Source organism: Acanthochromis polyacanthus, chromosome 13, assembly GCF_021347895.1.
Source record: "Acanthochromis polyacanthus isolate Apoly-LR-REF ecotype Palm Island chromosome 13, KAUST_Apoly_ChrSc, whole genome shotgun sequence".
NCBI classification, from domain to species: domain Eukaryota; kingdom Metazoa; phylum Chordata; class Actinopteri; family Pomacentridae; genus Acanthochromis; species Acanthochromis polyacanthus.
The window spans coordinates 10,077,900-10,130,057 of record NC_067125.1 but is presented as its reverse complement, the minus strand read 5'-3'; the positions used below and the strand labels follow the sequence as shown (position 1 = coordinate 10,130,057).

Sequence of the window (52,158 nt, the reverse complement as noted above, 5' to 3'; positions counted from 1 at the left end):
GGCATTATACAGGAAAGTTCTGTGTTCAGATGAAGCAAAAGTGGAGCTAGATAACCATATGATTGGAGGAGATAAGGTGAGGCCCTGATCCCAAAGAACTCCCAGCTTACCACCAAGCATGGTGGTGGTAGCATTATGGTCTGGGGTTGTTTTACTGCCAGTGGAACTGGCGCTTTCCACAAAGTAAGTTAAATAATGAAGGAATGTTACCAATACATTCAGAAAAACCTAAAATCATGAACCAAAAAGTTGGGTCTTCAATATAGTTGGGTGTTCCTACAAGACAATGAGTCCAAACATGCATCAAAAGTGGCAAAGAAATGGTTAAATCAGGCTGGAAATGAGGTTTTAGATTGAAGTCTTCAAAGTCCTGTCTTAAACTCTATTAAGAACCTGTGAACTGTGCTGATAAACAAGTCGATCAGAAAGCCAACAAATTGTAGTTGAACTGCCCCCAATTCTGACATAACATCAACCACTTTAATGGAGCTATTAACAACTGATGGGCATCTGAAATGTAAGCCTGCACCACTGTTTGTGAGAAAGCCAAAAAGACTGGAAACCACTGATTTAATTAACAATGTGTTGTATTTTAAAAGGTTGTTGTACAATAATTCCTTCTGAAGCAAAGTGGAGTGAAGGTATACAGCAACATAAAATGGAAATACTCAAGTAAATTACTTTGTCTCTCAAAATTGGAGTTATCGGAAAATATTTGAGGAAATACTACTTGGGAAAGCACTTAGTTACTTTCCACCATCGACTTCCCTTATCTACATATCTGTAACGAACTGCTTTGTGTCTCAACTCGTCCTTAATGGTCAGAGATGAGCTTTGAGCGACACCTCATGGTGGACATGGAGAAATACAACTAACTGACTTTAAGGAGATGCGGAAGCGGGAAGTTTGTCCCACGCGACTTTCCGTTCGACGAATTTATCATGTCAGCCCCCTTGACGGTGAGTTACCCTTCAAATATCTACTGTTTACTACACCGGGGAGAATAATGAAAACATTGTTTGTCTTTTTAAATGCCTGTTAAGTCTCTTAGAAAGCCGCGTTCACAGTTAGTTGATAGAGGAAAGCTTCTCTTGCTGTTTTAGTGGTTTGTTGGAGAGCTGAAGTACAGCTGCTAAGCATGATGGATGTAACGTAGCCAGTTCTATCTATCTATCTATCTATCTATCTATCTATCTATCTATCTATCTATCTATCAATCATACATACATTTCAGATGTATGTATATTTTTATTCACAGTCCTTACTCTGTGTGAGATATTGGACAGGGAAAAAATGCAGCTGGTATCAAAGTACAAATGGTTTAATTGGCATGTCCTTTTTTTCCTCTTGCTTTCCACTTAGACTTACCTGAAAGGTCACTATTTAGTTAGTCTATTGACAATTTTCTTTATTGATTGACAAGCACTTGTTAAATTAAAATATACTCATTTAACCCTCATCATCAGTACACCTGGGGTCCATAAGTGTTATATTTTTTTATTTGCAAGTTGGATTTTTCAGTCCCTTTAGGTAGTTATCACCCACGTAGTTGCCATCACAGACACCAAAATTTATTTGATTGCAACCAGCTTTGTGGTGTATATATACAAAAAACATTTGGGGTATATGTGGACCCCAGCCAGACCCCAGTCGGACTGTGCATGTTTTATCTATGTATGTTTGTGTTATGTTGCTCTTGTGATGACTGCTTAAGTTGAATTGTGTTTCATTTCAATTCAAGAGTTCATACACTAATACTGTAAGCAATACATGTCAGTAATCAACAATAGTAATTTCATTGTTTCCTTCATATTTGTATCTGTGGACGACACGTTTTGGAAAAATATATATTGAGAGGATATGGACAGGTACAGAAATGTGAAACAGGTGAAATACTACTGAGGTGTATGGATTAATAGGTTTTGCCACATGTACTGATGTGGGTTAATTTCTTGTATATGTACACTACCATTCAAAAGTTTGAGGTCTTGAAGAATTGTCCTTATGTTTGACGGAAAAGCATTTTTTTTTCAGTGAAGATAACATTATGTGAATCAGAAGTACAGTCCAGACATTGTTAATGTGGTAAATGACTATTCTAGCTGGAAACAACTGATTTTTAATGGAATATCTCCATAGGGGTACAGAGGAACATTTACAGCAACCATCACTCCTGTGTTCTAATGCTACATTGTGTTAGCTAATGGTGTTGAAATGCTAACTGATGATGAGAAAACCCTTGTGTATTATGTTAGCACATGAATAAAAGTGAGTTTTAGTGGAAAAAATGAAATTATCTGGGTGACCCCAAACTTTTGAACAGTAGCATGCACTACAAAATGTCAGAACATGGTGAGCAATATTAATGTGTTCAAAAGCTCAAGAAGATGTGCCCAAATGTCTTGTGTTGTCTGCAACCCAAAGGTATTCAGTTTACTGTCACAGAGGAGCTAAGAAATCAGACAGTACTGAAATTTAAGAAGCTGGAATCAGAGAACTTCTTAAAAAATACTGCTTAAGCCGATTAATCGATTATTAAAATAGTTTAATAGTTGAAGAAACTGAATCATCTTGCATCTCTACTGGAGGACAGCAGTCACTGTTCATTTCCTCCATGTAATCCCATCTCCTCCTTCTCTGTGTACAGTCTCTGCACAGATGTTGCCAGCGGTCGGCTCTCCTCCTCCATGTTGCCAGGCAACGCTGGAGCTCCAGCTCAGCGTCTCCTCCTCCTCTGCACACGAGGCTCCTCCTCTTCCTCACCCAGCGTTTCTATGATGTAGAGATGCTCCTGAGCTGGAGGTCTCAGCTGATGAGGAACCAGCTTCAGAAGAAGAACGCGTAAGACACATGTTGGCACTTTTAAACGGAGAGATGCATCCATACTGCTGCTAACGAACAGAAATGAAAAGCTGCCGGTGTGATTGATAACACAGATTAAAAGCTATTGTGCCTGACCGATTTATACTTTTCTCTACATGTAAGCTCTATTATAAAGTCAATGCACTAAAACAAAGCCTCCACTGAGCTTACTGCAAAAAAAAAAAAAATCTGTTTTTTATTTTAAGAGCTGATTTCTAATAATTAAATTTACTCTCATATGCGTGCATGTCTTTTGCCACTATGAAATAACGGCCATTACAGAGACCTTTGAGGTCATTTCAGATCAAATTTGTTGAGTTACTTCGATATATTTTGTCATTACTGACTTTTCTCTAATCTCTTTCACAGTTACTATGGCTATACTCAGAGGTTTTATGGGCTGGATTTAGCATCAGCATATTTTATCTTGAGTCTAAAAGGAGGATTTAGGTAAGTGGCTTGTGCCTCTGCAATGTTTGTGGTTACACTGTTGATATACAGAAAGACGACTGGATTTTTCTTTTCTCCTTTTTACATTTTTTTTATTACTGTTCATGTCAGCCTTCAGATTTAGTCCGAAAATACATCATTATATCCAGCTACTACTCTTTGAACCGTTCAATTATGCCCTTAAAATTCTGACTCTTGTATGAAGTAATTTTACGCAAGTTTACTGTGATCAAGTGCAACAATTGTGAAAACTTTTAATACAGGTTCCCAGAGCACATTTTGATATCTTAAAGGGGAACTTCGGGGAACTTTGTTTTTTTTCAACCTGGGGTCTGTTTTCATATGTCATTTCATACATGTGAGTGATGAAAATCTTGTTCCGAAATCGCGCGATAGCTCGCGCCAAAACACCGGTTGTTTTGGCGCGAGCTGAGCTGAGCTGCTAAGCTGCCTGCCTGGCTAAATACTGGAGCTATGTCGAAAATTCATTTCTCCATCACTCACATATATGAAATGACATATGAAAACAGACTCCAGGTTGAAAAAAAACAAAATTCCCCTTTAAAAGGTCATTTTTTGCTGGAACAACAGTTCTAAATGCAAAGAGATCACATTTTCAGTGCTATGAAACTGAGAAAAGTACAAAAATCCAAAAACATTCAGTTTACAAGCATAGAGTAGTAAAAAAAAAAAATCTGAAAAAATTCAATTAAAGATACTGGATTTAAATAATTTTTTTCCCCTTAAAAAAACTCACTAAAACTGATTAATCAAATATCATGATGAACTTAATAGTTGACAACTGATCGATTACTTGTTCCAGCTTTAGTTTTTCATGCATATTGTGTTGTTTTCTTCTTTGCAACTTTTCGGTCTCGTCTGATATAGAATAATTCTACAATCCAAGCTACGCAATGACTCTTTCCAAATTAGTTTTTGATGTCTTGAAATAAGTTCAACTGCACTGACTACATTCATAAAGTTTCTGTTTACTGTCAGCTTTTTTCTTGGAGTCATGAGCTGTGTTTATGTTAGGATCTTGAGCCCCAGTTCTTCCATGATCTGCGTTCCATCCTTAGGTTTGCTGGCCAGTCTGAATGGTTCTATGCAGACCAAAAGGGAAAGTTCAGTTGGGACTTTCTGAATCACAAAGACACACTTCTGGAGGAGGTCGACATGAGCTACACTGTCATCAACTACAGAGGACTGTGTAACCTGGGTACTGAATTCCAACTCAGCCTTTCTTGTTTTTTTTAGATTCATGCTTTTCCCGTTTAAGCACATCTACTGTGAATTCATTGCACTGATATTCAGCATGTACGTCCAGTTCTTGATCTGATTCGTCTCTCCTCAGAGGGCCAACGATCTTTGCGGACTCTGAAATTACGAGGCTGTCCTGAAGTGGACGACTGGCTCCTTGCCAGGCTCCATGTGTTCCAGGACTCTCTGGAGGACCTAGACATCTCTCACTGTCCACGCATCACCACAGGCGGCCTCGCTGCACTCAGGAATCTCAAGTAATTATCCCAAACTCACACAACATAGCCTAGTTATAACATTACCGATCTTCTGTTTTCATGTTCCTCCTTTTGTTTTTGTTGTTTCTGCTGAAGGGGACTGAAGCGTCTAGACGTGTCATCCCTCCCTGGCATTTTGAGTCCTGGGCTGGTCATCATCCTGCTGGAAGAGATGTTACCACAGTGCCAGATCACAGCTACTGGCTACGACTACAGTCTGAATGACGCACAAGGAGAGGAGGAGGAGGAGCACATGCAAAGACAGAGGTAGAGCCTGGAGCGAGACGAGAATCTGTGTGAACAAAAACAGAGTCCTCTGATAGAGTTCGGCTGTCGGTTCATGTGATACATCAACAACCGCTGTCTGTGGTGAAGCAAAGAGATGGATACAGCTAAGAGAAAAGGCCGTAACTCTGGTCAGTGCAGCTGTTCAGCCATCAAGTCTTTTTAGCAGAACCATATCATGTCCAGTTTAGGCTGGTCACAGACAAATGAGAGCTTTTTTTTTTGGTTTAATTTTCAAGTGACATATATACATATTTATAGTATGAAATGGTTATGAATCCCAGTTTAACTGAATATGTCAACATCCAGTTCATTGAAAACATGAAAAACAAACATAACTTACCTCAAATTTGTTGGGTTATTTGGCAGTTTCATGTGAGGTATACTCCATCATGTATGTTGCTTTACCCCAGAATCAGTTTATGTGTAATTGTGTACACATTTATGATGTATATCTAAATGTATACAAAATTTATTTTGTCTCAAGCAAACTGTACTTTGTCTTTAATGATTTTATTTGTTGCTCAAATGTAAATGATTGTAAATGTATTTAATAAAAAACTTATTGTTCAGTAACATGATACTTTGTATACATTTTACTTTTTCAAATACTTTTTAAACCTTAAGTATGTGAAATTGTGTTGCATATTTGATAGACAATGACAAACCGTGTAGCCACACATCACAGTTTAGCTGTATGTATTTCTAATCTTCACCGTGGCGGCTTATGTGAGGAAACTAAAGCCCATAATCCAGTATGAGCCTTGTTCTGCAGCAGTAGTCAAACCCACAGGTCTTCCTGGTGAGGACATCAATAAGACTGGAAGACAGGAATGAATGGAGGCTGAAGAAATCTCTGCAAACTCTGTATGTAAAGATAGTTACAATAATTTGGTAGTGTAGTTTGATGTGCACAAATCATATTATATATAAGCTACTCCTACTTTTCATGAAGGGTTTGCCGTTTTACCATCTACTGTAAAGCAGTGTACAAATTATATGATTATTTCACGTTACCTGTGATCATTAACAGTAAGGAAGATGTATATATTAGGTTGGGGGAGGGGGTGGTATTTACCAGAACACAAAGTAACTTAGTCTGCCTAGGAACTAATGGGTCACGATGAACACGGACCGTGTTTTCGTCGGACAACAACAAGACGGCTCAGCTGACTTCTGTCTTTTCAGTGGAAACCTCTCATAACTTCTGAAAATTTGGGATTTAATTTGATTGTCACCCGGAGCCTTGTGGTTTAAGGGTCTCAGCAGACGGATAAATGTCAGGTAGGATGGATGTCTGGTCCGGAAACTCCGCTAATGTTTGACATCGGGCCGGTGTGTGGCTGCGCTGCTGGAGCTAGCTTTGTCGCTAGCTGCTTCATACACAGAGAAGTGTGTTAAGTTTGACTTCATGTTTATGTCTGAATTTGTAGAACTTCCTAAAAGAGAAGAAGAGGAGGAGGTCACGCCTGAACCAGAGGTAAGAAAAGCTGTTCGGTTAAAGTTGACAGACTGCAGCTAATGTATGTTAGCAGCTAGGTGGCTTTATGTTAGTCGGCTGCCAGCATTGCAAAATCAAAACAAAGAGCTCTTCTGTCAGTGTCTGCCACAGCTGTCTGTCTGGGTTAAGTTATAGCAGTGGTGGAAGAAATACTCTGATCTGTTACTCAAGTAAAGGTTGCTGTCTCCATTTAAAAACATTACTTTCAAGTAAACGTCTTTCATTTTACGATATACTTAAGTACAACTATGTGAATATTAATAGCAAAGCCAACCAAAGGGGAATGTAATTATGTGAGCAATATTTAGAGGTTCCTTATGGTGAGGTGTCAAATAAATGTTGAAATGTCAAGCCATTTATTTCTGCTGTTCCACAAGTCTCTAGCACTAAAATGTGTCATCCATGAATAAAGCATATAAAATGTTCTGCTGTTGGCTGCAACAATAAACACAAGAGTCTTTGTACATTCCTAGTATCAGAGGAAATGAAGACCCAGAGGACTGCATTCATTTTTGAGAGCAGTTTGACCAGAACAGTTGTAAAATCCGTAATATTGGCACATTGTGTGGCTAAAGTTACCATTAGCTTTGAGGTTATGCTGTCAGATCAGAGCTCTGTGGAAACACTGAGGAGCATTTAGAGATGGTGAAAACTTTCAGAACAGTTTGAAACCCATAAACGGGGACTGTGGGTTACTGTGTTTAGATGCCATCTGAAGTTCAGCATTTCATCTGTTTGTTTCTTGTTTTGCTTCTCTCCTGCTCTCTGTGTTCAGTCTGTTGGGAAAAGGACTAAAACTTACCGGGAGTTATACAGTCATCCAACCATCTTTTCAGTATTTTGTGTAGAAAAATTTAAATACACATTTTAGGGACATGCAAGACTTATGAGGGCAGAATGTCAGACCTTTAAATATTGCAGCTGACTGAATTAGAGCTGATTTTGTCTTTTCATATTCTGCCAGCTGACTTAAATTATTTAATAACAATTAATTGGATTCAATATCATTCAGTATGTTCACATAGATTTTAAAACAGTCTACTGAAAGTAACTAATAAACACAGCTGTCAGGTAGACTTTATTTACCCCTAAGTTACAGTGAAGTACAAGTAGCATAAAATTTAAATACTTAACTGTGTAACAGCTGTACATAAGTCCACTACTTGAGTAAATGTATTTTATTACTTCATGCTGCTTCTTTGCAGTGCAGCGTTGTTAAATTTATTTCACCACTAAATGTCAGTATTGTTTCCTCTGCAGGAACAATCCGACGACAGCAGTGAGGACGAGGCTTCAGGAGAGAGTACGCAACTATACATATGGCATTTTGTAACAAGCTCCAGTGTGGTTTAATTAGCACCACATCCGGCACATGAATGCACTGGATTTTATTGATTACATTTCAATATTTCTTTAGATTTTTTTATCCTTCTTTTCTTGTTTTTGTCTGTTTATATTCATTGATGTGTTAAGAGCCAATCTGGAATCCTGCACTTTACTGCTGTGTTTCTTTTCAACCAAACCGTAATTCAAGATTTCAGTGCTTTCCTGTCTGTTGGAAGCCACCTGTAATTTTGACATTCATGTAACAAGAACAATCAGTACTAATGTAAATCTATGCTGTCTGCCTTCTTTTCTACAAATGTAATGGCTATCCTGAAGCAAGAACAAAAACTTGTCATTGTATTTAAACAAAGGTTGCCTGCTGCGTTTTGTCGAAGCCTCCTGCCTAGACGATTCTGTGTTGATTTCCTGAAGACACTTGAGTGAAAGTATTGATCTTGCACTGCATTTTTACCATCATCTCATTCTTCTGTGTTCCTCTTAGTGGATTTCCTGCGCAACCTCTTCTCCAGCACTTTGGGCCTGGGCTCAGCAGAGAAAGTTCTGGATGAGCTGACTCTGGACGGAGTGGCACGATACATAAACAGCGGCAAATGTGAGTCTTTGCGTGCCTCCACTCAGCCCATCCATTATGGCTGACCACAGCGGATTGATCTACTGCTCACGATGCTGTTACCACAATGATGTTATTATTGATTGAGACACAAGTTTCCCTGCATCCGTACAGGTAAAAACATCATCTGCATGGTCGGAGCAGGAATATCCACATGTGAGTATGTCAGCTTTAATATCACAGAATAAGCATTTGAAGGTATTATGCTGTACACTGTTTACGGATGATTGTTTATATATTGCAGTTAATAGTTTTGGTGTTATCTGTTTCCGTTTCCTTCCACAGCTGCTGGCATCCCAGATTTCCGCTCGCCTGGAACTGGCCTGTATGCAAACCTGCAAAAATACAACCTGCCTTACCCAGAGGCCATCTTCCAGATAGATTACTTTAAGGTTTGTGAAAGATTGTGTTGCACTTGTTTGAAGGATGGCACTTTTTTTTTACAAGGTACTTAAAATCCTGTGCAGGTTTTGAATGTTTAATATGGATTTTTTTGACAGGATATTCACACAAACGACTTGTTAAATTTTCTGTTAAAAGGGCCCAAATGTTACTGAAAGAACTGATTGCATGTTGGCAACATCAGTGAATTAATGAGTAGGAAAATTAAGCAGAAACTACATTTAAAAATATATATACATTAATGTTTTTGTATGCGCTACAATAGCATTTGTTGTTATTGTGACAGGTTTATACCCTCATAAACAAAGTTTGGTCACGTTTGGGAGAGCTAGGCTAAGGGGTGATCAAGTTTAACAATAAGAAATATGGACTCTGACAGCAGTTTTGATACTGTAGATTTAAAAAACAGTGTATATTATACACATCATGCACATTTAAGGGATCGCAGCTTATGAATTCTGAGCCTACTGGGTGTCACAGAGCTAAAATCAGTCATATCTGTCTAACATTTATCAACACTACATTTTATGAGGCCACATGAGAGAGAGATACCGAGAGGTTGAAGAGAACTGAGTAATTTAGAAGTTTGCAAACACAGAAGAAGACTTTAAGTGCACAGTTTGTGTCCACCGAAGGAACCAAACCAGTTATTAGTCTCCCACTGTCCTGGCTTTGAGATTCCGTCCTCAACGCCATCATATCCCCGTGGACATAATCCTCCTGTGTAAAATGAGGGCTACATAGGACCAGAGAAGTCCCTTCACTTGAATAAATCACCTCCAAGCTCAGGAAAAATGTGCACTTGATTCTCTGACAGGTTGGAGTTTGTGTATCCTGCACAAATGCAATAATACACCACGATCACATACTGTGAAATGTGAGTTAATTAAGCATAAAGACACTGCTCAAAATGCCTACTTTTTCTTGTCTTCTGCCATTATGTCTCAGAAAACATAAACAATCGTGCATTTACTTCAACAATAATTTCCAAGGAATATCAAGCGTAAACTTGGTGAAAGATGCAACCTTCAAGTTGGTTTTTAATAATGTCTGCCCCATGTTAAAGCAGAGCTCATATTTCAATCACACAACTATAGCTTGGGGTTCTTGGTTACACTTGCTAGTTGTTTTATCGATTTATTTTTTATAAAATTGAGGTATTAAGTTAATGCAATATTTTTTTCCATGTTGAATTTCAGAAACATCCAGAACCATTCTTTGCCTTGGCCAAAGAGCTTTACCCCGGACAGTTTAAGGTATGAAGGAGGTTAATTGCTGATTGATTATCTTGTTATACATAAAACTATGAATTACTTCACTGGTGTTCTCTTTAATTGGTGTTTAGCCGACAATCTGTCACTACTTTATGAAGATGCTGAAGGACAAGGGGGTCCTTAGACGCTGCTACACACAGGTAGGAAAAACACTCAGCTCTACATGTATATTCAATCACCATTTCTGTATTTATATAACTGTGTGTTTTCATTCAGAATATTGACACCTTGGAGCGAGTAGCTGGGCTTGAAGGAGAGGATCTGATCGAAGCTCACGGAACGTTCTACACGTCACACTGTGTCAGCTTTTGTTGCCGCAAGGAGTACAACCTGGACTGGATGAAAGGTCTTTTTGCTTTGGACTGAAGTTATTAAACTGTTCTGATTTTAACCTTTTGGAGTTTTAACCTTTTCTCCTCTGCCTTCCAGAAAAAATCTTTTCTGATGACATTCCCAAATGTGACAAGTGCAGCAGTTTGGTCAAACCAGGTCAGAGAATCTCTACATGGTCTCTCTCTCTGTTGTTTTGCGTTTTGTATTTTTCTCATTTTATCCTTTCCACACAGCATTGATTATCTTTTCAACTTTAGGAACATGACTCCCAGATAATTTCTCTTTGGATTTCTTTGTTTCTCTTCCCACAGATATTGTCTTCTTTGGAGAGAATCTGCCAGTCCGATTCTTCACTTCGATGAAGATGGTGAGCATGTGGTGGTAATTTGTGAGCTTTAAGGCCATATTTGGAGGGGATGTGATGTAATCGACTGCAAAAACAACATTTCACCTCTTTTTTTTTTTTTTTTTACCTGTCAGGATTTTCCTCGCTGTGATCTTCTCATCATCATGGGAACATCTCTGCAGGTCCAACCGTTTGCGAGCCTCGTCGGCAGGTAGTGCAGATCAAGTTTCCCCTTCCTGTCTGAACAGAGACGCTGCTGCAGTAATAACCGGGTGGTGTGCTGTAATCTAACAGCCAGTGAGACTGCATTATGAAAGATTCAGGCTGTGTCGAAGTGTCTCTGAGGAGACACTGCATTCAGCCATATTTTAGAACCTACTGCAGATTGCTCTGGTAGAAATCTTCTTTGTGTTGGGTTTCTTTGTCATTTAGGGTTTCAAAAGGTTGCCCCAGACTGCTCATAAACATGGAGAAAACAGGGCAGGTGAGTCTTCACTGTTCCAGCAATCATTTCTATTTCTTTCGCCTCACTTTCTCTTCTATCACAGATGCATTTCTTGAATTCTCTGGGCAGCATTATATGTGTGTGTGTGTGTGTGTGTGTGTGCAGGCTGATCCTCTACTTGGGATGCTTGGTTTTGGAGGAGGGATGGACTTTGACTCAGACAAGGCTTACAGGTGATATTGAGATGCTGCTACTCCTTCACCCCAAGGGTTTTATTGTATTAGCTTTACCCTAAAGTTTATGATGGAAGCACCTAGGGAGGGTCAAGAAATGTTTCAGATGTTCAGATTAAAAAGAACTTCACTAGTGGAAAAAGGAGGCAACATTTTCACACTGCAGGTTGCATGTATTCTGTGTACCAGTTTAAACAGACATTAAGCAGTTCACTGTCACACCACTAGAGGGTACCAAAGCCTTGTCCATAATGAGGATTTTGATAGATGGAGAACTTTGCAAAGCCCCCAGGGAATTAACAGGCGCTTTGTGCTTTACTGTATTCTCACCAAACTAATGATGATGTGACAAATTTATGCTTAATGCCGTTGCTCAGTATCTCACTTCATCTTATCGTTTGTCATCTTGTCACTCAGAAGTTGCCTTCACTTTGAAAAGTCATTGCTGCTGCCCAGTCACCCTGATGATGCAAATTTCTTTTAAACCTCTGATAAACACTACCGGCAGCAGTGACCTTTACAGATGTGTCATAAACAAAACACGGACTGAAAACCTGAAATGCATAAAGCTGCATTAAGTACAAAATATGTGCCATTTTTGATGGGCTTTCTGCAGCAAAATGTATAGCAGGAACTGATGAAGAAACAAGTCAAATAGGTTGAGTGTCAGTGTCGCATATGTTTTTGTAGCAGTGATGTTGTCCGTAATTACTAGGAAGAAAAACATGTGACGTGATGTTTTTCTTCTCTCCAGAGATGTAGCTCACATCAGTACGTGCGACGACGGCTGCTTGGCTCTAGCTGACCTGTTGGGATGGAAGGTAAATCACACTCATCTTTCAGAAATGTGCTGCTTATTTAAGGTTTATGCTTTTGTGCGGTTGTTTGAGCGCAGAGCATTTACCACACATCAGTCACACATGATTCAGAGGATTAATGGCCTTGGCCCACAATGCAGTCCGTACTGTTATTACCCTTCATTTCCTCTCCCTCATTTAATTGTATTCAGCTTATTTAATTTGGGACTCTGAGCTCTTACAGTGTCCTACAACACAGACTGAATACCACAACAGATACTGCACCATAAAGCCACAAGTATTATTTCCCTCTGCTCTTTGCCATGGTGTATATGTCATGCATGAGAAGGATATTTAAAGTGAACAAACTGAAAACCATCTTGTCAACCCCGCATGTGGGAAAAAAAAAAAGTCTTTCACCATGTTATCAGGTTCATTTGGTCTTTTTTATATGGTGACAGATGGCATGATAAACAAAATAAGCTGTCAGCACTGTGACTAACCACATCCACAGTGAAACTGAAGCATATGCCCACTGGCTCAGTTTTAGTACTTAGCATACAGACATGAGGGTGGTGTAGATCTTCTCATGGAACGCTCTAAAAGAACATCTTTTAGATTACACTGAACAGTAGTGACACCTGTAAAAAGATTTCTGTTTCAAAAGTCCAGCTGAAATGAAACAACATGTTTAGATTTTATTATGATTTGACGCAGAGTTTAATGCAAATGCATACATGGAGGTGAACTGAGGTCAGAGTACGAGCATGCATGGTTGTCTGTATTTTAGTGTACATCTTTGTGATGGACTGGTGACCTTTCCACTTCTTAGCCTGCCTTTTGCCTGATGTAAGTTAGAATAGTCTCCAACTCCTTGCAACGCTCTTTAGCAAGTATAGCTAATAGAGGTCTATAACTAGACCGTTCTTTAGGGGGGAGATAGATGAAAAGAGGTGTTTTTATGGGATACATGAGCGGAAGATAAGTCTGCTGGGGTTCCTTCATGTTAGGGTTTGGATGAATGGCCTGAGGGCCTTTAACAACTTCTTGTCGGGCACCCAGAAAGCTTAAGCGGGCGACCCGTGTACAGAGGCTGGTCCCCAACGCAGCGGCTTGGGAACGATTCCCACTCACAGCCCTTTGCTGCATGTCTTCCCCCACTCTTCTCCCTCCTTCCCTGTTTAACTCTGCACTATCGCTATCTAATAAAGGCAAAAAAGGCCAAAGCAAAACTTTAAAAAAGAACAGCTTCATAGGAAATGTTCTGGGAGAATGTTTTGTCCTCGGTGGGGTCTTTGGACAAGGAGAGCAGGGAATACTTCTGGAGTACAGAGAAACTTTTTGGACATAAAATCAACACTGAAGAGGTCTTCCGATTCTGCGAAAATCACAGGAACTGCAGCATTTTGAAAAGAAAGAAAGCTTTGATCACCACTGTTGGTTCAGAATCTGTAAAATCAACTAAACAAACAGGTTACTGCTGCTGTTTTCCATGAATTCTCACACTTTTATTCATGTGCTAACATAATTTCACAAGGGTTTTCTAATCATCAATGAGCCTTTCAACACCATTAGCTAACACAGTGTAGCATTAGAACACAGGAGTGATGGTTGCTGGAAACGTTCCTCTGTACCTCTATGGAGATATTCCATTAAAAATCAGTCGTTTCCAGCTAGAATTGTCATTTACCACATTAACAATGTCTAGACTGGATTTATGATTCATTTAGTGTTATCTTCATTTAAAAAAAAAAAACAGATTTTCTTTCAAAAGTAAAGACATTTCTAAGTGATCCCAAACTTTTGAATAGTAGTGTAAATAATTGGACCTCCAAATTACACTATGGTGCCTTGTAGTTTTGTATTAATTTAATCCCATCTCCATCTTCAATATTTTGATAAAGCCAGTTAAATCTCGCGCAACTTTCACAGGATGACAACAAGAACTACGCAAGAGCCACAGGCGCTGAACGTTAGCCCACATTAGCATTCCTGCTAAAGTCTTTTTATGCAACTTAAAAACATGAAAACACCTCAGCTTGTTGAACTAACAACCAAACATTTATGAGTTCACAAGTGTACTACTAACATCAGTCTGCAGGCTCATAAACTGCTCAGCTGCAGCACATGAACGAGCATGTAAAAATAGCTGCAGTTTTCACACCTCAGAGCTCCTTAGTCTTCAGTACATGACACTAACAACTCACACTGTCTGTCTGTGACGTGTAGACCACAGCACAGGTTTGTGTACTTTCCAACCTCTGTCAAACACAGACCCTGACGCATCCTTTTTTTAAAAATATATCATTTTAATAATGTGATACAGTGTAACCCAGAACAACTGTAAAAACACAATGGTATTATTTGACTAAAAAAGGATGAGTAAATGTGGTTTAATTGGACTTGAAGATAATCAGTGCCATGTTATCAGTCATTGGTGCTACGCTAATATAAGTGAATACAAAGCCATCTGTTTAGTACAAAAGGCACCTGCAGTCATCAAGTCCTGTTGGTGTAAGTGTACCACACAAGCAAATTGGAGCGCTTTTCAAATGTCAACAGCTCATTATTTTCCTGTGTGAAGTTGTGGTCGCCGGTCGCCGGTGAAGGGGGATGCCTTGATAAGCACAGAGCTCATGATGTTTTTCTCTGTTGTTTGTTCGTCCTCACCTCTCCATGCGTTAGTCTCGGTAAACCCCCTTTTTTTACCCCGCTTCTCTGCAGGCGGAGCTGGACGCGCTGGTGAAGCAGGAGCACGCCAGAATCGACAGTCAGGACAAGAAGGAGAAGAACAGTGAAAGTAAAGGAGCTGCAGCCAAGGCGAGCTCTGCATCGGTGGCACCAGAGCCCAAAGCTGAGGAGTAACTAATTTTAAAAAAGCGCCCTTCTTGATTAAAGCTGTAGTGATGCCACAGTTTGGAGTTGGCCCGTTAAAGGAGGCTGTGATACTCGGGTTTCTGTGTGGAAGTGAAGCTTTGGCGGGTGTCTGACACGCTCTGTTCATCTGCTGACATTTAATTCTTGTGAGAAAAAGTCAGACGTCTGATATTCCTGCTTCACTCTAATGTATATATCAGCCATTTGCACTTTCCTTACATTAATTTATGTTCCCTTTTTTTTTGCATTAGCTCCCATCTGTCTCAGCTGTACATTACCAGTCAGAAGTCTGGACGCTCCTTTTTATTCAGTGGTTTTTATTTAATTATTTTGTACATTGTAGATTAATACTGAAGACATCAAAACTATAAAAGAACGCATAGGGAATTATGTTGTAAACAAAAAACATGTTAATCCTTAGTATTAATGTACAATGTAGGAAATAATACAAATAAATAAAAAGCATGGAATTAGAAGGTGTGTCCAAACTTTTGCTGGTAGTGTACATCTCTTCCTCTGTGCATGGGCAGATTTTACTGCAGTACAACGAATTATTCATGAATCTTTATTTCAGCAACACACATTTTCATACGTGTGGAAGGGGGTTAATATTGAAAAAAACATCCGCCCTTGGGTCAGGACTTTGCTCCATGGCATGAAAGCTGAAATGACGTCAGTTGGACAGCTCTGATGAAGTGATGTGGACTGAGGTGCTGCACCTCCCTTCATTTCAATGAGTGTGTGAATTAAATTTAGACTTCCTCTAAATTTAGGAGATAACCAGGCTGTTGGTCTGTCATCTTCCTCCTCAAGAAATACTCGATTGACCTGATAAAGTGTCATGTTTTACCTATCACAAAATTCACTTCCTGATGGGCAAACTCATTTGTAAATATAAAAACAGCGTAATTACTTCTGAACTTCTAAAATGTCTTGATTTTTAACTAACAATGTCTTTCATGTTCTTCTCCTGTTCGATTTTTTTTGTCATTTCTTTTAACACAGTTCTCTCAAACTCAGATGAAACAAAGCAAGTAACAAAAAAACTGTACTCAATGTGCAAAAACTAACTTTGCTTTTCCTTCCGTCAAGAGTTTAATCGGTCCTTTGTTTATTTTGCCTCGTTAGTCTTTGGAGATTGATGAAGTTCTGCAGAAACATGGGTTGCTAAAATGAAGGCGTAATTTAACATAAGAATATACAATTTCTTGGGATAGCTGGAAGAGCATGAATTTTTGCGATATGAATTTAATAAATACTGGGTTGGAAACAATAACATTAACGTCTGTGCAACGTTCTGGAAGCCAAGAACAAAATCCTGCAATAAATTTTACCTTTGTAAAACTGACAATATTCTTTTCTTTTCTTTTTTTTTTAAACGGTGTCAAAGGAGCTGATTGAACTCTGGTCGTATATTTTAATGGCATCATGTAGAAAAAACACATTAAGTCAAGAATGATGTACACACGTGGACAAAATTGTTGGTACCCCTCAGTTAAAGAAGGAAAAACCCACAATTCTCACTGAAATCACTTGAAACTCACAAAAGTAACAATAAATAAAAATTTATTGAAAATTAAATAATCAAAAACAGCCATCACTTTTGAATTGTTGATTAACATAATTATTTAAAAAAACAAACTAATGAAATAGGGCTGGACAAAAATGATGGTACCCATAACTTCATATTTTGTTGCACAACCTTTTGAGGCAATCACTGCAATTAAACGATTTCTGTATTTGTCAGTGAGCGTTCTGCAGCTGTCAACAGGTATTTTGGCCCACTCCTCATGAGCAAACAGCTCCAGTTGTCTCAGGTTTGATGGGTGTCTTCTCCAAATGGCATGTTTCAGCTCCTTCCACATATGTTCAATGGGATTCAGATCTGGGCTCATAGAAGGCCACTTTAGAATAGTCCAACGCTTTTCTCTCAGCCATTCTTGGGTGTTTTTGGCTGTGTGTTTTGGATGGTTGTCCTGTTGGAAGACCCATGACCTGCGACTGAGACCAAGCTTTCTGACACTAGGCAGCACATTTCTCTCCAGAATGCCTTGATAGTCTTCAGATTTCATCGTACCTTGCACACTTTCAAGACACCCTGTGCCAGATGCAGCAAAGCAGCCCCAAAACATTACTGAGCCTCCTCCATGTTTCACCGTAGGGACAGTGTTCTTTTCTTCGTATGCTTGGTTTTTGAGTCTATGAACATAGAGTTGATGTGCCTTACCAAAAAGCTCCAGTTTGGTCTCATCTGTCCAAAGGACATTCTCCCAGAAGCTTTGTGGCTTGTCAACATGCATTTTTGCAAATTCCAGTCTGGCTTTTTTATGAGTTTTTTTCAGCAGTGGTGTCCTCCTTGGTCGTCTCCCATGAAGTCCACTTTGGCTCAAACAACGACGAATGGTGCGATCTGACACTGATGTACCTTGGCCTTGGAGTTCACCTTTAATTTCTTTGGAGGTTGCTCTGGGCTCTTTGGATACAATTCCAACGATCCGTCTCTTCAATTTGTCATCAATTTTCCTCTTGCGGCCACGTCCAGGGAGGTTGGCTACTGTCCCGTGGGTCTTGAACTTCTGAATAATATGAGCCACTGTTGTCACAGGAACTTCAAGCTGTTTAGAGATGGTCTTATAGCCTTTACCTTTAAGATGTTTGTCTATATTTTTTTTTCGGATGTCCTGGGACAGTTCTCTCCTTCGCTTTCTGTTGTCCATGTTCAGTGTGGTACACACCTTTTCACCAAACAGCAGGGTGACTACTTGTCTCCCTTTAAATAGGCAGACTGACTGATTATGAGTTTGGAAACACCTGTGATGTCAATTAAATGACACACCTGAGTTAATCATGTCACTCTGGTCAAATAGTTTTCAATCTTTTATAGAGGTACCATCATTTTTGTCCAGGCCTGTTTCATTAGTTTGTTTTTTTAAATAATTATGTTAATCAACAATTCAAAAGTGATGGCTGTTTTTGATTATTTAATTTTCAATAAATTTTTATTTATTGTTACTTTTGTGAGTTTCAAGTGATTTCAGTGAGAATTGTGGGTTTTTCCTTCTTTAACTGAGGGGTACCAACAATTTTGTCCACGTGTGTATATCCCCACCAATTGCATCTCCTCCAAACCATCCTATCTGTAATGTGTGCATATTTCAAATGCACTGAGATCACCGTACAGGCCTTCTTAGGTTGTGGATTGAACCCCTACAATCACATCTTTTTAGCAAAGTTACACATTTCACAGTTGTTTTTCATGAAAATAACCCCTTCATGCGTTGAATTGGCAATCCATCTAATAGTTGCTGAGACATTTCAATCTGGTCAGACAGAATGACTGAAAGACCACTACTATCCAAAATATGGCGAAAAACTGACAAAATGTGCTTTTCTTCAGCTTCTACAGTACAGTCAGTAAGAACTGTCTTTGCAAAACAAGAAAGAAATAGTAAAATAAACTGAAAGAAGCTAAGATCAAGGCCTTCAGCTGCTAATATTTATTTTAAAGTCTGGTTTTAAGTGTCTGCTTTGAATTCATTATTATCAGCTGTCGTCTGCTGGTCATTGCCACTATAAAGGTCATGCTGTTGGCAGGAAACAGTTTAAACGGAAAGTGAGACCGCACTGCTTCTTCTAGAAAGACCAAGACTATTGTTGCCACAGCATTGTTGACCACAGCAATGCCTCAGTCTGTGGTTTCCGTGAAAGGCAGGACTGTTAAACAGCAAGAAAGTCAGGAGAAAATAGCCTCAAACATCCTCTGTGTGTGAGAGGTCTTGCCGCCATCGATCTCTCTGATGATTCCTCTGTTATTTTTTGTTTACATTGCTAGTCAAAAGTTTGGACACACCTATTCACTCAATGCTTCTTATTTATTTGCATTATTTTCTACATTGTAGATTAATACTGAAGATTCACCTTTTTTTTGTTTACAACATTATTCCATGTGTGTTCTTTTATAGCTTTGATGTCTTCAGTATTAATCTACAATGTACAAAATAATGAAATAAAACCACTGAATGAGAAGATGTGTCCAAACTTTTGACTGGTAGTGTATAAGATCTCCACCTAATGTCTCTTGCATAATCTCTTGCTCGGGTGGAAGATAAAATCTGTAACTCTGAGGAGCACAGATCATTTCAGAGCTGCAGTGAAACATTTTCTGTCTCACCGTCTCAGCTTTGAAGGTTTTCACATCATTTCTGAGTAGAAGACAGAGAGGCGGAGAAGAAAAAAAATAGCACATGTGTTTCTTTAGAGAACACGTAGTGTCGTTTCAGCGTTTGCGCTGTGCACAGTGCTGGGTTAACCACAGGCAGGCTTGAGGTGAGGCGGAGGGTGAAGAAGGTGCAGTGAATTTTCACATGAAAACTGAAACTGCATTTGATGGCAACATGTGGAGGACGCAAACACAGCAGCTGTACGACAAATATCTGGATTTAGAAATGGAGAAAATACAGCTTATTAGACCAAGGAGCATCTTCAGGATGTGTTTGTGAGGAGAGTGTGAGCTTCCTATTTTGGGTTTGATAGTATTTGAGCTCTTGAGCAACACTTTAGCACAGAAAGGAAGAGTTCAAGAGAGAGAAGACTGCAATATGAGCAGAAACTGCTAATGGTGTAGAGAGGTGAAGACACACGAACTAACTGAGGCAGCCGAACATGTGAGTATCAACTGTTATCACTCTACATAGAAACTTTATTGATTCTGAGATGTGATTGTTTAAAATGAATATTTAACTTGACTTGTGTCTCTGTCTTTGAGGGTGGCAGCATCAGAACCCTCATTTTAGGTTTTTAAATATCTGACTTAAACATTGTTTGTGCATTAATTCAGATGTATACATGCACGTGTCCATATGTCTGTGTCCAGGGCGGTTCACAGTCAAGTTAATGGGACCACAGCGATCCCGTGGAGGAGCAGCAGGAGGAGGCTGTCGCTGCTGGAGCAGCTGAAGGGCTGTCAGGAGGCCTGGTGCCCCGGGGCAGCCTGGGATAGAGAGGGGGCTCATGCTGCTCTCTGTGGGACGCCTGCTGGGGTAAGATAAATCAATTAAAGACTCTGTGGCTACTATTTGATAGTGAAGCTGCGAAGAAGCAGGGAATGTGTGAAAGGATGTGCAGTCGGGCCGGACTCACTTCTTTTTTTTTAGCCTTTATTATAGAGCACAGTGGAGAGAGAGACAGTAAATGTGGGGAGAGGAGTGGGAGAAAGACATGCAGTAAACGGCTGTCAGTTGGACTCAATCCCATGACTGTTTTGTGTCAGGAACTATGGCCTCTGTTTGTGGGTCGCCTGCTCAACCTGTTGAGCTACATGGGGTGCCCTGGGATGGGGACTCACTTCTGACTGTATTACCAACCATGTGGCACCACACAGCTGTAAGGCCATCCCAAATAAGCAATCGTACTTTTATTATTTGACATCACGTCTCTAATGTGGCATCAAATTAAGTCTAGTTTGTGTGTAGAGAATTCTCCTGTCGTTCCTCGTAGACATCCTCCATCCTAAATGTTTGGACCTTTAGGTGCTTAGCTTTACAAAAACAAAGGGACCGTTTGGACCAGTCTGATGCTGTTACTATGAGGTGCTTCGTTGCTGTTCAGCCCTGTTGCGTTGCCAAAATACAACTGTCCGTCTGTCATTTTGTATAGCAGTAACACAAATGTGTTATGCACTGTTCATCATTAACAAAGGATTGTGCAGAGAATTCCTTGAGCTCACTGATCCACTTATTCCAGGACATTTAATTTTCTTTTTTCCTAACATTTAAAATTTGAAAATCCCTAGGATTACTGAATGTCGACCTTCTATATTTGAGGGCATTTAGAGGCATATAAAGCTCCTCAACACTGCATAATCATGTTTTTGTTTTTAAAAAAGGTTACTTCTTCCATCTCAGATCTGGGATTTTGCCTAAAGCATAAACTATTACTGTGGCAAAATCCCAAACCTCTCAATTTGTTACATTCTGACAACCACAAGCATGTATTTCTTTTTAGGTTTCTTGATTTATAGAGCCGTGCTGCTACAGCGCGCTCTCTCTGGCCCTTTAACAAAATCTCTCCGCTCTTTCTGTTATTAAATTTTAGAAGGAGAACAAAAGTGCTATTACTTAGTTTTTCCACTTCTACTTCTCATCATCAGTATTTCCCATCTCTCTGTGTTTCCTCTCTCTGATCCTCTTCTTTGCTTCCTCCCACTGTTCCTCTCATGCAACATAGTTTATATTTTGTCCTCCTGTCAGCTCTTGGTTAGTTTGCTGCTCGTCCTTTCATACAGTTCAAGTGCTACATGAAAATAAGCAGCTTGAGGCCACGTGGCAAACAAGATAAGAACAAACGAAACGCGGCAGGGATGTTTGCGGACTGCGTTTCAATTTTTGGACGCAGTAGTGAGTGCTCTTAGCCAGAGTTGACATGCAAGTCTCATGCAAGCAGTTCCTTTTTTCTACTTTTCATCTGATAACTCAACAAACTGCCTTTGCGGCTAAATGCAGAAGTGGTGTTGAGTAAAAGAGGGTGCATATCAGGGAAATGACATTTCAAAATGGATGCTGCAAAGAGAGAATGTGAGTAGAAAAGATAAATGCATTTGTTGTATGTTAAAAGGAATGTTTGTTATTTAAAGATTCACATGCTGGTAATTACCCAGAAATGCAAAAGTCTAACCAGCAGCATCAGATCATTGAGTTGTGACTATTTGGTGATGGGGGAGGAGCTTTTATTTTTTTACTCTCAGAGGAAACTTGTACTAATAGTTATGTAGAAGAGCCCTGATGTGAGACTCTGTATGTTATGGAGGTTTTAGTCCAACTGGTTTTGTTGATTCACAGTTAATGAGCTCGTTTCTGCTCGCCTGCTTTCATGAATGATTGGAGGCGGCTGCTATGAATCACTGGAGAAATCCTTGCTCATAATCTCCGCTGCCTCGTTGCTTTTCTGCGTGTTCAGAGTTTGGTGACTTGAAGTGAACTCTTCAGGCTTTATTTCTGTGCACACCGAACCTAAGAGCTACTTCCTTTGTGTGTTTATAAATGTGTGCGAGCCCCTCTGAATTGTTCAGTTGTGGTGATGTAACTACATGACCGAGCCGTTGGGATTGCGTGTGCTTTGTTTTACCCAATTTAAGTATGTCTCAACCCACTGCTTTATTCTCTTAGTCGCTGCTGCTAAAGAAGGCAACTTAACGCTCTCTACTAACAGAACATCTGTGCTGTCAAAGCAAAGTTAGATGTGCAAAATGAAATCTGGACAAAGTGAAACAGAAATGTTCACGCTGCTTTTAAAATGAGCACAATTTCACAGTGATGTTCACACAAAAACTCCTTCGCAAACTAATCAGCAACCATCTCTAGATTATGATTCCAATGTTGCTGAATGCTGATTGGTGCATAGAAATCTGTGACATCACTTTTTTTTCCCCCAGCAGACCTCTGCCTACTTGAAACTAACTAAAAGGAACAAGATTAGACTCAACCTGCCAATTACCATCAGTGACACGGTGGAAATATTAACTACCAACTTCCCAACAAGAATTATTGATGCACTTTTCAACTTTGAACTTTTCAAAGACAAGGCGTTTTGCAGCAGAAGTTCAAGATGTAAGAAAACTGAAATAATATAATCAAAAGTTAAGAAAAAGTCAAATGACGAAAGGGAGTTTTCAGAAGAGATTTAAAACACGAGACTAACTTTGCCAGCCTGAAAGTTCCACTGCTGAGGGTCCAGGTAGCTCTGCCATCTTTGGTGGCCATAAAGTGTCTTCTGTGACGTCATTTGTGAATGTCCTGAACACTTTTTTTGCAGCTCACTATGGTGTAGTAACTTCTGATTTATTGGTCATTCTTGATCTGAAGGATATTTGACATTCCACCCATGAAATTTCAAATAATCCATGTACAAAATACTAAAGCATGCAGTTGTTCAGTAAATGTACTTGTCCTGCTACCAAATCTAAAATAATAGAAGAAAAGATTGTTTGAAATTATTTTTTAAAATACCAAATAAGTCTGGAGTTCCCCCTAAAATGCCATTTTTCTCTTGTCCCACCCCCGTGATGACCAAATTGAATCTCAAAACAAAAAAACAAACAAAAAAAACTGTTTCAATAATTTAAATCTCTTTTTTTTTGGTATCTTTTTTTTTTTTTTACTGATGTCTCTTGTAATTATGGGAACATTTTTAAATCAGCATAATATTTTAAATGCAAATTATTATGCATGGCACGTGTGTCCCACAACAACCCTGTTAGCATAACCTTTATAGCTGGTAGAAGAAGGAGAAAACAGTGAATCACATGATATGCTGGAATTAAAATCATCAAACAGTTTTCCTAAAGAATGAGTAGAGCAAAGCTATGTCCTCTCTTCTATTTTTCAGATTTTCTTAACATTGTCAGCCTTGATTGAATGTCTCACTCTACCTCACATTATCAGGATCAGACTCATTCTTTTGACTGTTTTCCATCAATCAGTTTGTCCTCTTGGTCAGCAGCAACAGCTAGCTAAATATCTAGCTTCTACTGCTGAGAAAAAGCTAATATTAGCATGGATTAGCGACCCTGTAACTGTGATTAGAGTAGGGTTAGCAAACAACAAATAAAACATGGAATAAAAATGGTACCATTGATGTGCAAGCTGAGCCAATCAAACCTTTGATAGTGAATGACCTATTATTGATGAATGTGTAGCAAAAAAAACTGTTAAAGAGAAAGGAGTCACTGTGTGTTTTCCTGCAGAGTTTCCTGGTTGTGAAGGACTATGCGACGTCTCAGCTCAGGCTGCTGTGTGTGTCTGCTGGAGGTTTTTTTTTTTTTTTAATTTGATGTCCAAATGTCCTCCAATTCTGGAAAGACCCTTGTCTTAACTAAAGGCAAGTTCAAAAATGAGCAAAACAGGTGTTGCATGAGTGGAGCTGGAGGTCAAACCTCTCTGGACCCAGAGAGGCAGCACCCACCTGCCACACAAAGCAGCCACACCTTTAATTATGTATAACTTTAACCCTTCATAAATTCACCCTGTGTACATTTTTTATGAAATGTGAAAGTGGTATAGAAACCAAAACCAGCAGATCACCGATATAGAGAGGAGCCACACAATTCAAGACTTTAAAAACAAGCAATAAAATCTTACATTCAGTTTTAAAACTCAGTCAGTACAGCAAGGGGCAGCAAACACTGGTATATTATAGCTGGCTCTCTTGTTAAAAGCCTGGCAGGAGTGTGTTGTATCAGCTGCAGTCTTCAGATGTTTAACTTGCTGGTACCAAATATAACATCCATATAAACAGTACAAAATATTTTAGCATCATTACTGATGGTGATTTGCAGGTTAAGTCTGAACTTGTTCCTGCTAGTAGCAGTTTGTAATCACAAAATGCATTTTGTGTTTTCTGTGAATGGCAAGTGTTTTTCAGGCCATTTAACTTCAGTCTATTAGGACTTCCTATTATTGGTCATACCAGTACCTGCTTCAGTCAGGCCTTTATGGCTGACAGGATATTCAGAAACCTTCACCCTGTACACTGGAGGTTCAATGTGGAAATGCTCAGCCATTGTGATGACTGTTCATTTTGCTTGTTTGTTCTTAAGTACATTTCACAGCTGCTCCACCATCCATCCATCCATCCATCCATCCATCCATCATCCATCCATCCATCCAACCATCCATCCATCCATCCATCCATCCATCTATCCATCCATCCATCCATCCAACCATCCAACCATCCATCCATCCATCCATCCATCCAACCATCCATCCATCCATCCAACCATCCATCCATCCATCCATCCATCCATCCATCCAACCATCCATCCATCCATCCATCCATCCATCCATCCATCCATCCATCCATCCATCCATCCATCCATCAATCCATCCATCCTGTAGAGGGTAGTGGGGAAGCTGGAGCTTATCCTAGCCAACTTAGAGATCACCAGTCCATAAGTCCATCTCAGGGACAACACAGAGAGACAGAATCACCAACTAATCTATGCCTGTCTTTTGGACTGTATTAAGAGGCTGGAGCACAGGGAGAATATTCAAACCCCTAAATAAAAGCCCTAGCAGAGGTTTAAACCCAGGACCTTCAAGCTGTGGGCTGACAGTGTTGGCCACTTCAAACCACCTGCTGTCTCTCCAATCAGACACCATTTAAGCACCATAGATGACTATGGAAGAGGCTGACCAAACTTTAAAGTTCATTCTTGACTTTGGAAATAGTAGTTTTACTAAACAGTTTCAAATCAACGTCCACTTACTGGGTGTTTCCATAGTTTTCATGTTGTGTTCCTTCAGAGGATAGATTTTGTCCTTTCGTAATGAAGGATGGATCGTGTTGTTTTTGCTTTTTATACAAGTGCAAAAGAAACACTAATAATACAACAGATTATGGAAAGAGTGAGAGGTCCTGAGCTATGTTTGGTCTACACTCACATTAGAATTAACCAGCTTCCATTAAGCAAACAAACTCTGCAGCTCTTATCAGCCCTTACAAATCGTTGGAAATTTGCTGTGTTTGTGATCAAATCAATCCAGTCTTGTCACAGAAATTCTGACTCAATTTTTCTTGAAAACAGTTTTCTGAAACCTTCCATCCAGCTGTCAGTCATCACTCAGTGTTTCTGTCGCTGCTGTCTGGTTGTCATGGAGCCTCTCCATGTGGCCTGCCCGTATGAACAGTCATTTAATAAAGCTGCTCTTCCTGCTCGACGGGCTTCCGTAACACTTCAGGTACCTAAATGAGTCACTGTGTGTTTCCCTGCAGAGCTTCCTGGTTGTGAAGGACTCTGCGACGTCTCAGCCCAGCCTGCTGTGTGTGTCTGCTGGAGCACAGAATGAAGAAGTTCTTGATTATCATATCAAATGCACAGCAACAGGTATGGACCAAATGCATGCAAACACGGATTTATTTCTGCGTGATCTCGTCTCTGATTTCTCTGTGTGACACTTTTACTTGTTCATTTCACTCGTTACGTCATTCAGACAGGACAAACTAGATCAACACATTAAGTCAGCCAATAAGTCCATGTGTCAGGTAGCTACACTTTCTGTTGTAGGTTTGTGTAATAAAATAAAACTCTAAATAAGATCTTTTCTCTGTCCAGACTTTTTCTCCTCCAGCATGAGATTCTGACCACTGTCTTCAATTTAGCTCCTGAGAAATAATTTTTCTCTCGTTTCAGCAAGATTCCAAAATTAATGCTCCCTGTTTTCACGCACTGCACTAACCTATCAGAAGTTTCCAATCGAAAACTGGTGTAAATGGCTCTACACAATATCAGAAATATCTGTCACTCATCCAATTAAAATCTTAACTCTCTTCTCTCTTCTCACAGTTGTCTCACTTCTAAAATCTACAAACAAACTTCAGTTAATTATTAATCAGATCTATTACAAATATATGCTTTCTAAGTAAGATGCAGATGTCTTGCTGGGCCTGCTGGTGGCATTAGAGGACATGCTAAGGGCTTCGAGTCTCGAGATGAACTGAAAAAATTAAAAAAAACTTCATGGTGAACCATTAAAAGTGTTTAGAAATCCGCTGCTTACAGACTCACAGATCTGTCAGTTCAAGACCCCCACGGATGCAAAAAGAAGTTGGAAAACAGTGATCAGGTTTTTTGCTCTTGACATTTTCCTTTAATAGACAATTTTAATTGCCTGATTTTGGAATTTTGACAGTTTCTGAATAATTGCAACAGGAATTAGGGTGCTGTATGTGTGAACAGTACACGCAGTTTCATTTATATTGCCATACATTTTCTCATTGTTTGGGTTTAATTACTGCCCACCAAATAATTTATCAGACGTATAAAATACCAATACGAGAGTTACAGCAATGTAATCCTTATCATTTCATTTTTAAAGATTTTAATTATTGTTCCATACAATAGCTAAAAAAAGAAAACTCTAAGAAGCCTGTGAGCACAGTGAAAGAACGGCTGATTCATTTGTGGTATTTTCAAATTGCACAGAGTAATTTCTCGAGGATTGATTTATTCTTTTGTTCCTTATTTCTTCTAAAAGAGGAGGTTTAGAAGAAATAGACCAGAATTCTCCAAACAGAAGGATGATTTATTTCTGATTAGACAAAAAAGAGGCGACTTTGAGCGGTGAGTTTTTCCTCTGCAGTGCAAACCTGGAAAATGATATACAAGCCTTAAGGTCTCTCTCAGACTGAAAAGTGTGGTTCAAGGAAATAAGGCTAATTCTTTGTTACTGATTAGATATGAACTTTTGTGACGCTGTAGATACAGCTATCTAAACTTTACAAAAGATACAACGGGTCATCTGCTCCTTAACTTACGGCGATCTGCTGAGTATTTTAACCCACACAGTAAAATGAAATAGTAAAGCTAGTGTGGGAAAAAAGTTAATGAATCAATAACAGGCTTATCTTAAGAAGTCCCCTTTTGCTCTTCCTGGTTCAAGCAATGGTTAGTTTCCAGGAATGTGTGTTTTCAGCAGAATTATTAATGTGAGACTAATGCTGCCCACTCTTTCTGTTTCTCTGTCACAGTCTTCCAGCTGTCTGAGTCTCGACTTTCTTTCTCTGACTTGGCTCAGCTAGTGCTCTTCTACTCTCTGACCAGGTAAGAAGCTTCTGCATCACTGATGTCTTTTTATTTGTGTGTGTGTGTGTGTGTGTGTGTGTGTGTGTGTGTGTGTGTGTGTGTGTGTGTGTGTGTGTGTGTGTGAGAGAGTGTGTGTGTGTGTGTGTGTGTGTGTGTGTGTGTGTGTGTGTGTGTGTGTGTGTGTGTGTGTGTGTGTGTGTGTGTGTGTGTGAAATTCAGCTTCAACTTGGGCTTCTCTATCACATTGTTATTAATTACATACCGTATATACTACCGTTTAAAAGTTTGGGGTCACTTAGAAATGTCTTAATTTATGAAAGAAAAACATTTTTTCCCAATGGAGATAATATTAAATGAATCAGAGATCCAGTCCAGACATCGTTAATGTGGTAAATGACTATTCTAGCGGGAAATGGCTGATTTTTAATGGAATATCTACATAGGGGTACAGAGGAACATTTCCAGCAACCATCACTCCTGTGTTCTAATGCTACATTGTGTTAGCTAATGGTGTTGAAAGGCCAGTTGATGATTAGAAAACCCTTTTGCAGTTATGATAGAACATGAATGAAAGTACGAGTTTTCATGTAAAACATGAAATTGTCTGTGTGACCCCAAACTTGTAGTGTAAATATCAACCTAACTGCAGTGGTGGAAAGTCATTAAGTTTTGAGGGACTTTGAGTATTTTTATTTTATGCTACTGTGTAGCTCCACTTCATTGCATTTCAGAAGCTTATAAAATACAACACACTGCTAAAAAAATAAGCCTGGATACTTTAGCCTTTTTGCCTTGAGATCCGGCTCACATTTCAGATGTCTATGAATTGTTTACAGCTCTACCAAATAGTGATTATTCCCTCTAAATGTCTCACATGGTTTTATTTCAGTGCAAAGGATCCAGCATCTCACCAAAAATTAAACACTGGAGAAAAAGTACAAAAATTTAAAACAGATCGGTGCATTAGAACTTAGCTTTGTCCTTTTTCCTCTCCTGTTAATCAAGTTTGGAGAGTTCAGATTTATCCTCTGTCTCTGTGTAAAATTGGACATGAAGTTCAAACCTGCAGCAGCTCCAACAGTACCATGCTGCAAATGTCTGTCTGTCTGTCTGTCTGTCTGTGAGCATTCTTACATTGCTGCATTGGTTGTTTCACTTAAGTAAAAGATTCCAAAACTTCCTCCTCTACTACAATACTTTATTTGTATGTATTCTATTTCTGTAATATCTATATAATCGTTTGATTACAAGTACAAAATCCCAGTTCCTGAATGCTTGGACACTGACAGAACTGTAACTATCTTAAGGTCTGCTGATCACGTCTGTTTAAATACTTTATTATTGCTAGTATTCATCTCCACCATCCTTTCCTCTGTATCAGGGATGTGTTGGCTGTTTGTCTGAAAATTCCCAGCTGGATCTACAGTGTAACTGAGAAGAACAAAGACTGTCTTTCAGAGCTTGAACCCAGTGAGTCTTCCTCTCCCAGAATGTGCCTCAAAAACACAAATCCTGAAAGAGATTTTTCAACTGCTTCATTTCATTTATTTATCTGCTGCAGAAACTTGGCTTCTCACACCGCCTGAGCAGCCGACTGATGAAATGACCCAAAAGGAGCCGAGCAGCATGATGTGTTCCATACAGGTATGTTTCTTAGTGTGACAGAGAGCGAAGGACTGTGCTGAAGGGGAAATAACTTATTTCATTCACTGATGAAACTGAAGGAAGATCATTTTCTAAAAAGTTGAGTTGTTCATCAGGTGTCAAGACGCACAACTCCAAATATATGTTAATGTTGTGTCTCCTGGAATGCTGTCAAAGAGACTGTGCTTGCAAAAAAGCACCTTATTTTATATTTGGCCACCATCTGCTTCATCATAACCTCCTTGTCCTGCAGTAAATGATTGGAACGCTCCATAAGAGTCCTATTCTGTCAACACGTTAAGCAATGTCTGCAATGAATGCTGGATCTCCTCCACTGTAACAAAACACCGGGCCTTCAATTTAAATTTTATTTTGGGTACGAGAAAGAAATCACAGGGAACCAAAGTAGAGATCTGCCTCGACAGTCTGACTTTGGGGGATTAATAAATGGTGCCCAACCAGGTGAATGTCAAGAAAACGAGAGCAGGTGCTGCGTGATATGTAGTGTTGGAGACTGCGACTATTCCACAGCTGTAGAAACCATTGTTTAGTGTCTGGGTGGCAGCCACAGACCCAGCTCTGTATGAAGGCTGACTCATCCTGGCCTCCTGACTGACAGAACCCTGATCTTTTTTCTGTGCTGAAATCGAAAATGCCCTCCTACCAGTGGTTACAAAAAGTATAAGTACACGGATTCCACTGCTGATCGTAGGATGCCACACATCACGCTGACTTGTGACAGCTGCTGCTTTCACATGTTGCACACATGAAATCATCCCACCGGCACCATGGGCAGTCTTAGAAGTTTTTGATTGCAACTTCCATGTTCACTACGTAAACTTCATGAGGTGATTATGTGTCAGTGTTGTGCTTGTAGTGTGCTCCGTTACCCAGGGGACCACAAATTCAAAAAAAATGAAAGCACTTAGAGAGAGCAGTACTCCACCAAGGCTGCTCAGTCCTTGAATCATTTCCGACAACTGAAATCTTGAAAAAATTTGTGGCAGAAATCACGGCGCCATAAAATGTGGTCATTTAATATAGATGTACCCACAAACAAAATGATTTTGCACTGAGCACAGGTGTGTGTTATGCATGTGTACGTTATGTACGGATACCGAATCACGTGACCTAAATATGTAGCGGGTGGAATTGACGGGACTCAGAAACACCCCCACAATTTAATCAGTTGTTCCTTGTATGATTTCTGATAAACAAGTCCCGATAAGTCTGCAGCCGTCGATTTGTAGTAGGATTGCAATCATGTGATCGTGAACAGACAGCTGATGTAGAGGTCGCTTGTTGCCATAGTTACAGTGATGCCATGCTGCATCACTGCCAAAATCTAATCAGGTGCTCCTTGTGTCATGTCTGACCGTGCCTGAAAATTTCATCCAAATCCGTTAGTCCGTTTTTGAGTAATGTTGCTAACAGACAACCAAACGGACCGACAGACAGACAGACAGACAGACAGACAGACAGACAGACGTATGCCGATCATCACATAACTCCCCTGAGGCTCCACCTCCTTGACAGAGTAATAATACCCTTACAAAGCAGAGAATTGCTTTAAATTAAAGCTCATTTTACTCATATTTTGGGATAATTTGTGTGTGTTTGCGTTTACTGTAGCTGACTTCCACCAACGGGGCCCTGTGCATCATCAACCCCCTTTACCTTCACGAACATGGAGACGAATGGCTGACCAGCAGGACGACTGCCACACAGCCATCAAATTACAGACCAAATCGACGGCTCAGCACCTCCCGTCCATGGGCGGGGGCAGGGTTACAAAGTAAACGAGCCATCTCCCTGGACCAGGAACCCGCTGCTGCCAGCACAGAGAGCTCAGGTCAGGACTTGTTGCTCTTAGTCTGAAGCGGTTTTAATTCCGCTCTTACAGGTTTTGAGATATGTGCTTCCATCTGTTCAGGTTTTGAAAAACACTGCATTTAGGAAAACAGAAATTAAACCGTTCAAGTTACACCTGAAAATCCAAAGACCTTATATAAGTTCAACCCTCCTGTTGTCTTTATTTACGGGCACTAAAAAATATCATTTCCTTGTCTGAAAAAAATCAAAAATTCAGCAAAAAAATTCCCCAAATGTCTGAAAATTTGTAAAACCTTCCGGAAGAAAATTTCCAATAATTCTTTAAAAGTTTCCCTTAAAAGTTGTATAAAAACATTAACAAATCCCCCAAATTTGGCAAGAAAATTCTTATATTTTCAAAAAAATAAGTAAAAAGTTTCCCCAAAAAATCCTGAAAATAACTAAAATGATTACACATATATCAGTAACATTTCTGATATTTTCTTTAATAGCATTCAGAAAAATCAACCAAAACCCAGTGAATTTTGCTGGATTTTGCTCGATTTTTTTCCTGAATGTTATTAAAGAAACCTTTTTTTTTTATATTTCTTTTTTTCCACCAAAAAATGTTCAAAAATTTCCCAGTGATGTTGAAAATGTGGACATCTGAAGTTTCACTGTGAAAATATATTTTTTTCGACATTTTCAAACTTTAAAACGGGTCAGTTTGACCCGCAGGACGACACGAGAGTTAAAGAAAAAGTAGAAAGTTGTTTTTCACTGCCAACATTGATATAAAAAAGCTCTTCAGATTGTAAATTTAAGTGCAATGTTAAAAAATCCATGTGTTTGTCATCCATAAGGAATTACTCGAGTATAAATGTGATGCCTTTCTCTCTGTGCTCCATGATTTACTATATAAGTGAGTTCAGCTGAATTAATTCCCATCCTGTTTGTACTTTCTCTTTTCCTTGTCCAGGTCTAGTCAGAGCCAGGTCAGCTGATTTACCTTCAACCCCACCAACAGCTACAGTGGTCCTCAGGAGGCCCAGCCGAGATTCTGCCACCAGCCCCACTTACAGAGCGAGCACAGGGAGCCTTCCTCCGTCCTCTCCCACCACCCTTGGCAGCCTGACGCCCGAGCTGCAGCGCTACAGCAGCCCCCTGCCCCAGTCTCCTCACAGGGTGTCCTGGATCGAGGACGGAGTGTGGCTGCCTCCACCCAGGCCCTCCTCCTCGCTCCATCCCCCGTCGCTGGAGCTCGACTCGCTGTCAATCAGCAGCATAGAGGAAGAGCAGGAGTCCCCACTGCTGAGCTCCGCACCCCACCACGCCTCGGCGCATCGCCTGGCTGATAAGGTCATAAATCGGTTCTCGGCGGTGGGCCAGGCCCTGGGCGGGCTGGTGTGCCCGAAGAAGAGACTGATCAATCGTGTGCAGGAGCTGAGCGATAAGAAAGGGGCGTCGTTTGCGGAGGCTGTGAAAGGGTTTGTGGAGATGACACTGAGGAGAGGGACTGAACCTGGAGGGGCCACGGGGTCAGAATTCCTGCAGGAGGTTAGGGCATCGCTCACATCACTGAGGGAAACACTGTTGGACTATCCAGAAATCCAGACGTTGCTGGACGGCATTACTGACTTATCTGACTCCGAGATTGGTGAGTGAAACAGTTTTGCATCCTTGTACCTCAGTGGACCTCAGCATTTGCTCTGCTAATTCCTCCTCTCGTATCTTTTGACCTTCCTGTAGATTTCCTGGTGGAGCGTTCCATCCACAGAGTGACTCTGAAACCCGTCGCCACGCACCTCTACACCTGCATTCACACTTCCAGGACCAGTGACGGCAGCTTCGAGCGTCTCCAGAGCAACCTGAAGGTGCTGGAAAAGAACAAAGTGGAGGAGCTCGGGGGGTCGGCAGGAGTTGGAGTTCCCGACTCCGTCACGCTGGAGCGGATCCAGCAGTGGTGGACTAGTATGCACGAGGAGTTCTCCCCAAACAAGAAAGTCAAGATGCTCCTCAAAGTCTGCAAGAAAATCTATGAGACCATGAGTGTCAATTCTAGCTCAGGTAGTTTGGCTGTACTTGTCTTTGTTACTATCCTAGTTGTTGTTTGTCTCTGGTTGTGACATCCTGTTTGTCTGTTAATATCTCCTTACAGTCAGCCTCTCTTCTTCTGCAGGTACGGTGTTTGGAGCAGATGATTTCCTGCCCTGCCTGACGTGGGTGCTGCTCCGGAGTGATTTGGTCACCTTACAGATTGATACCGACTACATGATGGAGCTGCTGGACCCCACACAGCTACAAGGAGAGGGTGAGACCGACAGACCCAAACACATCCTCATGCTTGTATCACTGCATTATATCATATACTCAAGTACAGTTCAGTTCAGTTTTATTTATATAGCACCAATTTCAATTCAGATTGTCTCAAGTCGTTTTACAGAACTGTTATACCTGAACCCCCCCGAAGGTGACAGTGGCAAGAAAAAACTCCCTTTGAACGGGAAGGAACCTTGAACACACCGTAAAAACAGAATAGTTGAGAAAACTTAAAATTTCAAGGCAAACTTTTGCAGTAAAAGTTTTGAATTGTCTCATCATTTTGCGAGTTCTTTGTTGTAAGTCCTATTTCATCGTTGTACCAGTTACATTTGCGTTGTTCTGTGGATAGTCACTACTATTAATCCTCATTTGGCCAATATAAACTTGTTTTTTTAGCTTATTAGTGTGATTCACAAAACTACCAAAAGCTATTCAACCCCACAATCTTTGTTAAGTTTTTTTTTTTTAACCTTTTTTCTGGCTTTACTGAGAAAGACAGGAAAGTTGGGAAAAGACCTGCAGCAAAGGGCCATGAGCTGGACTCAAACCTATGACCGCTGCATCAGGAACTATAGCCCCTGTTTATGGGTTACCTGCTCAACCTGTTGAGCTACAGAGGATTGTAGCTGAGTTGTAAGCCACAGGAAAGAAACCATGAGGACTTGCCCCTGCTGTGTGTTCTGGGAAACCCTGTGGTTTTTTCCAACTTTGTTGTACCAACAACAAATTACATTTTCAGCTTATTCACAATTACAAATTTAGACATATCGAGGTACACACGATTGGTCTGGTGGGGATTTTCAAGCCAAGTATAGCTATTTTAATTTTCATTTCCATTCAAACAAATCAGAATACCAACTCTGCTGAATAAACTGTAGTTTTCCTTCTTACAGTGCAGAATCAGCCATTTTATTTTCATAATACAATGAATAAATCTGAGACAGTGGATCTGAAATGACACAAACTGACTGAGAAACAGCTTTGGTCAAATATTTGCAGGAGGAAATGTGGAGTGTTAAGGCGACTGAGGGGCTGATGCATCCCAGAGTTTATTACTTTGAGTCGACAGTGTTGGACTATTTAAATAAAGGCATTTAATGAGTGACATAAACAAGCAGGAAAATGGAACAAGAAAATAAAAATGTATAATGAATATCATTAAAAGTGTTGTTTAAGGGTCACCTCATTGTAGAATTGTCTTTAAACATTAATACCAGCTCTTTTTTGCTGCAGTTTTTCAGTGTTAGTTGGATTTTACAAGTCAGACAAGCCAAATATCTGCAGGAATTTCAAAATAAAAGACAGTTTTTCAGTGATTTGGTGAAATGTGACGCATGCATTCACTTCAAAATGGTTTTCTGTGACAAACAAAAGGAAAAAAATAAAAACAAGTAGTTTAGCTTTAGTTTGTGGTCCACGTTTTAGAAAGTGTTCTCTCTTTGATGCACCCAGTGCTCAGTCAACGTTCCTGTAGCTACAGTGCAATGAAAAGCGGCACTGTTTTGCTATTTGTTTTCCAAGCTTGACATGAAAGACAACCAAGTAAATGTTGCAGTCCCCTGCAGTTGCTGGCTCTGTTGGCTAGCCTGTCCATCTCTCTGCCCGATCCATCACACGCACACAGGGGTGGGAGCAACATTCGGCGCAGCGGCAGAGTAGAGGGGAACTTGCGCTCTCTTAATGGATCAAACCATTATTCAAAAAGGGGGGCAAATTAGGGAGAACTTTGCCAGATTTTACATTTGGTTTGAAACGGTAAAATAAATAACACTGTTAATAATTATTTCAGCATTTATTATAAACATAAATAAATAGCGCCCAATAATTCTAGGGGTGCTTAAAAAAATTAAGGGGTGCTCAAGCACCCCTGAAAATGGTCTAGCTCCGCCCCTGGTGAAGGGTTAGTCTAAAACTGAAAAGATAACTGACTTACTGTATGAATACCAGGTTCAGGACAGTCCAGGACTCAAAACAGGACTTGTGAGTCTAAAGATGGGGAAGGCAGTTCTTCTTTGGCATAAATTCCATTGCAACCTTTATTATATTTCAAACAGTCTGTGAGGAAAGAAGACATCCTCTCAGCTCTGTTTTCAGGCTTAAGATAATCTATCCAGTGACGGCTAAGTAAGCCAATCACAAGGCTTTTCACCCAGAGCAGTTGAGCTACTATTAAGACCAGCTATGGACTATTTATGCACATACGGTGGGAGGAAGGTAGGACAGACAAGAGAGACCTACAGTAGGATATTTTGCCTTTCCCAGTATTCTGCTCACTGTAATTCCTGACTCAGTAGAGGGGTCCTCACTGTCTCACACACTGTCATCCTTCCTGCATTCTCATATCCACAGGTGGCTACTACCTTACAACCCTGTACGCCTCTCTCTACTACATCAGCAGCTTCCGGCCACGACTGGCTGCCCGTCAGCTCAGTGTGGAGGCCCAACACTCTCTAAACCAGTGGCATCGTAGGCGCACCCTGCACTGCGACCAGTCGCGTCGCAGCAAGAACAGAAGGACCATTCGCAGGGCGCCGTGCAGGGAGAGAGGCCCGCAGAGCTCTGAGGCAGACACTGGCAGTAAAGAGGAAAGTGGGAAAGAAAGTGATTTAGTTAATGCTGATGAGTCACAGAAGCAGACAGAAAGCAGCACAGAAGCTCTGCAGACGCTGAAGGAGGAGACGGTGCAGGAACAAGGAGCCAGCGACCAATCAGAGACTCCAACATCACACTGTCCACCTGTGACACAGGAAGACGAGATAACAAGCAAACAGGAAGACAGACAGAGTTTTTCTATAGCAGCAGAAGAGGACCACAGAGGATTGTAATGGAGGAGAAGGATGAAAAATATATATGGAGAAGGTCGGAATTGCTGGAAAGGATCTCACTAGGTCAAAGCCTTCGGAAACCTGCTTGAATTTATGTTTGAAAGAGGCAAAGAAATCTTGGGAATAATGTCATTCATACACTGGTGTCCGTTAATTACAAAAACTGCGTCTTTTTCAGTTGTTGCCAACCTAAGGGCTGGGACTCCTCTATGGGTGACTTTTTTTCATTTTTTAACTTTTTTCTTCAGAAGTGCTGCATGTTTTTGAAGAAGAAAAGTCTTTAAACTGATCAGACTGTCCACTCTGAGGCTGTAGTCTGTAATAAGGGGTCAGAAATGGACGCTCCATTTGATAGGTCACGTAGTAAAGAGGTTTGTAAGTGGTGCCTTAAATGGCACCAATTTTATTGTCACACAGCTGTGGTGTAAAGAACATGAGTTTATAGAAAAAAAGAGTGAAAATATAGGACTGCCTAGAGGTTTGGTGGTTGGCACTGTTGCCTCACAGCTAAAAGATCCCTGGTTTATGCCCTGTCCTGGGTTCTTTCTGCATGGAGTTTGTATGTTCTCTGTTTGGGTTTTTTTCCCCCCAGGTACTCCAACTTCCTCCCACAGTCCAAAAACATGCTGTGACTGTGAGTGTGATTGTTTGTCTTTATAATGTAGCTATGTGATAAAATAGTGACCTGTCCAGGTGTCCCCTGTCCTCACCCTAAGTCAGCTGGGATAGACTCCAGCCCCTCATGACCCTGATGAGGATTAAACAGTGTATAGGTAACGGATGGATGGATTGAAATTATGTTTATTTGGGCATTGTATCTGCTGTAAATCTATCACAGCTGAAACTTGGCTGGTTTATGTTTACATGTCAATATACCTTTCTACTACAAACATACTAATTCTTCCCTTTTATATTTGATACAGAAGCTTTTTTACTTGGTCTTGTTGTCTCAAATTGATTTCCTTGAATAGGAGGTTATTACATTTCGTAACACGTCACATGATTTGGAATTTTTTTTATAATGCTGATTAAATTAAACCAGTGTCTTTTAAAATTGTAAATGTGTTATTATGAAAGGAACCACCTGCAAAGAGACTGGAGCAATAAAGAAAAATCTGTTTCTGTTGTATAGTTTGTTGCTGCTCTTATCAGCACCATTTTTTTTAGCAGTTCCATAAAAACTCTAATAAAGCAGCCTGGGTTTGTGTCTTATGTACAGCGTTTTTAAGCTTCGCTAATTATGGGGTAAATAATTAAGAAGAAAAGATAAAAGATCCCCACACAACAGAAACATGTGTCCTCTGTGTGGACCACTAGAGGGCAGCATTAAACTTCCCCTGATCTGTTCTTTGAGATTTCTTCTTACTCGGAGTCTAAATTCGACAAACAAAACAGCATCCAGGGCTGGAGTGGCCATCTGGCATACCGGGCACTGTCCCGGTGGGCCGGTGTCTAGTGGCTGGTCAACAGGTTCCCCCGGACCTGTAATGTATGTTGTAATGACATTTTAAATTTCACGAGTCGCTTCTATTATCCCAGCACAGCTTTTCCAGCATTTTTGTCGTAGTGAGCTCAGGAAACACACAGACCAATTACATACAATTTAAGGAATCCCACGTGACACTACTCAGCCAATAAAATCTTTGCGTTGTAGCCGCTAAGCAAGCTTAGCATTCAAAAAACAGTTTAGAGGCAAAGGACGGACAAGAGGACAGAGTAGATAGAATGACAAATAACGCGACACCGAGAAGAAAGTAGCCCTGCATATGCTGGTTATGTTCGGCTAAACATACAGTTATGAGGCAGTTTTCTCAACTATGAATATAATCCAAACTAAATATCGTACCAGTCTGACCAATGAGCTCCAAATGTGTTTGAGAATGACCCTGACACCATTCAGACCACGATTCAAAATACTGGCAGTACAACATGCAGCTCAGTTCTCCCATTAAGCAGCAGGGATATAAGGTGAGAGACATAAGACAGGGAAAAATGTGAAAGTGGTAAATTCAGTGGCGGATCTTCCGTGGGGGCACGGGGGAGCAGTGGTCCCCCTCGTGATCTGATTGGCCACCCCGTGCCCCACCCCCCCAAAAAAAAAATAATTAAAAAAAAATTCGTTAGAAATTTACATCAGTGGAACTCCAATTTCCGATGCTCATGAACGCAACTTCGTTGTCCGACTGCACCTGAATGCACCAATGACGTTAGTTTGATGTTTTGATTATATTTCCTTTGGATTTGAAGAAGCTTTGAAGAGTTTCCTGATGCCTGAGGAGAAGACCAGCAGCTTTGGACCTTTGTGGTAAGAAGACTGTGGCCGTTTCTCAGTCCATAATTGTCCGTACTTGGTTCTGACATACTCATGAAAGTCATCATCGAGACTGCATCGGACCAGACTAGTGAGTATAGATATGAATCGGTAGATAGATATATATCTATGGCTGTAGCTGGCAGTGAACAGGAGGATTATTATTAGAGGAAGTCAGACAGTCACACAGAGAAACATTAGAGCTCACACTGAAATGGAGCTACAGTTCTGTGTCTTGTACAAGATTTATTTTCAGAGCTACTTGTGTGACGGTAATAATCCGTACCAGAGCAGACCTCATTAGCACTTTCGCTAGCTTGGCTAACTTCCGGTCACTCCATGGACGCTGTTGTCTGTAATGTAGCCAGAATATGGATTAATTTTTCATTTGGACTTGACAAAAATGAGAACAAAAGAGCAAGTGGAGCAGCTAGCTAATGCTTAGTACAGTTTGTTGACGTTTTCAAAGTCACATTTTTATAAATTATATATGGAGCAGAAAGACCACGACCAAGCAGCCTGGAGATCTTAGGCAGCGTCTCCCTCAGGTGGGTGTCAACGGTGTTCACGGTCAGGTCTGTGGTAATCCTATGAAAAAACAAAACAGAAAAAAATGGAGATTATAAATCAACATGTAACCAAAGCACTCTGTGTATAACGCCATAGTACAGGATGTAGTTCAGAAAATGTCAAAGTATAGTATACTTTTCAAGAATAACATAGTATGGCCTGTAGTTCATAGTATAGCATGTCGGCAAAGTATAGTAATTTTTAAAACTTTTAATTCTTATATGTTGCTAAAAAAAACAAACAAAAAAACTAAAACAAAAAATGTCATACCAATATGTCAATTAAAAAAGCCTATAGTATAGCATGTCGCTCTAAAAACGTCAGAGTTTAGCCTTTGGTCCACAAAACGTTGTTCTGTCCCGGCTGTCTGAAGTAGGTGAGGAGCAACACAAAAACAGTCTAAACACTGGTTTCCAGAGGGTTAGACGAGTATTTATTTGAAAGAGTAAGTTTACAACAACACAACATGTGAGGGGGTTAAATGCAAATGGGTGTTAGTAAAATAAAAATAAATAAACAGAACTAAAAGTGAACTACACGTTGACATTGATGGGCATTCCAACCAGGAACAAAGTAAAAGATCATCAATACAAAAAACTCTTCCTGTTCACCTCTTAAAACCCAAGAACACACCACAATATCACCCTAAACTAAAACTACCAATGGGTTCCCTGTTTTCCTTTCTGAACAGTTCAAAGGTCCCTCTCTATCTCCCCACACATCCACCAACCACTGGAACACATCTCCTAATTTCTGCTGAAGCTCAGCTTCCCCTCAGAAGAAGTGCCGCCAGATGAAGGAGCCTTTTGAGAGGCCGCTGGCATCGTGATTGGACGGTACTTTGGTCTGATCCAATCCAGCTTCAGCTCCAGAGACGGCAGGCGGGACGAGTCAATGGAGGCCGGGTGGACGAAGGCATGCAGCTGAATACAATCCAGAAAACAACAGAGGAGGAGTGCAGCGGCCCAGGGCCAGAACAAACAGAGTAGCATAGTATGTCTCTGAGAAAACATCATAGTATAGCCTTTGGGATGAAAAAAACGCCATCATATACATCGTGTAGTGTATAAATAAGTCAAAGGAAAGAGACATATATTGTAGAATTGAAGTAATTGTGAGCTGACTGATTTACTGATTATCAGTATTTTATTTTTTACTGATTTAATATAATAAATCAATTTATAAAGGGCGCTACTTTGGCTCTGAACCTTTATCTAGCTGTGGTCGCTCTGTCTTCTGGAGTGATTTGATTGGTTATACGTCACGAATAAAACTCCTTTAACTTAACATCTGTAAGCAAAACAAAAACATATCAACAAAGTTTTCTGTTAGAGTTTGTGTTCTTCTAAGTTTAACTCCAAGATTTTAAAGACTTTCATTTACTGCAAATGAATATCTGCTCCAAATGTCTCATTAATAATCATTATCAGCCTTAAAAACCCACAAAGCACCCCTCTATACTGGACCACTCTTAGTACAGTCCGTTCCCCTTTCTATAAATCTGCTTGGAATCTTCCACTTCCTGTTTGTCAAAGTGGCCTTCTACCTGGACAGGTTTTGTTGAAGCTCATGCAACAAACATTTTGGGTAACTGCACTTTAATATGGATGGATGACACTGAATTAGTCTGTTTTCATGAGACTGAGTTCAGATGTGTAGCTATGTCATTAAATAGTAAATTATTTCTCAGAATTCACAGAGAAAAGTCAGAAATGTTTGCTAGGTTAGCGTCCCACATGTTCTTTGGCTCAGCTAAAGCTAACTCTCTCCAACTTCTGGATCTCTTGAGTTGCTTGTTGTTCAAATATCTTGCTAGAGGTGCTGAAGCTCAGAAAGTCTGAGATGTTTGTTCAGAATAAGCTCATTCTCAAGTCTTATCTGAACTGTCCTCTTTAGTTTGAACTTTCCCTAAACTTAGGAGTTAATGACAGAGCAGCACATCCAGACTCAGTCTCATTTATGTAGAGATTAAACTTCAGTGTCATTCATTGATGTTAAAGTGCAGTTTTTCAGACGTTTGTTGCCCAAACCAGTCCAGGTGGAAGACGATGTGAAGAGAAGCTCCAGAGGATGAACATCACACATTTACGTTGGAAATAAATGTCCTTTAATTAGACATTGTCATGCAAAAGTTGGATTTCCCTTTCATGATGTGTTTTGGTGATGTTGGTTTCTAAATGTTTTCTGACACTCAGCCCCAAAGATTAAAACCTTCTATGGCTCACAAGCTGCATCAATTCACACATTATCAACTATCTTTAATTAAACTAAGATATAAAGTGAAAAACTGTCTGATTCCTGCATCATAAATGTAAATCTTTTTGGTTTTTATGACAGTAAACTGAAATTATTTGGGTTTGACATTTTATAAACCAAAACAAGAAATGAATTACTGCAGAAAACAATCAGATTAATGGACAAAGAAAATGTGTTTTCCAACATATATGTCTGAATTACTCCATTACAAGATACATACAATTTAAATTACATTTTATTTATTTAACGCCAATTAAAGGTCAAATTGTCTCAAGATGCTTTATTTTTATATTTTTTGTCATATTTAAAATATGACAAAGTAAAAAATTTAAACCTCTTGACTAATCCAATTTATCATTTGTTTTTTAAGAGACTAATCGACAATTAAATTAACTTTCTCCACTAAAACTAATAAATGTGAGGTCAAATAGAAGGAACAGTTTTAAATCCTGCAGTCCCACGACGACAAGAATAAAGTTTTTCAACAAAAACTAAATCTGATGGATTCCATTAAAGTCCTAATAAAATGATAATAAAGTGTGATACTAAAGGTTTGTGGTACTAAAAATCTCAAAGTAAAGATATCAATTTGAACATCTGGATGGAGGTTGATAAAAGTTGACCTCCCTTCATTTTAGGGATGCTGGTTCAAGACCTGCTCTTCTAGTCGTCTTCCTTCTAGGCGCTGTAAAAAGTTACTCCATCCTCTTCAATACCTCTTCATGACAAGTTCTTCTGCCTCCGACCACGTGGAAACTCGAGAAACTCGGGAAACCTGTCGAGACTCGGATTTTCGAAAAACTTGTCGGGCGGGGGAAGGTGTGGTGGGCGGTGGGGAGTAGAGGGGGCAGTGGGGGGGTTGAGGGGGGAGGCCGCCACCCACCTCCCCGCCTACTCTCCGCCCTGACTCCACCCAGACTCCGCCTTGACTCCACCCATGTGGTCACTTGGAAACTACGATGACAAAGGGACGACGAAATTATTTCTTTTTATCTGATCTGTAGCTCAGTGAGTTAAGAATATGCCTTTGGAGCTGCAGGTTGCTGGTTCAAGACCAGACCCTTCTTAAATTTTTGGAAAATCCTGACAAAGACAAAGAAAGAAAAATGCCAGTAGTGGGTCTTGAACCTACTACCTTCCACTTGGTAGTCTCTCTTCTTACCCCCTGATCTACTTGCTCAGATACAAATTCTTCTTTTTTTTGCGCATTTATCATCTATTTTTTACTGCGTTCGAGTTTTTTTTAAACTTGAGTCTCGACTTGACCTTTTTTTCTCAGGAGGTTGGACTTCAGCCTTTGTGCTGGAAGGTTGAACCCTCAGTTCCAAGACTTTCCAAAGTCTCCAGACCTCCCGATTCCTCAGGACCTGAGCTTTCGCACAGACTGAGGGCTGATATTTTCTAAGTCCCACAGTAGATTTGTGTTAGATTTAACTTTCAGACAGTCCAAGGACTGATATCTTTGAAGTTCCTGAGTAGTACTCTGTTAGTTTGATCCTTTAGACAGTTCAAGGGCTGAATTTTAAGAAGTTCCTGAGTAGATGGCTGTTAGTTTGAACCTTTAGACAGCCTGAGGGCTGAAGTTTTAAAAGTTTCTCAGTATTTCTCTGTTAGTTCGAACTTTCTGGTTAACAGAAGCCTTAAAACTTGTGACCATGAGTCTTGATTTCACATTTAGACCATCCATCTGAGTTCTTCTCAGACCTTCACCTGTGGGTTCTTTAGAAATCCTGAACAAACTTTGATTCTCTTCACTTACCAGTAAAGTTTGTGGAGATCAGAAGGTAACATTAGTTTGATCAATGCCTTCAACTACTAGTAGACTTTATCTGGAAAGCAGTTTTCTGAAATGAGTTCTTAGTAAATCTATCCACAATCAAACCAAGAACAAAAAAGAAAGAGGAAATGTTTGAAGAAACAACTTGATGTTTTCATTTCAGACAAGAAAACGCTTTAAGACCTTTATCTGTTTTTGCTCTTTTTGATCGTTTTATTGTCTGTTCTGTTTAATTTGATCTTTTAAAGTCTAACTGGTGTTTTTTCAAATGTTTTGTCTTTAGTTTGATTCTTCTTAAATGTTTAGTTTTGCTCTTTTCTCAACTTTAATTCTTTTCTAATGTCTGGTTTGATTTTGAAATGTTTTGTCTTTTTAATGTTTAATTGTTGTTTTTTCAAATGTTTTATCGGCTTGTTTTAAAAATTTCCTTTTCTTTCCCAGTGTATAATTTTAGATTTAGTCTTTGTTAAGGTTTTTCTTTTTAAATGTTTTACCTTCTTTTAATGTTTCATTTTCATTTTAAATGCTTCATTGTATTTTCTGTTTAATTCCTATTTAAAGTTTTATTGTTTTTAAGATTTAATTTTATAATTAAACATTTAATTAAAAATTAAATGTTTCTTTTGAAAGGTCTAATAATCTAATTTAAATTTATATTTTTTAAATGTTTATTCTTGTTTCATTGTATTTATTAAATGTTTAATTATCTAAAATATTTTGTCATTAATGTTCAATATTTTTGTTGAAAAAATGTTTAATTTCATTACATGTGTCTTCTCTAAGTAGTTTGTCTGTTTAATATAGTTTAATTCTATTTCATTTTTAATTTTCTTTTCAAAAGCTTTATTGTATTAAATGTTTTTTCCTTTGATTTAATTGCTTTTTTAATATAGTTTCTGAATTTAAACTCTTTTTTCTGTCAAGATTTTAACCCCAAACTTAAAAATGAAACAAACCCTTAAATCACATTGAATATATTTCTGTTGTCACAATCATGAGTTAGTCAGTTATTCAGTTTATAAATTCAACTTTATTTGTTTAGCACATTTCACACAGATGACAAAACTAAACAAGCCAAGAGAAAAAAAAACTGTGCTAAAACTATGATTAAAACTCAAACATGTTAAAAAAAAACAAAACATGGTAATAAAATGTGTTTTGTCCAGGGGATGGAGGGAGTTTATTGAAGTCTTCTTGGGCTCACAGTAAATCATTTGAAATAGAAACTTGATATTCAGTCTAAGGAAACTGCAGAGCGACAGAAGAACCAACAATATTTCCCGTTTTCTCCTTTAACGAGTCGACTCTTCTGGTGCTTTCAGACCAAAGAACTACAGACTCTTCACAACCTGCTCAAACTCTTGGTACAGGACCTCACCACACAGGTCAAGAAGGTTTCCTTCTCATTTCTATTCTGAAGCTCACCTTCTCCTGCTCAAACTGCTGACAAATGTTTCTGCTGTTCTAAAGTCTGGTCTCCAGAACTCCCTAAAAACTCTCGAAGTCTCTTCTGCTGCAGGTTGCTTTGTAGACCTGTTCCAGAAAACCTCACTAAACCACATGGAGGGGCCTCAAGATAGTCGTCCAAATGAAACGTACAAAAAACCAAACACTAAAGTCTCCTGCAGCCTACCAGAGGACCTCTTTAAACAGAGAATCAGAACAGGAACTCTTACCTTCTGGACAACCAACGTTGGTTCACAAACAAGAACACAGAATGTGTCTGACCAAAAACCTCTAAAGACTCACTACAGCCAAGATAAAGACACAACTCAGCTGCACCAGATCCACTAATCACTGCACACATTAGCACCATGTGCTAACTGTGACTAAAGAACCACATTTGCCAGAAACTATCCAGTACAAAGCCCTAAAACACATTAAAGACGATTTTACTGCTGGAAGCTGCAAGCCAACGCCTAAAGAACAAACTAAAGCAACGGAGCAAAACCAGGTTCAGTGAAGAGAAGCAGAGGAAATGTTTGACTGCAGACATAAAGCAGGAAGACACTGAGCTGCTCAGGTGTTCCTGATAACACCAAGCAGCCACCTGGACAGCCAATAGGAACACAGCTTACTGGAAGTCCTGAGGGCTGGCTTAATGAAGTAAATTTATTTAAAGTTGAAGCAGAAAGTTAACAAAGAAAATTGAAAACCACCTTCTGATCCCTGAAATCTCTGAGTTTTCACACATAGAACACCTGAACATGTCAAACTGGTTCTATAGTAGAACCTTCACTGTAAAAACATCATAGTATGGTGTGTTGCTCAAAAATTTAGTTGAATTTTAGGAGAATACCCCTGTTCTACTGGATTGCAATTGTTTTTTTTCCAACTTGTCAACAAGTTTGTATAGGTCTCTAGGGATGTTTTTGAATTTTTGTTCTGAAAATTCGACCTCTCTGTCAGTTTTTTGTCATTCAAAAATTAGTGCTTGATTCAGTCAGCCGATAATGGTGTGGGCCGGTCTGGGCCAAAAATGCCAGAGCTGATTTTTTGCCCCAGTACACCCCTGACAGCATCATATACATTACTTAAAATATTTTAGTTTAAACCTCTTTGAGATGGCAGCTGAAACTGGAGCATTGATAATGATTTTAAATCACCAGCAGGGATTACATGTGGGAGATGCAGAGCAGCAGAAACTGATATGGCAGCTAAAATAAAAGGACTTAGAGCAGAGCTTTCAAAGTAGTGAACGACCAGTTGAACTTCAGTACAGACATCATTTAAAGTGACAGTTGTAAATGTAAAAAATGAAAAGAAGATGAAGTGATCAGAAATTAAGCTCTTTAAATGTGTTGCAATGAAAACTGAAATCCAAACAATTAAGTGGCCGAAATAAATATGAGGCACAAAACGCCTGTGAAGTTTCAGAAGATGATGAAACATTTGGACAAATTTAATTTAAAGCTAACCACCTTATAGATGTCAAGTGAAAGCATATGTCACAGTTAAAACAACAGTAGAGATTAAAGCATTTGAAGGGAGCTGAGTTGTAGGGGAAGCAGCGGAAAATATGCACTTGTTGCAGTTGAGGTTATACAAGGAAAGACCAAGAAGCTCCAAGAATGCACCTGTGAAGAGCAAAGACCATAGCTGAGTTAAATTTAGCTGCTCTTTGCAGTCGTCTGAATTGCATTGCTTCTACTGCTCCCTGGTCTGACCACATGTTGGTGCATATATGAGATTTCACTACGGACTTGAAACATGTGCAGAAAGCAAACTAGATTCTTCATTAAACTGACCAAACCTTTATGTCAGTGATCACTGGTGACCAGACTGGAGACCAACAAGTAGTCTACAGAAGACACATCAGTAGTCAGCAGCTTGACCAAATGCTTGTGTTTCTTTGACATTCTCAGAGTTCTTGCACTGAGAATTCATCACTGAGGGTCAGACTGTCAGTGCAGAGTTTTACAGTAGCATCCTAAAACATGTGCGGCGTAAAGCTGAATCCTGCCCTAACCACCAGATTTGGCTCATTGCAACTTCCTGAATTTAAAATCAAGCTTGTCTATCAGCGTTTTTACACTAGAGGAGATACAACATGCATTGCAGATGGTGCTCGATGCACTTCCAGAACTGGATTTACATGGAGGCGCTCCAACTGTGGCAGGACCACTGGGAGCTGTGTGTCACTGCACAAGGTAACTAGTCTGAGGGGGATAGCAAGCAAATTTAAATCAGGGACAGTTTGTGGTTTTTGTGAGCCCAATCTCTCAACTTCTTGACTGCAAAGTGCTGGTAAACCGAACAGAGAAAATGATTACATTTTACCATTTAAAGTATAATATCCAACAGTGAAATCAGTGTTCTGTTGGCTTACATTATCCCAAATAGCGCCAACAATGTTCAAAATGATAAAAAAAAAATCTTTTTTCATTGTAGTGACATGTTTAGTTTTGGTCACTTGTCAAAGACTTCATATTCAGTTTAACCACTGTAGCTGGGAAAACATGCTAACAATCTGATGACATGTTAGAGTACAGAAAAAAGACAAAGAAATTTTCATACTAGCTAGCCAGCCACTGTGTTTTTCTCTACTGATCAGTTGTGATAAACCACCAATATTTTAGTATTATTGTTGTTTTACTGTTTTAGTATTAGTTAGTATTTAATTTTAACCACAGATAACATTGCTGGGCAATCCCATGATTGAATTCACCACAAAATAGCGACTCATCTAATGGTGTTGGTTAGCTAATGGTTAGCAATTCACGTTAGCTAACATTATTTAATTAGAATGAAAAACCACAACATGAATATGTGTGAATAAAAGTAACAGGAATAAAACATTAATGTCTCTTTTTGTTGTTTTGAATGAGAAACCTGGTGACAGAAGAGTTAAAGTAGTTGTTGTGTCGGTTGGTGAAGTGAAACTTACAGTTGAGGTAATTAAAGCAGATCTAGTGGAAGACAAAAATGCCATAGTTTAAAAAGTTAAAGGGGTTAGGTGTTTCTTTGAAGTGAAAACACAGCATTTCCTTGCAATAGTCTAACTTTTGTATTTTGTCACTGGTTTGTTTTTTGTCTTTCTTGTAGATTCCAGGACAGCTCCCTCTTGTATCAGTTATTTCACAGCAGTTATGTTTTCCTCCACTGTAATGTAATTAACAGGCTGTAAATTCAAATGCTGGCACAGCCCTTAATGAATGCATATACATCCAGCATGTACACATGTAAATAGTTTTGCAGGGGGCCTCTTATGTAAATGTACACGCAGCTTCATGTACACACACATATGGAACCGTCTCATCGCTGCATTCTAAATGACCGAGCCAATCAAATTTGCCTAATGAGACATCTGGCATTCTGCCTGCATGTGGATGTCAAGCTCAGAAACAGCTGGGCCTTTACGCGCACACACACACACACACACACACACACACACACACACACACACACACACACACGCTCGCATATTCCCTTTTTCTTCTCACACTTTATCAGTGCTATTAGATCTGCTGGAAGACTGACAAAGAAAGGCAGTGACACACACTAAGTGTCGTGGTTAATGGACACACACACACACACACACGCACTCACATGTACAGAAGGCCAAATTTAGGGAATTGCTGAGCAGAAGAGATGCGGTCTAGACTGTACTGGCCAGTACATAATGTCACACAGCGACTCTCCCACACGCTGTTCCTTCACACATGTGATATATTATGCATACATGAGTGTGTGTAACACACTCACCACAGCCATAAATTAGATATATGGCTGTGGTGGCGGCAGTGGAGGACGAGGAGAAGGAGGAGGAGAAGGAGTGTGCGTGTGTGTATGTGTGTGTGTGTGTGTGTGTGTGTGTGTGTGTGTGTGTGTGTGTGTGTGTGTGATGAGGAGGGGAGGGGGCACAGATGGCTGTGGCCTGAGGCATTCGAGGTGCTGCAGCTAAACATGGAGACTGCAACACACACACACACACACACACACACAGAGGAGATTATATGTGTGGGGGGCGGCTCACACACACACTTATGGACATGTAATGTATTGAAGCAGAGCTACATACAGTATAAACATACTGCGCTTTTATTTCCTCGGCTTCCACAACTGGTACTGGTCAACAGACTGACAACAAAACAGCAAAAATATCTGCAATAAAACCAAAAAGAAAACCAGCACCGGATTAACAACTGCTTTGATTCATAATTTCTATTTAATGCTGTTTAGCACAATTAAAATCACAGACTTTAAAACTGTACTTTGTCTGTACGCTACATTTTTATAGCTACTAGTTGCCCTACAGCATTAAATTTTACATGCAAAACATGATCAGCTCGTAAAATGTGATGCACAGTTTGTAATAAATTATAACATTTGCATGGACCATTTTTATTAATTATGAGTACCTTCACTACAGGGACTTAATATTTCAATGCAGAACTTAGTGTCTAGTGTAAAGGAGAATTTACATCATGCAACCTTGGTGAAGCATATATTTCCATATATCTTCTCCTCTGCATTTCTTGTGTTTTTTTCCTGCATATTTAAAACATGAAGTGCAGTATTTTCCTGTAAACTAGCTGAGGATTTATCTTTAGTATATACAGTGTAGTTAGTATTAGTATTTAAAATGTAACTGAGGCACAATAGACAGAATGTACAAACAGAATTTTGCTGCCCAAAAGACATTTTCAATTCAAAACATGATCAGGTTTTGATACACTGTTATAGATTATCCAGCCCAACAGTAGATATAATCATAAAAAATATTGAAATGGAAATTAGCATATTATTGACTATTAGTGTAGTAGTATACACTGCATAATGTTAGCATTTAAATGCAATTGAGACACAATCAGTGTGTGTATTTTTAGACAGAAAAAGTAAAAACTTAGTCTTAGTTGACAAAAAAAACAAAGAAAAAAGAAACAACTACGGGTCATTTTTGCAGTAAAAAGATAAAATTAATTATAGTTGCTTTAAAAAATCAGAATTTATTCATAATCAGCAAAGAAAATAATGATAATTCATTCTGGAATGCATGTGAAGTATGTGAACATAGTATTTTTTTAAGAAAACACTCACTTGACCCTTACTATTTGGCATCAAACAACAAAACTACATTTGTATTTGATGTCATGTTAAACTCCCACATCGTACTGTCTGGATTTATTAACTGTTCTACACTCTTATTGCATTTAGAAAGCCCCAAACGTGCCCTTGCGCTGTCTCACTTGGAGCTCCTCTTAAATCAGCGTGGATGAAGTGCAGAGTTGGTCTGCGTCTTTCCTGTCCTGCCCTGCCGTGTCCTCATCTGTCACTCGGCCGCCAAAGGACATGTAAGTGTCTTTGTCTTTACTGCGGCCTTTCAGCGGCTGTCACCGTCCAGCAGCTTGCCTCTGTGATGCCTTCACACACCCACAATAAAACTTTCTCCCTTTCTCTCCCTCTTTTCTGAACCCTCCTGCAGCTTGTACATTCCCTCTCTGTGTCATTCAGATCCTCACTGTTCTCTTCCTCCCTGTTTTTTTCCTCCATCTGCATTCCTCCATTCCTTTCTCTCCCTCCCACTCCTCCCTCCCTCCCTCCCCCACTCTCCCCCGCTTGTCTGAACTCTGACAGGTGTGTAATTGAATGATTAATGACCACCACAGTAACCCTCCTCCCACACATACACACACACACGGACACACACTTTATGTTAAAATGGAATTGTAAATATGTATGCATGCACACATATTCATGCACACAGGTGTGCACGTTTTCACATTACACACACACGTGTAAATTTTTTGCCTCAATAGCCTAAATGGTCAAATTGAAACCAGTAGGAGTCTTGAAATGATGGAAACATTATAAAGAGTGGAGCGATACACTGAACCACTCCAGAGCACATTTCAAATGAGAATCACACAATTTCGCCTTACGTGAATTTAATGAAATGCATTTTCCAACAAAAATGTGCTGTTTGCGTCAAACATTTTCTCAGAATGCAGCTTACACCTCTGATTGTGTAAGCTGTAGAGCTGCATAATCTGCACAGCCTGTGGGCTACACAACACATCTACTAACTGTAGAAACCACACAAATACATTTCAGCTGCTTCTGACTCTCTTTTTTCATTCCGTTTGTCTACATGAAGGCAGATTTTATGCAGGGTAATTCCCGCCTGTAGTGGAGTCTGTGCAGCTGAGAGAAAAAGCTGACAATTGATCCGAGCCAATCACGATCCGAGGCTCTGACTGTGAATGATGTTGTGTGAGTGAGGACTGAACACTGATGTATGAATAAAGTGACTACTGTTGATTTTTCTGCAGTTCAGGATGGGATGTTGCAGGAGGATGATTGAGAAGGGAGTTTTTCAGGAGTGATGATATTCAGACATTATGAATAGAGCAAAGAAATACAGTGCAGATCAGCTGGTTCTGGAATAACAGGGAGAAAGACTTCCAATGCTGGCATTTCATAGTTAAAACATATAAAAACAATATAAAATGCATGTTGATCTGTCTCCTTTTTAACAGAAATGTATGACATTTAACAACTAGGTTAGCATGTTTCAGTTTGATTGTAGTGACTAAACAAACGTGTGATGTGTTAACTGTGTGAACTCAAATCAAGTTTTTTTTCCATTACTGTGGACTCATTTTTTACTATGATATAAAGTCCTACATCTCTATGGAAACAGAGCAGCCATGACCAGTAGTAGAAGGAACTATATGCCATAAATAAATAAAAAAGAAAACAAAAACACTAAATTGCCTTTCTATTTTACCAAAAAATTAAAACAAAAACTAATGATAAAGCATTATGTACAATATTTTTCCAAGGGCCCACAGGTGTTATCAATGCTGGAAAGCAAACAGTGGCTCTCCACACACTAAGGAAATGTAATTTATGTTTTCATAACCTCTACAAACTCGGACTTTTTCACTCTACTCTGCACACCAACTCTAGAAAGATATTTCACCACGATGAATGTATCTTATAAACAACTTGTTCCTCTGTTAACTGCTTCGGAGCCGTGCTGCATTTGTTTTATTAATAAAATCTATTTTATTTTCCTCTCAGTCTCTCTTTTCATCACTTCAGTACGTAAAATTTGAGTGCAGATGGTTTAATTTTGGTGATTTTTGAGTAAAACATGCAGAATATAGTGACCAGATTGTTGAATTTTCAGTATTTTTTCAACATGATATACTGTGAATATGTTGAAACTAAGCTGAAAATCTCAGAATTCGTTCTGCTTTTAGGGTTCAAAAGTTTCTAGCTCTGATAAATAGTGCATTTTCACAATTTTAAAAGGAAAGCATGTCTTTCACAGGTTCTT

General features: G+C 39.6%; 3 protein-coding genes across 6 annotated transcripts; all 3 read left to right on the top strand.

Annotated features, from left to right (window-relative positions):
• Positions 1–859: 859 nt before the first annotated feature.
• dmac2 (distal membrane arm assembly component 2) lies at positions 860–5,695 on the top strand. The gene is made up of 6 exons (XM_022196647.2): positions 860–959; positions 2,648–2,841; positions 3,232–3,312; positions 4,392–4,531; positions 4,667–4,829; positions 4,926–5,695. The coding sequence occupies exons 1-6, from the start codon at positions 942–944 to the stop codon at positions 5,098–5,100; spliced, it is 771 nt and encodes a 256-aa protein (XP_022052339.2). The 5' UTR covers positions 860–941; the 3' UTR covers positions 5,101–5,695.
• Positions 5,696–6,227: 532 nt separating this feature from the next.
• sirt2 (sirtuin 2 (silent mating type information regulation 2, homolog) 2 (S. cerevisiae)) lies at positions 6,228–16,630 on the top strand. Of its 2 annotated transcripts, XM_022196649.2 has the most exons (16): positions 6,228–6,398; positions 6,548–6,594; positions 7,876–7,918; positions 8,444–8,554; positions 8,687–8,728; positions 8,858–8,964; positions 10,174–10,230; positions 10,320–10,388; positions 10,465–10,594; positions 10,678–10,737; positions 10,893–10,948; positions 11,062–11,138; positions 11,360–11,411; positions 11,538–11,605; positions 12,360–12,426; positions 15,127–16,630. In XM_022196649.2, the coding sequence occupies exons 1-16, from the start codon at positions 6,392–6,394 to the stop codon at positions 15,265–15,267; spliced, it is 1,134 nt and encodes a 377-aa protein (XP_022052341.1). In that variant the 5' UTR covers positions 6,228–6,391; the 3' UTR covers positions 15,268–16,630. The 2 variants fall into 2 exon arrangements, with proteins under 2 accessions (XP_022052341.1, XP_022052340.1); XM_022196648.2 differs by lacking the exon at positions 6,228–6,398 and having other exon boundaries at positions 6,517–6,594.
• A 1,699-nt stretch (positions 16,631–18,329) lies between these two features.
• On the top strand, positions 18,330–37,653 carry rinl (Ras and Rab interactor-like). 3 transcript variants are annotated; one of them, XM_051957985.1, is made up of 11 exons: positions 18,330–19,943; positions 20,153–20,318; positions 26,047–26,158; positions 27,802–27,874; positions 29,238–29,326; positions 29,418–29,500; positions 31,133–31,352; positions 32,292–32,969; positions 33,062–33,379; positions 33,492–33,623; positions 35,984–37,653. In XM_051957985.1, coding segments are annotated over exons 1-11 (2,349 nt in total). In that variant the 5' UTR covers positions 18,330–19,941; the 3' UTR covers positions 36,460–37,653. The 3 variants fall into 3 exon arrangements, with proteins under 3 accessions (XP_051813945.1, XP_022052342.1, XP_051813946.1); XM_022196650.2 differs by having other exon boundaries at positions 18,330–20,318; XM_051957986.1 differs by lacking the exons at positions 18,330–19,943; positions 20,153–20,318 and adding an exon at positions 21,704–21,851.
• Positions 37,654–52,158: the final 14,505 nt, after the last annotated feature.

Coding starts and splice junctions, on each gene's coding strand:
- dmac2 (XM_022196647.2), top strand. Junction 4,532..4,666: donor CAGAGGACTGTGTAACCTGG/GTACTGAATTCC, acceptor GTCTCTCCTCAG/AGGGCCAACGATCTTTGCGG. Junction 4,830..4,925: donor GCTGCACTCAGGAATCTCAA/GTAATTATCCCA, acceptor TTTCTGCTGAAG/GGGACTGAAGCGTCTAGACG.
- sirt2 (XM_022196648.2), top strand. CDS start 6,526: ATGTTTATGTCTGAATTTGTAGAACTTCCTAAAAGAGAAGAAGAGGAG. Junction 6,595..7,875: donor AGGTCACGCCTGAACCAGAG/GTAAGAAAAGCT, acceptor TTTCCTCTGCAG/GAACAATCCGACGACAGCAG. Junction 10,389..10,464: donor TTAGACGCTGCTACACACAG/GTAGGAAAAACA, acceptor GTTTTCATTCAG/AATATTGACACCTTGGAGCG.
- rinl (XM_022196650.2), top strand. CDS start 20,139: ATGTCTGTGTCCAGGGCGGTTCACAGTCAAGTTAATGGGACCACAGCG. Junction 20,319..26,046: donor TCTGTGGGACGCCTGCTGGG/GTAAGATAAATC, acceptor GTTTCCCTGCAG/AGCTTCCTGGTTGTGAAGGA. Junction 31,353..32,291: donor TGCCAGCACAGAGAGCTCAG/GTCAGGACTTGT, acceptor TTCCTTGTCCAG/GTCTAGTCAGAGCCAGGTCA.